General features: G+C 43.8%; 2 protein-coding genes and 2 long non-coding RNA genes across 6 annotated transcripts in view; 1 reads left to right on the forward strand and 3 right to left on the reverse strand.

The window, feature by feature from the left end:
- The window catches only part of LOC138150153 (uncharacterized), a 28,183-nt gene extending 22,713 nt beyond the window's left edge, over positions 1–5,470 (reverse strand). The window contains exon 1 of the long non-coding RNA XR_011165529.1: positions 4,448–5,470. This is a non-coding gene — a long non-coding RNA (uncharacterized lncRNA). The remainder of the gene's footprint in view (positions 1–4,447) is intronic.
- Positions 1–29,664, forward strand: part of CMTR1 (cap methyltransferase 1) — a 55,059-nt gene extending 25,395 nt beyond the window's left edge. For both annotated transcript variants that reach the window (XM_069073588.1, XM_069073589.1), the window contains exons 6-24: positions 476–547; positions 1,415–1,509; positions 1,625–1,697; positions 6,449–6,647; positions 7,966–8,084; positions 10,237–10,333; positions 10,712–10,844; positions 11,723–11,902; positions 13,665–13,721; positions 14,657–14,714; positions 15,249–15,317; positions 16,479–16,610; positions 20,305–20,427; positions 20,805–20,896; positions 22,209–22,277; positions 23,974–24,021; positions 25,700–25,812; positions 27,037–27,145; positions 28,034–29,664. In XM_069073588.1, the coding sequence (XP_068929689.1) occupies positions 476–547; positions 1,415–1,509; positions 1,625–1,697; positions 6,449–6,647; positions 7,966–8,084; positions 10,237–10,333; positions 10,712–10,844; positions 11,723–11,902; positions 13,665–13,721; positions 14,657–14,714; positions 15,249–15,317; positions 16,479–16,610; positions 20,305–20,427; positions 20,805–20,896; positions 22,209–22,277; positions 23,974–24,021; positions 25,700–25,812; positions 27,037–27,145; positions 28,034–28,166 (1,971 nt within the window). In that variant the 3' untranslated portion in view covers positions 28,167–29,664. The remainder of the gene's footprint in view (positions 1–475; positions 548–1,414; positions 1,510–1,624; positions 1,698–6,448; positions 6,648–7,965; positions 8,085–10,236; positions 10,334–10,711; positions 10,845–11,722; positions 11,903–13,664; positions 13,722–14,656; positions 14,715–15,248; positions 15,318–16,478; positions 16,611–20,304; positions 20,428–20,804; positions 20,897–22,208; positions 22,278–23,973; positions 24,022–25,699; positions 25,813–27,036; positions 27,146–28,033) is intronic.
- LOC138150152 (uncharacterized) lies at positions 20,434–22,190 on the reverse strand. Its single transcript, XR_011165528.1, has 3 exons — positions 21,582–22,190; positions 21,023–21,205; positions 20,434–20,910 (listed from the first exon to the last, which is right to left on the reverse strand). It is a non-coding gene; the product is annotated as an uncharacterized lncRNA (long non-coding RNA).
- A 1,244-nt stretch (positions 29,665–30,908) lies between the features above and the next one.
- On the reverse strand, positions 30,909–56,639 carry CCDC167 (coiled-coil domain containing 167). 2 transcript variants are annotated; one of them, XM_069073596.1, is made up of 4 exons: positions 56,498–56,638; positions 35,529–35,623; positions 34,866–34,918; positions 30,909–31,299 (listed from the first exon to the last, which is right to left on the reverse strand). In XM_069073596.1, the coding sequence occupies exons 1-4, from the start codon at positions 56,537–56,539 to the stop codon at positions 31,196–31,198; spliced, it is 294 nt and encodes a 97-aa protein (XP_068929697.1). In that variant the 5' UTR covers positions 56,540–56,638; the 3' UTR covers positions 30,909–31,195. The 2 variants fall into 2 exon arrangements, with proteins under 2 accessions (XP_068929697.1, XP_068929698.1); XM_069073597.1 differs by lacking the exon at positions 30,909–31,299 and adding an exon at positions 32,440–32,520 and having other exon boundaries at positions 56,498–56,639.
- Positions 56,640–65,943: the final 9,304 nt, after the last annotated feature.

Genomic DNA, 65,943 nt, shown 5'->3' on the forward strand with positions numbered 1-65,943 from the left:
GGATTAGGAAAGGCTGCATATAAACCTCAACCACAGTTGAGGCTTAACATGGTCTTAATGTTATAAGGACTGGATAAAATTGTCAAATGTATGTATGAGACATCCAGAGAGAGAAGGCAGGAAAATTATCGAATGTGCTGGTCCAGTTTCTGTAGCTAAACTAAATTAATATCCATCTTCTCTCTGAATCTCTTGTCAATTTCTCTGCAATCTATACCCAGTCTTCTGTTCTTCCCCCATATCCCATGTGCTTCACATGTTACTAAATCACAATGTAACTTTTAGCATCCCAAGCATATAGTCACTCCTTCAAAAGTGTACCTCTTAGAGACTTAAAAGTTGAAACTATGTACTATATACTATAGTTATCATTCCCCCATTATAATTCTTTAAGAAGCCAACTCTCCTTACTCAATCATGTCTGATTCTAGTTAAGTATGATAATTTTTACTTTTTTCTTATGCCTTTCTATCAGAGGAAGATGATAATTGAAGATGAAACTGAATTTTGTGGGGAAGAGCTTCTGCACAATGTCCTGAAGTGCAAGGTATAGTGTCTGCCATCTAGTAGGTACTTAAATGCTTGTTGAATTGGAAGGCAAGGCCTTTCTACTGGAGGCAGTTTCAAGAACTCTGATTTAGCAAGCTGTGAGCTCTTTACTGGGTATGCTGAGGAGAGATAATTCATGCATATACATTCCTCAGATTTTTTTCTTAGGTTAAACAGATTTTTTTCTGAGAAGAAATCTAGATTGGTATTAATGAACCCTTCCCATTTTTGTAAGGTATCCTTTAACCTGCTTGTTCTTTCTGGTAATTTTCCTATCCTGTGTCACTAGAATGATCTGGTAGCTGCTTTTGGAGGCAGAAGGAATGGGGTTTGGGTAATAAAGACTGGAAAAATAAAAAGGTTGAAAGAGAAAGGAAACCTCTTGGCTTAGTCTGTCCTCTACAGAGCTGTTGGGTTTCTTTTGTTGTGTTTTTTTTTGGGGGTGGGGTGGGGGGGTGGGCTTTGTCTTCCCTGGGACTTGACTGGCAAAAAGCTCAGCATTTAGGGCTGTTCTTCTCCGGAATGGGACTCAGATGAAGGTGGATGGAACTTTTCTTTTACTAGATGCCAAGAATTACAAAAAAAAATCACAATCTCATTTTTCCTGCTTTTTAATAAATAGTCTCCCAAAGAGCTGGGTTTGAATGATCCTTAGAATATTAACTCTTCCCTTTGGTAAGGAGAAACAGCCAGGTTTGAGGTGTAGGAATTAGCATCAGCAAGAGAGACTTCCGTATACAGCACTAATCCAAGCCTCTGGAGGGTTCCGAAGGTGAGAGAGTCAGGATCCTCAGGTCTTTGAGGGTTCCTATGGCTGAAATGTTAGTGTGATGCTCATTTTGTATTTCTGGTTTTCTATTGGCAGAGTGTGTTTGATGACTTGGATGGAGAGGAGATGCGCAGAGCTCGGACCAGGTCCAATCCCTATGAAATGATCAGGGGAGTCTTCTTCCTAAACAGGTTTTGTGAGCACTTTTTTCTCCGTACCTTTTCTGTCTTTTCCTTTTACTTGAGCCTCAGCTTCAGGGTGGTTTGAGTATGAAAAGTTACAATTTTCCTCTTTTGTATGTTGCAGAGCAGCAATGAAAATGGCCAATATTGACTTTGTATTTGATCGTATGTTTACGAACCCAAAGGACTCATTGGGGGTAAGATGCAGTCTTTCTTTAATTATGGTTCTATGGCACCAAATGGCTCTAAGTTCAAAGTTAGCCACTTGTTAAAATCTGGGAGGACGATGCAGTTGAAGGGTTCTTATGGGCTCTGCCTTGGACTTCTCTGTGGTCTCCAAAGTAAGGCTAACTAAAAAGTGCCCAAGGCAGCAGTTACATGCAAGCATTGTGTAGAAACAGATACTTAGTCTATGCTGGATAGCAATGAGTCAAGAGGATTCCTGAGTTGAAACAGTGTGTATGGGCTCAGGCACCTGAAAGTGAAAGAGCTGCGATTGACAGAGCAATGTTCCCCTAGGAGAGGCCTTAGGGAAAAGGGAAGAACTCACATCCTTTCTTGCTGTGAATAGTAGTGGTGGTAGACATGCAGAGGGTGAGAAATCTGAAATCATCCCATCTTAGTCTTTGCCTAGGTTTTTTGTGACAGGCTGCAAATCCAAATGACTTTTCAGTAGCATCATGGTGTCATAGAAGGAAACATTGTCCTGGCAAGCAAGAGAGATTACTTCTGGTCCCCACCTTCACTTGCCACTTAGTACTTAGGTGACCATGGGGAAATAGCTAACTTCTTGGAGCCTTAGTTCCCTTATAAAACAGGGATAATGATATCCTCCTTAAGGGAGAGGGTAAGACTAAGTGACTTCTTGAAATCCTGAATACACAAACATATATTTCAAAAGGCAGTAAATATGCATATATGCATAGATATGTAAATAGGTATATATACACTTGTTTAAACACACACATATATACACATATGTGTATGCACACATGTATATCTGTACATGTGTGGTCCCTTTGAATTTTCATGTCCAACCTAGAATAAAAAGGATTATTAGCTACTCAGGATTGCTAATTTAAAGAAATTCATCTACCTCAAAGATAAGGCTTTTAAAGCCTACTGATAGATAACTAACCTTTGACTTCACATACCTTTTGATTGTTAGAATGCTAGAGACTTGCTTTCTGAGGTTTCTTGTTTCAGTTTATACTTTGCTAACTGCTTCAAAAATGTGCATGCTGATTGTTAGGCCCAAGTATCCTACAGTCATTTTCCTCTACTAGGCATTTCTGTACTTCCCAACTGCAGTAGCCAGCAGGAAAAGACTTTCAGAATTGGTGCTTTGAGAAAATTTAATTGGAATAATGTTGATTTAGTTTTCCAAATGATTTCCCTTAAGCCCCTGATAGTAGAGGAATTCTGTCAAGTTTATGGGAAAGCACAGCATTATTTTGGGCTTTTAAATGCAAATGCCTCCAGCACCTGTTATCTGCTTATTGCCTTTTGCTGAAATGAAAATGAAGAAGTCACTTGGACAATACCACTCATACTGTGGGTGGAAATGTAAGTTATAAAGAGAATGGTGTTTTGTGTTGTTTGTGTCAGGGCAGGTTCTTGGCTTGAATTGGTTGCTAATGGTCATAGAAAATTGCCCCTCAAGAGGTATTTCTCCTGATTCCTTAAGGAGAGAGTGCTAGGTGTTTTCTTCTGTCTTCTCATCTTCACTGCCTCCTCAGGACCAAATTGAGAACCAAACTGAGGAGGCCGGTTACCTTTTTTTCTGGAGAGCACAATAGAACCCTTTAGCAGGGACAACAAGCTGCACTCTTACACCTAACCCTCTTGGAGAATGAATTAACCTTGTACTAGATGGATTTGCAGAATCCAGGCCCAGGGATCCTTGAAGGATTGGGGGAATGGGATTTTGAGAGTACCTGCAGGGCTTCCTGGGGCTAGAAGATGCTGCTCTAGAGAATTTGAGAACTATGGAGAACAAGAAAGATAAAGTGTAAGGCCTGAAGGAAAGAAATAAAGGAATTTTAGCTGTTCATTAGGGGGGTAGAGAGAACCTGGAAGAGAAATCATCAGGACAAAGAAACACTGACTCTGAAGTATAATAAGGTAAGATAGGAAAAAAGTTGAACTAGAGCCTTTAAGTTTTAATTCTGTCCTAAAGAATGATTCTTCTCAGTGAGCTTTTGAGATTCTTTTCCCATCTGGCAAATTCGGCTTTTTAAGGCATTCTTCTCATTGCCTTTTTGAGCCTCTTTTGCCATTTGAGTTAGTCTATTTTTTAAGGTGTTATTTTCCTGAGTCAGGCTGTTGACTCTCATTTTGTAATTTTCTTGCATTGTTCTCATTTCTCTATCTCATTTTTTCTCCACTTCTCTTATCTGCTTCTTAAGGTCCTCTATGGCCTGTAACCAGCTCGTATTTTCCTTTGAAGCTTTTGGTGCAGGAGTTCTGACTTCACTGTCTTCTTCCTGTTCCATGCTTTGATCCTTTTTGTCCCCAAAATAGGAGTCTAATGTTGGACTCTTCTGTTTGCTTTCTTTCCTTTGCCTGGTCATGTTACTTGACTTTTGGACTTTTTGCCACAGTAGGACTCTGCTACCAGACAGGGGAGCTTCGTACCAAACTCTGGGGTTTTCTCAGCTGCCGGAGGTATTAGTTGGGTGCCCTTGCTGAAGCCTCCACACACTCTGGCAAGCTGGACACACCCCCCCCAGGACCTCCACTCTAGACCGCAATCCAAATCCAAGCAGGTTAAAAGCAAGAGCACTTAGCCTTCAGACTGCTTGGTCCCCCTACACTCTGCAGGCCAGGAGCTGAAGCTGCCACGTGGGGGCAGCTGCAGGGCCTCGGCTCCTCAGTGGCTTCTCCCCTGGGGGCAAAAGCCAATGCACTCCCATCTACTGGGTCCCAGAGTCCACACGGCACTGACCTGTCACTTTGTCCTTAGCATCTATGGGTTGATAATTCTTGAAACGGCCACAGTTGCTGGTGATCTGGAGTCCCTCTGGCCAGCGGCTGGTCAGGCCCGCCCTGGGGCTACAACTTTGGTGTGGAGCTGGGCTTGGCTCCCAGAGCGCTGCGCTGGCCGATTCCTGTCGGCCTGCCAGGCTGTCCTCAGCAGGAGGTTAGCTTCTCTGTGTCATTTTGTGGGTTCTGCAGCTCCAAAGTTTGTTTAGAGTCCTCTTTTACATGAATTGGGGAAGGTGGAAGCCGGAGCCCTGCGGAAGACCTGCTTCTACTCCGCCATCTTGGCTCTGCCCCCCTGGCTTGTTCTTTTCAAAAGCAACTGGTCATATCTATATTAAACCTGTGACCATAGTTTCATTATCTCTGCTCTTGTCACGTGAGCTAATCAAGTATTACATAGGAAGTGCATTACTGTGTAAATGCTATTAAATCTTTTTCATTTGTGCAAATAAGTGCCAGTGAATACAGACCGAACAGAGTACAGGAGTACTGATGGGATCTTAGACAGGGAAAGTAGAATTCATGTATCACTGCCTGCCTAAGAGGTGGGATTTTTCCAAGGAAACTTTAACAGACATTTGAAGCCTATTTTTGGTTAGCACCTGCTGGCATAGAAGCCCTTATCTGGAAGTTCTCCCATTACCTTGGGAAAGCCTGACTGCCATCACTAGGGTTCCCTTCTTGTACCCCTTCCCCCACCCCCCAAAGGGACTACAGTTTGGAAATTTCCAGCTGTTTTCTTTGTTTTAACTATGCTTTCAAAGACATTTGACTTCCAATTAGAAATATGTTCAATCTCTGAATGCTCATTCCCCCAGCACAAGGGTATGAATTATCCCCATTCCTTTGCTTTTTTGGCAGAGTGCTCTGGAAAGATTGCAGATAATTAGGACTTTGCTCCCATTTTTACTGTACTCCATAGAAACCTCTTCCATAGCCTTCAAAATTTATAATAGTCTCAGCATTTTCCAGTCATCAAGACAGTTATGACATTTTCCCTGCTTTGCAGATCAGAGAGAATAGCTGTGGAAACTGGGGGAAATCATTTAATTGCCCTCAGTCTCAGTTTCCTTGTCTGTAAAATGGGAATAGTAATAGCTGTAGCGACAGCTTCACAGGGTCTGTAGATCAAATGGACTCATGTACTTAAAGCACTTTACAAATCTTAAATTGATATATGCATATTGATTATTGTGACTATTAAACCACTAGTGACAAACAGGAACATTTCGACTGCCCTTTTAAAGGAGCATTCAGAGGCTGCATGTTCTGATCTGGGGTTTAGGCCTGACACGTCCTGCAGGATGAAGCAGTGCTACTGGGCACTCTTGGCAATTGGCATGGCATAAATAGGGGAAAAGGGAGAATGAAAAAGAAGGAAAAATGGAAGATGATGGAGGGAAGAAGTGGAAAAGAGAAGATGCGTGTGGTAGTGAGAGAGGAGAGTACCAGTGACTGCTGCTTTAGTTGCTTGTTTCTATTTTGATGGAAAGATTAAAGATCAGGTTTCAGAAAGTCCAGGTTTTAGACATCTCTTATTAACTAACTGTCTGGCTGACCTTGAATAAGTCATTGAATCTCTCTGCCTCATTTTCTCTGGGAGTAAATGGTAATGCTTTGTCCTGTGTTCTTCATGGGGTACTTGTGAAGATACAGTGAAATAACATGGGGGAAAAGCTTTGAGAAAAAAGATAGGCCAAATTCTAGGAATGACTGATTGCATTATAATTTTTGTTAGGGAGTTTGATCTGGAGAGGAAGAATCTCCTGCCTGTGGCTGGAAACCTGTACCATTGGTGAGAGAGGACCTTGCAGAGATTATGTGCTTGGTGCAGTGGTCCTGGAACCAAATTTTGCTAGTTTATCTAGTGAGAAAACAACTCTTCCCTTCTTTCCCTTTAAATAACACCTACTAAACTCCTCTCCTCTCCTCTCTCATTTCTTCTCCTATCCTCCTTTCACAGAAACCCCTGTTGAAGGACCGGGATGCAGAGCTTCTGTACTTTGCTGATGTATGTGCAGGCCCTGGCGGCTTCTCTGAATATGTTCTCTGGAGAAAGAAGTGGCATGCGAAGGGCTTTGGAATGACCTTGAAAGGGCCCAATGACTTCAAACTGGAGGATTTCTATGCAGCTTCCAGTGAACTCTTTGAACCTTACTATGGTATGCATTATGGAAAGGGGAATTATCTTCTCAAGGGGGAGAAATGGTCTTGAAAAAGACTCCTGTGTTGTAAAAGTGAAACACTATCCTGGCAGTTGTGTCAGTCTTGTTTGGCTCTCTGTGCCTTGGGGGTCCAAGCAATTAATTAACAATGATAATAACAACATTTCTATAATGCTTTAAGGTTTACAAAGCACTTTACAGATACTAAGTTTGATCCTCAAAACAACCGTGGGAAGTAGGTGCTATTATTTATCCCCAATTACAGAAGAATAAACTAAGTCATATAGAAGTTAAGTGACTTGCCCAGGGTCACACAGCTACTAAGTGTCTGAGACTAGCCTTTAATTCAGCAACTCACTATACCAGGATTTGCTTGTTTTCTTCTATCTGTTGTTTCTCTACTTTAGTCCAGCTGCATATAGTTTAAACACCAATCATGGTAAACTCTTGTCAAAGTTATTCATTCTCCCCTTTCAGAGGGAACTCTTTGCTTATACTGACAAAAAGTAATCCTCTGCTGAAGATGGCAGTGTTATTAAGAAATACAGTTCCTATTCTTTCACCAACTCTGAGTGTGGAATATATTTGGTGATGGATAGCCCACTTCCTGCACCCATCTATCCTGATTATTCTGGACTTGCCACCATATCCGTTTAACCCTCTTCATACCTAATGTGCAATAGGAGTAAAAGAAGAGAAACCACCTCTTAAGCCAGCAAATGTCTAGAAAGAAACATCACTTTTCAGATTCCGTTGATACCTTTATTTTTTGTATCACAGTCATTTCTGAAACATGCCCCTCCCCTGTCTACTAAGTCTGCTTCATGACAACAACAACAAGAACAATAAATTAGACAAAACCAATTAGCTCATTATTGCTGATAGTGTGTGCAGTATTCCACACCCCCAGGTCTCCTGCCCCTGCCCTTTACACAAAAGGAGGGAAGTGAAACAGCATAAATTTAGGGAAAAAATTTAAATTTAAATGTTAACTGCTTTGAAGATGAGGTTAAGATTCTAAAAGAGAGCACCCTGTTGCCTTAGAAGTACCTTCTGTTTCATAGAAAACTCATTTTTAATGACTCTTATATGGACAATCCTATCAATCCCATGAATTGATTTTATTACATGAACCTCTTGACTTTAGTCTGTCTTTGTGTTGAGCTTCATGGTGAGGACAGTGTAATGAGGGCCCTCAGGTAGGAATGCCCCCCGCCAAAGGATTAAAAGATGTCTACATACCTTAGGGCACTGCCCAAAACTGCTGTGTGGACTAAGGTAGGTGGACTAACCACATCTTTTCTTTTCTTACTAGGTGAGGGCGGGATTGATGGAGATGGAGATATTACTCGACCAGAGAACATCACAGCTTTTCGAAATTTTGTTCTGGATAACACGGATAGAAAGGGTGTGCATTTTATGATGGCTGATGGGGTAGGTGACATCTCAGTCTATGAGAAGTTTGACCTCTTGGCACAATGCTTCTCTGGGGTTGCATTCCCAGTAAAGAGTTAAGATTGGATTATGTTGTCTTCTGACAGAAGCCCTTGTTTAAGATGGGTGTTGGTCTCTTAGTGGTAGCTCAAATTTTGGGGGTGGGGGGAGGAAGTGGGGAGGTAGTGCTGTTTTGCTATGTGTACGTGATTTTGTGAAAGCCATGGTCAAGGCTGAGGGGAGGGGTATGTGCATTGCTTCCCTTGGAGCAAGTTGGTATACTCGATTCTCTTCTTGTTTGGCCCTGAGACATGGCAGGTTAAGGAATAAATATAACTAAAATGAACCAGCCAGAAACCAAACAGGGAAAAGTCATAAATCATTTGTCAATTTCAGTACTTCTGACAGCCCTTTTTGGATATATGCTATCCAGATTTAGCTAGTCTCAGAACTGTTTGACAGATTGACAAGCAGAGATCCACTTAACACCCCCTCTTCAGTCCTCTCCCCACTTAGTGCTGGGGGAAGAAGACAGTGGTATGGAGTGGGAATCTACAAGTAGTTGAACTGTGCTGAATAGCTCAGGGACCCTGTTTCTAGGGCAACTCTTTAAGGAAGAGAAAGAAATCCACTGTAGTTTTCTTAGGCAAAAAGATTCAGTTGCTGCTAATTCAACCCTCCAAAGAATCTTTGCTTGGGGGTGAATCACCATTTATACTGGGTCAGGGCCAAAGAATGCTGATCTCAGTTTCTTTATTCCTAGGAGGAAACAGGAAAGCCTTTTAAGGGACTAGTTTTAAGAAAAATGTCAGTAGGTACTCCAAACATCTTCTGTGTGATGTATAGGCATAATTAGGAGCCTCAGAAGAGTGAGGGCAGCATGTCAGGGATGGCCTAATTTAAAAGATGTGGCATGGGGTGGCTAGGTGGTGCAGTGAGTAAAGCGCCGGCCCTGGAGTCAGGAGGACCGGAGTTCAGTTCTGTCCTCAGACACAACACCCACACAAAAAAACTAGCTTTGTAACCTTGGGCAAGTTACTTAACCCCAACTGCCCTCCAAAAGGCAAATAAATAGATAAAAGATGTGGTACAACTGTGGTTGGCAGATAAGACTAACCTGACCAACACTGAGCAGTTAGGAAACTAGCTTTCATCTGACTGGACATGGGACTGGTATCACACACGGTGGTAGGAGCCACAAACTGAAGGACTGTCTTTCCATATAGACAGTATGAAAGGATTGCTAGGTACTCATCACTCTTTTTAGTCCTACTTTCATGCACATCTTCAAACTGGGGAGGACCTACATATTTTTGGTTCTGTCTCTCCTGGCTGTTAGCCCAGATGAGCTGAGCCAGCCTTTCCTGGTATGATTCTTACTGAGGCTTTGGAAGAAACCAGCTCCCTCTGTGCTTTCATGAGGTTAGATCTATGTTCCCTTCATGGAGCCTAGGAAGAAGGAAATGACTGAGATATCAAGGACATTTAGTGACCAAGACTCAGACCAACAATGAGCCAGTTAGGATAAAGTGGAAAATGGATCTCTGGGAAGGAAGGCACTATGGCATAGAGAAGCTATTGTTTATTATTATATTAGTGCCTTCTTTTTCATAACTATACTTAGGAATCTTTTGAGTCACCTGTACAGGGACTGTTGAGTGGTCCTGAGTGGAGGAGCATTCCCAGGACACTCGTTCCCTGGGTCTCAGGTGAGACTTTGCTAGGACACCTGGAGTAATGTCTCTTGTCCTGCCATGTTTGCTCCACTTCTGGCTAGGCCAACAGCGTAGTTCTGTTCTCTCTGATCTCCCTCTTGGATGACCATGCCAGCTTAAAGGGCTGCTGACTGGTAAAGGAAGCTCTGTGTATCCACTTACACTTTCATTATGTTGAAAAGAACACTGCATTAGAAGTTGGGGATCTCTTAGACTGGAGTATAGTTTGGGCAAAGTCACACCCTTGGAGTCTGTTTCCTTCTTTCTGAAGGGTTAATGATTTCTGTGAAGGAGGTAAGGTAGATGTTTTGTGTCTATGAAATTAAATAAGGGTGATAAGAGTACTTTGAAAAAATAAAAAGTACTGTGGTCTTTGTGGCATTATTCTAAGTTTTCATTGTCTGTTCATGGTCCCTAATTTTGTGTTTTCCTTTCAGGGCTTTTCTGTGGAGAAGCAAGAAAATCTGCAGGAAATCCTCAGTAAGCAACTATTGCTATGCCAGTTTCTCACAGGGCTGTCTGTCGTCCGCACAGGTAACACCTTCTTCTTCAGTTGTCTCATCATCTCAGACCTCTCCAGAGTCACTCTTGTGTTGGGACTGAATGAGGGGTGGTTGTTTTGGGGTTATGGAGGTGGAAGGAGTACTTTATAACAGTTATAGAAGCAAGTACAGAAATACCTGTCCAGATGACCAATGCATGGCTGAATTCAGGGGAGGAAGGTGAGAGGGACTTGCAGAAATCCCTTTCATGACAGATGCCCTGACCCATTCCTATCCTCTCCTGCATCCTAGTTGTCTCTGGTTGCCTTTCCCCGCCCTCCATTTATAATGACTCCCTGTGACATCCCTTCTCCCTTTCCCTTCCCTTGAGAATCCACTGATTATGACTGGTTCTGTCTCTCTAATCTAGGAGGCCACTTTATCTGTAAAACCTTTGATTTGTTCACGCCATTCAGCGTGGGACTCATCTATCTGCTGTACACCTGCTTTGAACGCGTGTCTCTTTTTAAACCTGTCACCAGCCGGCCTGCCAACTCAGAGAGGTGAAGCCCTCCCCCTTCCCAACATAGGCTTGTCTCTCTAATAATATTGCCCAAGGAGCACCTCTGGCTGCCTTTCCCTGACATGACAGTGAAAGATGGTGAAATGTTTTCCGGCTAGGCATTGAGATCTTTACAACATCATTACCTAAACTAATTTGGCCGTGGAACACCTTTGGGCCATGATTGGCTGTCCTCAAGTATTTGCAGGCCTGTCATATAGAAGAGGAATTAGGCTGATAATGCTTGGTCCTGGACGACAGAATCAGGAGCAGTTGGTAGAAGTTAAACCGAGAAAGATAAAGCCTTTATATAAGGAAAAACTTCCTAACCAAGCTATGCAAGAGTGAAATGGCCTGCCCCAGGGCAGTGGCCCTCCCCTCACTGGATATCTCCTGAGGCCTTCCAGTTCTGAGATATCTGTGATATGAAGCATAGTTTAATAGAAATCTTAGCTCCAGGATTTATCAGTCATATAACCATGGGCAAATGACTTAACTTTTGAACTTCAGTTTCTTTATCTTTAAAAATTGGCCTAATAATACTTATACTGCTTGTTTTTCAGGGTTTTTTTTGGTGAGAAGTTCTTTACAGCACTAAAAATTGGAACTAATGTGCGTTTTTGAGGATCTGTGTTTTATACTTACCATTCTCTCTTGCACCTAGCGCAGTGCTTTGTATCCTGTAGGCACCTAATAAGTGTATTTGTTGATTGATGGAGGAGGAAGAGTGCTGAAGCATGAGTCTTCTGAACTGTTGAGAGTGAATCAACATTGAGAAGGCCTTGGGAAAAGATCAGTGCCAGCCGTAGGTTAGGAGGGGAACTGTGCTGTCTGTGGTGAAGTTCTTGCTCACTGTGAGGAATGAATGTCCCCTGGCAGATACGTGGTGTGCAAGAGCTTGAAGTCTGGGATTGATGATGTCCGGGAATACCTCTTCAAGGTAAACAACAGGCTCAATCAGCTTCGGAAGAGTGACATGGATGTCAACCTTGTGGTCCCCCTGGACGTGATCAAGTTAGACCCTGAATTTACTGACTACATGATCCGATCCAATGAGAGGTGAGGGGACAATCACGAGCTGAGAGGTTCAGAGCCTGCTGAGCTTTCTGCCCCGTGTAAACCTGGTCAGCAGATTGTGAATCCTTCCCTCAGTGGTTTGGTTTCTACACCTCCCTATACTCCCCAGATTCTTGTTTCAGGCCCTCATCCTGCCCCTAGTGCTGCCCCCCTTCTGTTGTTCTGTGTCATCACTGTAGTTAGTACCCCGACTTAGGAAACTACTATATGGAAGCATCTATGGTAAATAGGAAAGTAGGACCATGACAGTGTCATCCTTCTCTTTCAAATCCCAAGAGGCAGAAGGAATTTCCTTTTCATTGCTTCTGGGTGTGAATGACCATTGCGTTGTTTCAGCTGAAACTTCCTTCTTCTGAATCATTGAGCTTGCCTCAGTCCAGTCTCAGCCTGCTTTGGAAGGTGTTAGCTTCAGAGTTTTTCCCCACTTGACCAGATACACGGCTGGCATTCTATGTGTTTTCAGCATCACTTGCCATTTAAAAAAAATTCTATGTAACTAGCATAGGTCTTCTACTTTATGTGATGGTCACCTAAGCAGGTGGGCCACAGAACAAGTTAAACTGATTTATCTGATAACTTGAGAGACAACATGGTATAATGGATAGAGAACTGGCCTAGGAATCAGGAAGAGGAAGAAGATGGTTTCAATATCCTGTCTATAACACTTTCTGTCTGTGTGACATTGGCAAATTACTTACCTTCTCCACTGCTCAAGGCAACTCCTTAAAATGACGGTTCTTAATCTACTATTGTGTTGAGTTTCATGAAGCTTCCCTTGTCTAGGGTCTGTGAACCTAAAAATAGGTTTTTTGGCAACTGCATTTCAACATAATTCACTTCCTTTGCAATACTATGTATTTTATGTTATGCTTTTAAAAAACATTCTGATAAGGGGACCATTGGCTTCTCTGGACCACCAAAGGGATGTATAAAACACACACACATACACTCTCACTCTCTCTCTCTCTGTCTCTAGAATCCCTGCTCTGAGACTATAAGGTGCATTGATAAAAAGAGTGTGTTCTCATCTGAGAGTCCCCTGTATTGATGGAAGCCTAGGTCTAGTTTCTGGCTGCATTTGTATGAGAAAACTTATGAAATGTACCGATAGTTGTTTGAAAGACCCTGGGTAAAAGCTAGACTCATAGGTTGCCTAGAGAAGTTTAAAGTAATTGTGGAATGTTTGGATTGACTCATACTTGAGGGTTGAGAGGGAAGATTCTCTTTCCCCAACCCACTGTCATTCTTCTTGCTCCATCCAGTCCATCCACTGAAAAAGAGTCTTCTATTTGTATTCTTCTTTTAATCTTTTCAAAGCACTTTCACATTAATTATTTCATTGCTACCATGGGGAAGTAAGCTAGGACAGAGGTTAATATCCCCTCATGACCTGAAGAAAATGAAACCCAGAGAAGTTAAGTAATTTTTTTTGAGGTAACCCAGCTACTAAGGGAGAAAGCCTAAACTAGAATATGCTTTCTCCTGTCTGCGTGCATTTTTCTCTTGGCTATACCACCTCCCATCTAGAATGAACATGAGGCAGTTATGGTCAAAATGGCCGAGTATTTGTTAGCCACATTGTAACAAGTGATTTAAGCCCAATCAAAAGCAAATGAGAAGATCGTAGGATGACCGATGGTAAAGGTCCTCTTGTTTCTTTTCCTCTTCCAATTCTTCAAGCCAATGACTTTTTGGCTTTATTTTCATAAATTCTCCTAAAGCCAAGTTGTTTTCTCTCTTTCAGCCACTGCAGCTCGCAGATCAAAGCCCTGGCCAAAATTTATGCCTTTGTCCAAGACTCGTGAGTGTTTTCCTCCTGGATGGAAGGGGTTTGTGTATACCAGGGGCTGCTAGCAAGATTCCTGGGACTATTTCACCCCCAACAGCTTTTAATTCAAGTCAACATCTATGCACTTTGTTGAGTGTGCACAACACTGTGCTGATCTGAGAAAGAAATCAAAGAAATATATTTAATGGTCCCTACCCTCAAAGAGTGAAATTGCAGTCTATTTAAGGCATAAAGCTAACACATGATAAATGCCACGAGGAGAGTTAGAAAACAGTGTGTTAACAAGTGCAGCATGATACTCATTTGTTTATTCAGTGTACATCAGTTGCACTATGTTAGGCACTGAGGAGATACAAAGATAAATAAGACATTCACCTTCCCTTGATAAGATGATAAAAATAAAATATGGGAGTGCCAAGGGAACATAAGGTATAAAAAGTGATCAGTGAAGTAAAATTAGTCTGAAGGAAGTCAGTTTTGATCCATTTTCATAGCCTTCTTTACTTAGAGAAGCCAGTAAAAAGAAATCAGTGTGGGGTTTGGTTAGAATAGAGAGAAATGAAATGTGCTGATGGGGACATGGGAAGATGGTGTTTGGGTAAACTCTGAGCAGGACAGGAAGGTAAGCAAACCCACAGCTTTCTTCCCCTTTTTAACTGGTTATAGATCTGTCTGAATAACTAAACTCTAATTCATTCAAGAGACACCCAGAGAAGTGTTGTGGGCATCCTAGGCTAATGGTGGAAGGAAGGGGTATGGGTGTAGGTATGGGTGTGTGTGTGTGTGTGTGTGTGTGTGTGTGTGTGTGTGTGTGTGCATGCGTGTGTGCGTGTGTGTGTGTGTGTGTGTGCAGGCCTAAGCCTCCTTTCCCTTGGGGCTGGTTATACATGAAACATGAGGTTTTTGAGCGCCATTGATGTGTTAATCATTGTTGCCTTTTCCCATAGGACTCTTAGTGAACCACGCCAGGCAGAAATCCGAAAAGGGTGCCTTCAGCTCTGGGGGGTGAGTATATCCATCCAGGTCAGAGCCCAGCAGGCTGCTTCCTGGACTGCCCTAAAGCAGGGTAGTAAGTATTTTGAGTCTTAATGATTTCCCGATTGCTTCCCCATCCATCAAGAACCAGGCTGGTGACTGAAAGGGACTGGTTAGCCCTTAGTGAACCCTACCATCCATTCACTTGGGTAGTGTCCTTTGGGCTCTCCTTTTCAGCTCCCTCACTTAAGTGCTTCTCTGTGGCCAGATCTGGTAGTTGTTAGTCAAAGGGTGGTGGGAAGCTGAGACAGAGTTTGCTATTGATTTTTCTGTGTAGTTACACTGGTCTCAAAGATTATTAGAGAAAACAGGTGACATCAAAGGTATACTTACCCCAAGGGACAATGGTAATTTCTATCTAGATTCCTGTTCAGTCCTTTAACCCTGGTTCCACGTGATAATCTTCTCCTTAGCTCATCTCTGCCATCTGGTCACCCTGATATACACAGGAGGAGATAGGGCAGCCAGTGATTTCCCAAACTAAACGTGCATATCTTCCTTTAGATTCCAGATCAAGCCAGAGTTGCTCTCTCTTCTTCAGATCCAAAGTCTAAGTTCTTCGAATTGATAAAGGTGAGTGGGGTGTCTAGTATCTGGGAGAGAAGGTTGAGGTCATGGAGATGAGAAGTGGGAGAAATCTTTGAGATAGTCCGGTATGATTCTTCCCCAACCTGCCCTACCTCCAGGGGTTTGATTTTATCATGCCCCCTTTGTAGAAGCTTTAGCACTGGCACTTCCCCAGCATCCCCAGGGAAGCTGTCACATAGGTTGATGGCTCTCATCTCTAGATGCAGCCATGTTAATTATCACCGTTCTCCTGAGCACAGTGATTATTACTGCTTTCCAGCTTACTTGATTCCTGTGGGATTCACCATTACAGACTCCTACAAACATCTCTGTGGAAAGTGGATTTTGCTTTGTAGATAGAGAAATGAGACAGAGAAACAGAGATAGCTCCCCACCCTGCAAGTGCTAGCAAAAATTAGAATTTAGGGTCAGGCTTATTGGCCTAGTCCAGATTCACCAGACAGTTCTCCCAGGCGCATAGTTTCATCCCTAGTTGACTGTTCCTAGCAGTTCTTTGTTCCTTACTTTTCCCAATCCTGTGCTTTCCCTGAGTTTTGTTTGAATCTCTGAGAGTATAGTAGCTCTTGTTCTGTGGGAATGTGTGACAAATGTGTGACAAATGGACCTCATGGAAACCTTAAAAGATTGACTTTGTGTGTATTAAACTAGCAGGAAGGAGAGAGGCCTTAACTGCTCTCAACAAACAACTGGAAAAATTCTTCCCTTTAGTTTTATTAAGGGGATAGCTTTTATATTCTAGTGACATTTCCTTACAGTTGTGAATCGATCTGTGTACACTTGGAGCCTCTGTTCTTTTCTTTCTCAGCCTCTTATAATAGACCCTAAAGAAATACTTTTTTTTTTGGAGGGGGGAGGGTAGGACAATTGGGGTTAAGTGACTTGCCCAAGGTCACACAGCTAGTTTTTGTGTTAAGTGTCTGATGCCGTATTTGAACTCAGGTCCTCCTGACTCCAGGGCTGGTGCTCTATTCACTGCACCACCTAGCCACCCTGACCCTAAAGGAATACTGCAGACAAATTGAAATATATCCTCTTCGGTGTGTGGTATAGTCAGGGGAAGGTACAGGGGGACAGTGTTCAGGGTTCTGATTGAGGTAACGGTTCATCCTTCTGGTTTTACTGACCTTTCTCTTAATCTTACTTTAGGGCACTGACATTGATATCTTCAGCTATAAGCCTACTGCACTCAACTCCAAAACCCTGGATAAGATTCGCTCTGTTCTGGACTACCGCTGCATGGTGTCGGGGAGTGAGCAGAAGTTTCTCATTGGCTTAGGGGTGAGTGGGTGGGTATATTTGTACTTAGTTTCCTAGGTTGGGTTTCTCCCAGCCTAGGTTGGTTCCTTTGCACCTTGTTTAGAGCAGCTTCATACTGCTTCTAGAGGTTATCGTTTTGCTGCCTGGGAGTGTTTAATGTTTATTCTCTATAGGAGCACACACTGTATTTACCTGGCAGGTGAGATACCATGATCAGGAAGGTAGTTTTCCCAGAACAAGGCTCAGTAGTATTACACTTTGACTGTGCTGACACCTAAAATCTCCCCATATGTCTTTATGGTAATAAAGTACCTACGTTTTAATAGAGGGAGAAGAAAAAAGTGTCCCTTTAGAATGTAAATGTCTTCAAGGGTCATAGAGTTAAGTTAAGCACAAATGGGCTGGGGGTGATTTTGTTCTGTTTTGATGGCCTTAAGAGAAGAAAGAAGAGGAAAAATGGAACATGCTAGAAGAAAAGAAGAGGAAGGGGAAGGAACTTACTATTTCACATAATAGGGGTATATGATTTAGAGTAAGGCATGGGGAGAATGGGCATTACATGAACCTTACTTCAATATGAATCAGACAAAGGAAGGTTGATACATTCACAAACACAAATACAAACACTCACAAAGAGTTTGATGTAGAAATACATTAAACTCAGTAGGAAAATAGGCAAAGGGGGAAACAGAGACACAGAAAAGAGAATGATGTGTAAGAGGGATAGTAGTGGGGTGGCTAGGTGGCGCAGTGAATAGAGCACCGGCCCTGGAGTCAGGAGGACCTGAGTTCAAATCCGGCCTCAGACACTTGACACACTAGCTATGTGACTTTGGGCAAGTCACTTAACCCCAATTGCCCTCCAGAAAGGAAAAAAACAAAACAAAAAAAGAGGGATGGTAGGATTGGTGAGAGAGTAGTCATAAGAAAAATAAACAGTAATGTCAGAGCATGAAGGAAGGATTAAAAGGAAAGAGTAAAAACTTGTGATGAGGGGTATAGAGCAGAAACAATGCTTCAGTTATTATAGATTACTAATTTAATAGGTCACTTTAAAAAGTGTTTTTTTTTCACCACCTTCTTTGCAAAGAAGGATTGGGAGGGTGGGAAAAAATACAAGAGGATAGAATGAAGAGAAATTTTTAAATGACAGCTACAAATGTGAATATGAATGAGTTGAATTTAACTGTAATACAAGGATAGTTAAATGAATTAGAAAACAGAATCTAACCATATGCTGTTTGCTAGAAATACAATTGAACATAAAAATTCCCATGAGATTAAAATTAGGAGATGGAGCAAAATCTGTTAGGCCTCAGGTGAATTAAAAAAAAGCAGAGGTAACAATCATGATCTCAAATAAGGCAAGAATAAAAATATGCCCAATTAAGAGATAAACATAGAAGCTCTATTTTGCTTATGTTATAGGAGCACACCATTGATAATAAATATTCCTACTTAACATATCTGCACATAGTATGTAAATACTTAAAGGAAAAGCTAATCACATTGCAGGTAGCAGTAGTATAATAGTAGGGGGAGGACCTCAGTGTGGCCTTTTCAGATCTAGAGAAAAATGGCAAGATGGTAAACAAGAAAAAAGTTACAAGACCTGAATGGAATTTAAGAAAAGTTAGCTATGAGAGATTTTTGTAATTATTGATTGGAAACAGAAACACATTTTTCAGCTATGTATGATACCTTTGTTAAAACTGACCATGATGTAGTTAGGGCACAAAAACTTCACAAACAAATGCAGAAAAGCAGGTTAAATTAAACATTCTTTATTGATCATAGTTCAGTTAAAATCATCGTATTTCACTGCATGATCATCGCAGGTTTTATGCCAAAATTTTGTTAAAAAAGAAAGAAAGAAAGGTGGGTTGTGACTATTATGTGAAGGTTTTAAGAAAAATGTGGTGGTATTACCTAAAAATCATTTTTTACTAAACTGTCTTTGGTGCAAGATTAGGATGCATGGATATACTTGTGAATATATGTTAAAACGGAATACTGACAATGTGTGTGTGCTGAGAATCCCAGGCTCAGGTTCACAGTCAGAGCACTGGTGATTACATCGCTGCTCTGTTTACCTTTTAAGCTGTGTGACGAGCAGAATTCTATACCATGTGACGATTGCATGATAAAGGGTTATAAGCCAATTTTTTGGACTCAGACATCCCTCCCCAACCCAAAACAAAACCAAAAAAGGTGCTACAGTTATGAGGGGGTGACAGTTACGCAGTGAAATATGGTATGTAAAAAAAAAAAATGGAAAGACCTTTGAAGAAAGGATTCAAAATTAATTGGAGACCAAATATTTAATCCTAACGAATTGTCCAATTAAAGAACAAATCATGAAAAAACAGAAAATTTCATCAAAGTAAATGACAACAAAGAAAATGCATAACAAAACTTTGGGATGCAGCTAAAGCGTCAAAAAAAGGGGAAAAAAGTTTCTCTGAAAGCTTTCATCAGTGAGAGAAAGAGATCAATGAATTGGGCATGCAATTAAAAAAAAACCCTAGAAAAACAAAATATTAAAAAACTCCAATGTTAAAAATTTTGAAAATGGAAGAAGAGATTAACAAAATTGAAAGCAAAAAAACCCTACTGGAGGCAGCTAGGTGGTGCAGTGAATAGAGCCCTGGCCCTGGAGTCAGGAGGACCTGAGTTCAAATCTGGCCTCAGACACTTAAAACAAGCTGTGGGAACTTGGGCAAGTCACTTAACCCCAGTTGCCCTACCTTCCCCCTCCAAAAAGTAGAAAAAATCCAAACCCACTGAATTAATAAATAAAACCAGGAGCTAGTATTTTGGCGAGAAAAGAAACCAAAATAGTTTGATTTTTTTAAAAAGGGGAAAACCAAATTGTTGATAGAAAAAAAGAACAATTCACAACAATTGAAAATTAGATAAAGGGAAATTATCAGAAACAACTGTGGTCAATTATATGCTAACAAAACTGTAGGCACACAGTGCAGATTAGCTATGTTTTGGCCTGCTTTGGCAGTCGTGCTGACAATTGTCCTCATCTCTGCTAAAGGGTCAGCTCTGCCTTTTGGCATGTTTTTGAGATTTCCTGAGATGTTTGACCTTTGGACATTGAGGTCACCAGGCCTGTCCTGTGCAAATTCATCACCTTTTTCCTTCCTCAGCTGTATAAGCCTCATCCTTCTCATGTGATATGAGCTGAGGAACAGCTTTGTAGACTGGCATCTTTCCTATTACCTTCTTCCTCTCTTGTATTTTATCTCGAAACCACCTGGGTTTCTTGCATTTTTTGTCCTTTTCTCATGAGCTCATTCATGCTCTTTCCTTTTCCTTCCCTACTCTGTGTTTTGAACCTCACTTTCCCTCCCTTTCTCTTTTTCTTTTCACGTGAACCTCTGCTCTCTTCAGGGCCACTAATCAGACTGCTGTTGCTTGGCTGGAATGGACACCTGCCAAAAGAACAGAGTCAAAATCTGCATTTCTCTTCAGCTGCTATCAAGGGAGGAGCTGCATGTCATTTAAATAAACTTCTACAAGAAGTTTCTTTTCTCCCACATCCCCCCTCTTCCCACTGCAATGCACACTGTCAGCTGTCAGGAAGAAAACACACACTCAAACACATGGGGCGCAATATTAACTAGGAGCCTAGGTTGAGAATTAAGCCTCACCAGGCTCTGCTTCTTCTTCTCTGTCCTCCTGACCCAGTCCTTTGTTTTTGCAGAAATCCCAGATCTACACATGGGATGGCCGCCAGTCAGATCGTTGGACAAAACTGGACCTCAAGACAGAGCTGCCCCGGGACACACTGCTCTCAGTGGAGATTGTTCATGAACTGAAAGGCGAGGTTAGAGGCTGTCTTAAGTTCTTTGCTGTCACTGGCCTGGCCTTGTTCATCCCTGTCCCTCTTCGCTTTCCTTCTTTCCTTTTTTTGCTGGTAACAGATATTTTGTGGGCAGGGTAGAAGGGACCCTGGTTCCGTTACTGCCTTGAGTTATATCTGCCCAGCCTTTAAATAGAACAGCCACTATCAGTAAGCACTTCTTTGAATAAAGAAGCCATAGAACTCTAAACAGCCAGCTCCTAGTTATTTGAGCTCATGTAGTCCTGCTCTACTGTACTCCTTCTTATCCAGGCACCTCCCTCCCCCCCCCCCCCCCACGGTGGATAGTACAAAATAGAAAAAGACAGAAATCCTCTCCTTTTGGCTTTCTGTGTTTTAAGGGCAAGGCTCAGCGGAAAATCAGCGCAATCCACATCCTTGATGCACTGGTGCTGAATGGCCATGACATCCGGGAGCAGCACTTTAACCAACGGTATGGCCCAGGGCCTTGGGAGAAGAAGAGAATGTGGGATGAGCTTGGAAAGCCAGACTCCAGCTTGACCCCTATGGAAGCTTTGGCACAGTATCAAAATGGCCTCTTCCTCAATTTTCCTCTCACCTCTGGTCTTCACTGTTAAGTGGTGTAGGGGGGCCTCCTCCCCACCTGTAGTAGGCAGGGCTCTAGATGTCGCTTCAGCTTCCTCCTCAGAGCCAACTGATTGAGGCTTGGGTCCTGGCTACTATAGAGACAGGCTCATTCCATGTGTTACCACAGCCATTCAGATCAGTGGAGACATTTGTGCTAGGGTTGAGAGGAGATGACTCTTAGAGGTAAATGGTATTCACCTGAAGAGGATGTGTTATACAGGTGGCACAGTGGGTAGAGTGCTGGACTTGGAGTCAGGAAGACTCATCTTCCTGAATTCAAATCTGGCCTCAGACACTTACTGTGTGTCTTAGCTTAGATCACACTTAGCTGTGTGACCCTAGGCAAGTCACTTCACCCTGTTTGCCTCAGTTTCCTCATTTGTCAAATGAGCTGCAGAAGTAAATGGCAAACCAGTCCAGTATCTCTGCCAAGAAGACCCCAAATGGGGTCACAGATTGTTGAATATGACTGAAAAGACTCAACAACAACAGCTGAGAAGAGATGACTCCCATAGGTAAAGAGGATTTACCTGAAGAGGATGCACTGCATTTGTGGCAGAGGGCTAGGGAGCCCAGTGGAGATGAGAGAACCATCCAGGTCCCTTAGACAACTTCATATTCTAATTGGAGAGTGAGGAATTTTTGTCAAGAGAGGGTTCTGTTGTAGGGAAGGGAGAAACAGTGATATAAAATAAAAGAGCATTCAGTAAACACTTTTAAAATCCTCATGAAAACATAAGTGACACAAGAAGTTATGCAAATAGAATTCAGGCCTAGAGCTGAGGAGGAGTCAGATGGGACAAGTTGCCCGAAGAAGGCCTAGAGGAGAAGTGTATGAGCCTGGCTGTGTTCTAGGGCAAGACAGCCTTGCTGATGATTCAGAACTAAGATCCCATACTGGCAGCTTTGCTAGTGCCTGGCTCTTGGTGAGTGATTCCTAAATGCTTCTTGGCTGAATGACTAGTAGCAGTCAAGGTTCCTAGGACTTGAAGCTGAAAGAGACTTTTGAGATTATAGATTATCTACAGCAATTTTCCTTTCATTAGAAACCCAGAGAAGTCACAGATAATAAGTGATAGAGCTGGAATTTGAGGCTACATCTTCTGACTTCAAACTGCCTTTTTCCTGTCTCTGAGACTCTTTGCTTTTTGTTGCAGGATTCAGCTTGCTGAGAAATTTGTGAAAGCTGTTTCCAAACCCAGCAGGCCTGACATGAACCCCATCAGGTGTGTGAGTGAGTGACTGCCAGTGCTGCTGTCTAGCCAGAGTAGCCCTGCTGGGGACTCTGCTTTAGCACCCTTCAAATCACAGCACAGAGGTGGCCCATGGAATACAGGCGATAATCACACCTGTATTCCACTTATGTCTAAACATAGCCCTACTACTGGGACACTGCCTCTTTGCCTCCCAGGCAAGTTACTCTCCCTCCTTCTCCCCAAACCCCCAACATACTTGCTTGCTACATTGCCTAAAATTCTGCCATTAGAGATTCATTCCTTTGGGTTAAAACTTTGTGTTTCCAAGTATCCTTTAGACAATATAAATACCTCTGGCAGGAATAATAGGATAATACATGAAACATCAGTTATTTGTGATGTCTTATTGAAAATTAATTAGGGGGCAACTAGGTGGCACAGTGAATAGAGCACCATCCCTGAAGTCAGGAGGATCTGAGTTCAAATCCGGCTTCAGACAATTGACACACTTACTAGCTGTGTGACCTTTGGCAAGTCACTTAACCCCAATTGCCTTGCCTTCCCCCCATGAAATTAATTAGTGGGGTATTTTCCCCCAACTGCTGGCAGTTGTTGGATAGGAGGCTACGATAATTTTTATGGGAAATAGAGGAAGGAATAGTTTTGGGGCACACGGTGCATCTACCTGGGCAGCTTAGAGCTAAGGAATGCATGTAGTAGCACTAGGGAGGGGAGGAAAAGTAGAACACAGAAAGGAGGAAGGAGAGGAGCAAGTTTCCCTTATGTCCCCCTCCAGCTTACGCCAGGCCCTATTGTGAGGGTCTGGCTAAAGCTAAAGAAATGAGCTCTTCTGCTTTCTCCAGATAGTCATCCCTGCTCCTTGAGACTTAGCAAGCCTGGACTCCCACTTACTTGCACCTGCTATTAAATTCCATATCTACTGAGTTCCTGAAAGGAAGCCTCCAAGATTCCTGGCTAGGGTTTATGTGGCCCAGCATGACAGTTCTGTGTTATCCCTTCCAGAGGTATATTCATTTTATAAAGGGTATTTGGGTACACAAATTTTAACTGCAAGGAATGAATCACTAATAGTAGCATTTTAGACATTATAGAAGGCAGATGGAGTGTCAAGGCCACTTTGGAGGGGAATTTCCCAACATCTGTCCCAGACATTTCAGGGGCCCCTAGGTGGGGGAGTAGGGTGGAATACATTGGAGAATTGATTGGGCTGGGTATATACATTACTCTCTGTTTGGTAGACTTCTAACTTGTCTAGTTAGGGAGCTTCTTCCAATACTCAACCTTGTTCTTCATCTAAGGTAGCTGGGGGTATAGGTTGTACAGACCAGACTAAGACCAGACAGACATCTGTTGGGGTCATTTGGCCTCTCTTTTTTGTTTGACCCCTTTCCTGCCCAATTATCTTAGCATCATCTTCCTGACTTCCATAGGTCAGGGTCCTTGCTGTGGGAATAGGATTGACCAGCCCTCATGCCTGGGGGACCTGTGGAGAGAGAAGGTCCGTAGAGAAGCTGGGAGGTGGATTGGGAAGTTTTCTGTTTAAAGGAAAAAAGGGAAGAACAGAGGGCTGGAGGTAGAAGGATGAGCTTCAGATGCCAAGCCTGCAATCTAATGCTCAGCCAGATGAGCTAACAGTAATACCCAAGAAAGTTGGGGAATTCAATTCACATGGCCCTTGTTTCTTTCCTTCACCTGATCCCCACAGAGTAAAGGAGGTATACAGACTGGAAGACATGGAGAAAATTTTTGTCAGGTAAGTAATTAGAAACAAACGAATTGTGTAGAACAACTTTTGTTTCTCAGTAAACCAGAACACCTTATAGTTTGGGTGAATCCAAGTGGTTCTTGGGATCAATACTAGAGGCAATTTTGGTGGTTCCTAGGGTTCATAATCTGCTCCTTCGTACTGCTTCTGTAAAAGCTATGCCAGGCTAAACTTGCAAGGGGAACAGGATGGCCAAGGAATTAGGGAGGCGAAAGCTACTGTTAGACCTTTCGATGGCCCACCCGCTGTGGGCCATGGGCACAGCTAGGAACTCCATGGCTGAGAGCCGATTCAGTCTAGTGTCAGGAGGTGAGGGGGCGGTTGGGTGTCAGGTTTATTGATACTGTAAATGATTAAGAATTTTCCCTGTGAGAAGCAGGACAAAATGGATGAAAGGCCATAAATCCCAGCCCTTGGTGGGTCAGCAGAGATTGAGTTGCTTCCTTTTTTCCCTGTAGTGGTGGGATCCATATGAATGCATCTGTGGGTTGCTATACATGTGTCTGTGTGGGTTGGTCTATATGTGAGACTGCATATGTCTGTATATCTGGATGTATCAGTGTATGACCTGGAGCCATGATGGGCTGCAGATCTGAGCTTCATCTCTTCCCCTAAGCTGTTGTGTGGTTATTACTGTTAGCTTATTGTATGCGAGGTGGAAGGGAGGACTGTGCGACCCCAGGGGTCATTTATATTAGTTATACATCATGCTCACCCTTAGCAGTAATGTCTTGAAACTCAGAGAACAGCAGCACTCATACATGTAAAAATGTCATATGTCATAGCAAGAATGTGTTCTTTACCCGGCCCAGTGGGACACATTCTTTGTGCTGTGCTTTGCATGCGGTGCCAGGCTAGGATCCTCAGTCATCAGAAGTGGAAGAATTCAGACAGGCCATGGAGTCCAACATGGTTGTGTTGTGCAGGGGGAGAAACTTGATTCACCCAGAGTCATGCAGCTGCTTAGTGACTTTCATGATCCCCAGACCAATTTTTTCCTATACCATGAGACCTGTGTTTTAATTCTGCCTTTGCCACCAATTCACTGCACGACCCTAGGCAGGTCCCTTACTTCACTTAAGTTTCCTCATTTGTCAGATGGGGAAAATAATGACATAACTTACCATGAGATTGCTGTGAGAATCCACTGTGATAATGAAATGAAAGCATTTTTGAGGGCTATAAAGCTAGGAATTGTTGTAATTAATAGGTATAGGTTTGTATTGATCCTTCTGTTACCCAAGACATGCACATGCAAGATAACTGGGAAAATCTAAAAGGGTATATATGGTTTATGGCTCTGGCACAGTTTTTTCCCTGTATTAAGTGGACCAACCTGGATTGAGGTTAAAGCCATGGCCTTATTAGTCCTAAATTCACTGGCTCAGACTTTAGATTTTACTCAGTATAGATTGTGTTATTGCTATTAGCACAGAAATCATATTTATTTACTGCCTGTCAATGGGTATGGTGTATAGAGACTTAGGCTTAGGGTTAAGAATAGGTCTTGTTCTCCCACGGCAATTCATTCCTAAGTTCTGGTTGAAGTGGTGATTGCTGTGATAGTTTTGGTTTTAGCCAAGATTTATGAACACAATAGGAAATTATTGTTTGTTTCTCTTATCATGTACTTCCTTCTCTATATCTCCTTCCTGTGGGAACTCAGGTTAGAAATGAAGGTCATAAAGGGCTCACATAATATGTTGCGACTCAGCTACACCGGACGGGATGATCGACACTTTGTCCCCACTGGCCTCTACATTGTCAGGACTACAAATGGTGGGTTTTCCTCTTTCTACCCTGCCTTTCCTCCTCCCACCCTACCTTTGAGCTCCTTTGAAGACCTTATCCTTGGTGTTGCTTCTCAGGCTCTGGGAACAGGTTGACTTGCTTTCTGTGATCCATAAATTGATGAAGCTGTAATGGCCAGCCAGACTGTCATCAGCTAAAGTATATGTTAATGGTGTATTGCCCTCATCCTGACCCTATTCTGTCCCTTGGCTGGACCTAATCCTTCTTTGTTCCCCCTGGACAGGAGAAAGTGTTGGTAGGAAGCTTCAGGAACAAGTTTTTCCCAGCCCCTAAGCCCTCTGTTCCCCCCCTACCCCATTTGAACCCACTTGCTGTTTCCCTTTTCTTCCTGGGCTCCAGCAGCATATTATTATTGCCCATGATGCCAGAGAGCTAGAGGACACAAATGGCCCTGACATTATAATCATCACTATTATTATTAGCTTATTTTTTTTTGTTTTTGCCTTTTTGGAGGACAGTTGGGGTTAAGTGACTTGCCCAAGGTCACATGGCTAGTTTTTTTGCGTGGGTGTTAAGTGTCTATGGCTGGAACTGAACTCAGGTTCTTCTGACTCCAGGGCCAGCGCTTTACTCACTGTGCCACCTAGCTGCCGCCCCTCCCCATTAGCTTGGTTTTGTTATTGATAATTATTAACAAGAAGAAGAATGTCTTAGTGTTTACTCTGGTACCACTTTGGCATGGTGGTGAGGTTCAGATATTTAGCTTCTACCCTTTGGGCTCTTCCTTGGGAGAGAGAACGGCGAATGAGAGCTGAGGGAAGGGATACTCCCTGACTGTTAGATTGCTTACCAGAGTGCTTATGAAACCCTAACAGGTATCCTGAGTGGCAAACATGAATTTTGAATTGGGCACAAGTTGAGATATAGGAATAGTGGGAAGGAGTGGAGAAGGATTAGTCTTTGAAAAGTAGTATAGGACTTCTCTGAAAACCCTGTTGTTTTTCTACTTTGAAAGGGAGCAGTCTAGTCCTGACTGAAAGACTATAGGCCTGCTTATTATACCTTCTGGATGGCATGAAGACATTGCACAAATTAACATTTCCGGGACCAAACAATCCCAGGGTCAAAATAGGATTAAGATAAACTAGACCCAACACAACTATGAAAGATCAGTGTCTGAGTCCCTGACTAGAATCTGGATTCTGTCACCTACATTGACAGCTGTGTTTTGCCTGTTCTCCTCCTGCTTAGAACCCTGGGCCATGGCATTCAGCAAAAGCTCGAACAGGAAGTTTTTCTTCAACAAGACAACAGGGTTTTCTACCTATACAATGCCTCTGGATGCCATCGCTCCATTTCAGTAAGTAATGCTCCCCACCTTCCTTACCCCCTTTGTCTCTTTCCTTGATTCCCCTTCCCTTTTGTGCACATCAGCTCTACTTCTGACAGATACTCTGTCCCATATTCATGTTAGTACCATGTCCCTTGTTGCTGTGGCTGAAGCAAGTGCTGAGGAGGGTCTGGCACCCCATGGGTTATTTTCCTCCTCTCCAGATTAGATTCTAGAATGTATATAGGGAGGTTCTTTTCTCCTAGGCAGGTAGAAGGAAGGGAATGGGGTTAAACTAGCCCTTTGGCCCCAGAGGTGGGAGACTACATGGAGAGAAGTAGAGAAGATTGGAGAGTTAATCAGCAAGCATTTAGTTAGTGCCTGTAGCGTGCTAGCCATTATAATTGTCATCACTATTATTAGCTTGGTTTTGTTATTGATAATTATTAATAAGAAGAAGAATGTCTTAGTATTACAAGTATTAGTTACAAGTATTAGTAATTGACCCAGTAGCAAATTAGCACCAGTAATATTTTCTTTTGAGAATGGTGGAGGGCAAGGGTGGGTAATGAGGCAGGCTGGAGCTGGGACCCATTGGGATATCCTTTTGTTACTGTAGGTAAGGAAGAAGCTTGAGAGATTTGTTCATTCAGTCCCACCCCTTTTTGAAGGGAACTCTCTTGCTCTTGCCTTCTGTCTAGCCTTCTTCCACCAACCACCCTCTGGTGTCTGGTCTCTAGTCCTGCTTTTCTCTCCAAGAGAAAGACAGTCACATTAATGGCCCCATGCCTCTCCTAACAGCTAGGCCTCCTTTTTGACTAGATGCCAAACCAGGGTGGTTCTTCCCTCACCGTCACTGATCCTATCCCATCCCCAGCCCAGTCTAATGATCTCTTTTCTCTTCTTCTCTTATCCCAGCATCTGCTACTATGGCCGGCTCTTCTGGGAATGGGGTGATGGTGTCCGAGTACACGACTCTCAGAAATGCCAGAATCCTGAGAAACTGTCCAAGGACGACATCCTCTCCTTTATTCGGGAACACAGTGTCTGAGGCTCCAGCCCAGGAGATCATGGCCACCCCCGAGGACCCTTGGCTACTGTCCAAGGAAGGAGGGAGGGGGCTGACAGTCCTATTTGGAGCAAGATAACAACAGATAAGACAGGTCACTTCCTCCTTACAGGAGAAAGAGTGGCATCCAGTGTACATCAAGGACAGGGTGTATGACCCTCTCACGCCTGCTCATCCTGGGTTATATCCTTCCCTTCCCCTAGAACACTTTGTGAGTATTTGGGAGGAACTAAGGAAGTTGGCATTGCTTTTGCTCCTGGTGTGGCCCTTTCTGTTCCCATCCCCAGAAGGACACTGTGGGAACTCTCTCCTTTGGGGCTATAGCCCAGAATGAAGCTATTCCCCTTGTTTGGTCATTAGAGGGTCAATTCCTGGGCATGTTGACTGGCTTGGGGGCAGAGGCAGAAGTTTTAGGGCTCCTGATGAAATGTCATTGCTAAAGCATCAGTGCTCCTGGAGTTTCTCGCACTTCTCCTGCCCTGATGCTGGCCTCTTGTTTGGGCTTTCCTGGGAGTCCTTCCCTTTCAGCCAAGTAGCTGAAGTACTTGGGCAAGATGATGAGTAGAGGAAGAAAGACTGTGGCTGTTGTACATGTCAGTCCTTGTATCTGCCCCTTGCCCTTGACAGCCCCCAGAACCTGACCTCTGATACAGTTTTCCTTTTTTTTTTTTTCACCTCAATGTAAATGTCCATTGGAATATCTAGTGTTCTTTCTAGAACTGCCTCCTACCCCATTCCCACTTCTTGTCCAAGCCTGAGTCAGGCAAACAACTCTAAAAGTTGAGAAAGCAGCTACCAAATGTTGCCCAGGCATCTTATCCAGGAAACAGTAGCCCTGCCTGCACCCTGGAGGAGTACTTTCAATTGTGGGTGAAGGGATGAGTGCCCATAGGAGTCCCTGTGGGATAGTCTCTTGTCATAGCAATGATGCCCAGTGTGGGGGCTTGGCCCAGGTCTCTGTGTGTTGCCAAAGAGAAGATGCTGGAGGGTTTGAGTGGAGTTTCTCAGGCCTGAGATCATTCCCCTCCTCTAAATTTTCCCCAACAAAAGGCACAACTTGCTTCCATGTTTTCTCATGGGGTCTTCAACTCTTACCTCTCCCATGCACAGAGGGGTCAGGGACCATAGGTCCTCAGTGGAGGAAGGAAGCATGTCTAGGAGCTATTTGAAGAGAAGCATTTCAGTGCTTAGAACTGATAATACATTTCCCTCTGCCTTCCCTGGGGCCCAGGCTGGAGGGCCAGAAGTAAAGATTCCCTTTGCTGGGCTTGTTTCCATGGTGATAAAGCAGAAGGTTGCAGGGCGGGGGGAGTGTCTCCACTGTGTCCATGCGGTGGACCAGCAGTCTTCCTCTAGCCTGCATTTGGTAGTAGTAGCCCTGCCTACAAAGGTAGCTTATTTCCACCCAATACTGGGTTAGGGGTGTGTGTATGTGTCTCATGGCGCCTCAGATCATTAAAGGAAAAAGATATTTTTAAAACCTGTGTAATTTTGTACTGGAGGTCGGCAGTTTGTGCTTGGTACTTTGTAGCGTGGGAACTGACTGACTTGGTTGAAATCTGTCTGGGCTGTGAGGTGATGCAGAAAGAGCTCTCTGAAAAAAGGGAAGTTAGGGAGCTTTAAAATCGGGAGGCTCTGCCAGCCTGGAGAATAAATAGCCTCCTGTTGGAGAGTCCTGTCTAGTGTTACCAAGCTGCTTCCATAAAAGCAGAGACGGGGGGAGGATCTGGTTGCCTTACTGACAAGGCCGAGGTGGAAGGACCTGCCTTGCTCACTTACATAAATCACACAGCTGGCCAGTTGGTGGCACATCCACAATCCAAGATCTGTCTGTGAGACTAAAATAGCAGAAGCGGCAGACTAATTAATGTCACTTTAGACTCTGGAAGCAGAGTAGGGAAGGATGGCTTCACCGACCCCTCCCCCAGCCCCCGACTGCTCTAAAGCATGGCTCTTCCTACCCTTTCCAAGACCTAGCCAAATTGTTCCGAGGTTTTCCCTATTTTTCCCAGAGTACTGCTCTCCCCTTCACCCTGGCTCTATCCTGCTGCTTCCTCCTCCTCCCTTCCCCCAGGGTCCCTCCTTAATGTTCCTGTCTTCAGTTCCCCTGAGCTCCTCTTTTCCTCATCTTGCCTCCTTGCTGCTCGAGCCCCTTCCTCATTTTAGTTGCTTTGCTCTGGCCTCCCTCCAGCCTTCCCTGTCTCCCTGTCCCCATGCTTCAGCAGAGCAGGTGGGATCTGGCCTGGCCAGTGATGTCTGTATATGTTGTTCCTGAACTGCCTGATCCCAGCTGCTGCGGTGACTTCACTGACCTGTAGCCATCCCTCACTGCAAAGCCAATTCTAATTTACTGGCCACTGTCACTATGGCTGCTGCTGCTGCTCCCTCACAGCAGCTCCTTCCCCTCCAAGATGGATTAACTCTGGTCCCCTGGAGCTCTGTGGCTGCTTTTGGCCCCTGGGTTTTTCTTTGTTTATAGTCCTGATGGTCCGTTTTTCTGCAGTGATTGAAGGTTCTGTTGGGTGACTTGAGAGAACCCAACAGTGGGGGTGAGGTGACAAAAGGCACTATTGAAAAGAGCATTTGGAAGGCCTCTGACAGATGTTTACCTCTGACTTGGTACTTTTGGGGGCTAGTTCCCGAGTCCTTCCCCCAACATTTCCTCCCTCTCCCCGACCATCCCTTCAGCTTCAGGAAGACTGCATTTACTTGACAAGTAAATCATTCAAGTCTGATCATTCTTTATTGGCTATTCTCCCTGGGAGGGGGCAGCACCATTTCCCTGCTGACATCCAGGTCCTGTAAACCAGGAGAGTTGAGTACAAGGACCTGGCACCAGAATCTTGGATTAGGCAGCCTAGCCCCCAGGGTCTTGTTAGCATCTACACCTAGGCAGGCATCTTTGGGAGGCAGCAGGTAGAGTCCAGAAAGTGGGACCAACTTTGATTGTGCTAGTTCAGTTCTCCAAAAGCATCATGGCTCCCTGTGGTTTGCAGTGGAAACCAGTAGGGTCACATTGTCCAGTAGGCATAGGCAAGAAGGAGGAGCAAGAAGACTGCCACAGATAGCAGCGTGTTCTTACGGTTCTCTCTCCGAAGGGACTTCAACTCCCTTTCTGTAAAGAAACCCCCCCAGTGTGATGGGGGAGGGGCTGCCCCTTTCCCAGTCCACCTCCAGCATGACTGCCCATCTCTGTACCCCAGCATTTGGAAGCACTTGCCGGGCCCTTCCCTTCTTGGTCAGCATCCACCCCACTGTTCTTGTTCAACCTAGCTCTCCACATATGCCCTTGGGGCTCCCAGAATTTAGCTCAAGTATAACCTTGACATGCTTTCCACCCAAGGCTACAGCTATGTCATCTCCTCCCCTTAAATGCAGTTTTGAGTCCAAAGAGGATGTCCATAGTAACTAAAGGGACAGAAACCAGAGGTGAAGAACAGACCTTAGTATGGGGGAAGGGTGGGGGTGGGGAGGTCTATCAACCATAATTAGTAACTATCATTGAAGAATCATAAACCTAAATTGTTGGAACTTGGAGGGCCCTCAAAAATCATTACTATAACGATGTATAAAACCAAAGATGTCAATAAAAACATTTATAATAAAAGGGGTGGGAAGAAATAATGTAAGAGTATAGAGTTGTAGCCCAAAGGGAAGGGAAGTGACTTGTCCAAGGTCACTTGCCAAGGTTCATGGCAGACCCAGGATGAATCTAGGTCTCCTTTCTGGAGATTGCCCAGATTATCAAATTACTGGTAATTATTCCTCTCTAATTTTTCGAGCCACGCAACTCATCTCCAGGAAGTGTATGGCTATAAAGGAAAGGGACCCATTTAAATAATGTCCTTATATTCTAGTCAGGCCTTGTAGTCTCTCAGTAGATGTTTAATAAGTACTAGGTGAACTTAACTAATGTTCCTGTCTAATTCCTGGTTCTGTGTAGACAGAGAAAGAGGCCAGCTCTGGGAGTCAGAGAGGAAGCCTTAGTCCCTGATGGGAAGACAATAAAGACACAATCTGTGTGCACTTGTAGGTTCTAAAGTTACAATTACCTACCCCACCCCTCCTTAATCAGAGGATATCAGGGTTGGAGAAGCTATTAGGGCCTAGGGAGGCACTGCCTAGAACCTTTTAAAGCTGTTCACCTGCCTTGAGACTACCTAGCCCACCTCTCATCCAGAGCGAGCTCTTCCACTGGTTTGGGGCCCTACTGAAAGACAACATGGCCTAGTAGAAAGACTCGGAGTCAAGAAACTTGAGTTCAAATCCTGCTTCATTCTCACTGGCTATGTGACAACACAGGTAAGCCACAATTTCAGAACTTCAGTTTCCTTATCTGTAAAACACGAATATTAGTAGGAATAGAGCTGAAAGGAACTTTGGGCCATCTAGTCTGACCTTTAAAAAAGAGGAAAAGGGGCAGCTAGGTGGCTCAGTGAATATAGTCCCAGCCCCAGAGTCAGGAGGACCTAAGTTCAAATTTGGCCTCAGACACTTGACACACTAGCTGTGTGACCTTGCGCAAGTCACTTAACCCCAATTGCCTTCCCTTCTACCCCCCTCCAAAAAAAAATAAGGAAACTAAGGCCTGGGGAGATTAGCTTCCCCAAAGTCACATTAGGTAACAAGTTTCAGAGGTGAGATTTGAATCCAGGTCTTCTGACCCTTGAGCCCATGATCTTTGGCTAGTTTTAATCCAATCCAACCCCACAATCACTTTTAAAGTATCTAACTATGAGCAATGCGCTATGCCAGGCACTAGGAAGACAGATAAAAGTCTCCCAAGAGTTATTTGCCACTGGGCAGGGGGAGTGGGGTAGATATATATTACCTGAACAGGTAGGTATATTCATGATCATCTGAGAGAGGGGACTAACAATTGGGGGAGCGCATAGGCAGCCTATGCAAAGACACAGAAATCTGGGGAACAACAAGTTTAGCAGTTTGGTATAGTGTGTGAAGAGATTAATGTAAAATAACCCTGAAGCCAGACTGTGAAGGGCTTTAAAAACCAAGCAGAATTTTGTACTTTGTCTTTGAGGCACTAGGGAGCCACCAAGGACTTTTGAGTAGAGGAGTGACCTGTGATTTAAGATTATTTTGGCAACTGTGAGGAGGGTGGATTCAAGAGGTGAGATCCTGGAAACCAGAAGTCTAAATAGGAGGCTGTTGGAATAGTCCAGGAAAGATGTGATGAGGACCTGAATGAGGGTGGGATCATATAAGGAGAGAAACATGGAGGGAGAAGTGTGGAAGAGGACTCCAAGGATGCAAACTTGGGTGACTGAAGGATGGTAACAGCTTCAAAAGAGGAAGTTTAGAAGGATGTGGTGGGAATAATTAATGTCTCACTATGGTTGTTTTAAGGAAAATGCTCTCTAAACCTTAAAAGCACCATATAACATTTTGACTTTTATAAATGTGAGCTATTAGTAAGAGGGGCCCCTTGACCAATCAATAAGCATTCCTTGTCCACTTTTTATGACTGGTCTCCCTGGGCTGGGGGCATGGACAGTGTTCTTGCAGGCTGACTCCCACCCTGGCCTTGGAGTTGGGGGCAGTGGCCTTAGTGAATGGGGTCATCATAGTCCAACTTGGTCTCAGATTGTTTCCCTGATTCTCAGTTCGTTATGGCAGTGTCCTGTTATTGCTGCCCAGCAGGTGGCAGCATGGCCCCACTCTCTGGGTTCTGTGTGCAAGAAAAGGCATGAGGGATGCCAACCCTGACCCAGGAGAACAGCAGGGATATCCCACAGAATGATGAGTGAAGAAAGGCGTGGGAGGAAGTTTAGGGAAAATATCCAGATAAAAGGCATCTCTAGCCCATCGCAATATCAGAGCCAGAAGGGAGCTTGGAGACTAGTACAGAGAGGTCTCTGAGAAGGGAAGGGCAGGGAGGGAAGGCCCGGGTTCTTATCTGGCCACAGGCAGGTGCTGCCTCGCCCCTTTCTCTTTTTCCTTAGGTCATGCATCAGCTGCTGGTGCTGCTTGGGAGGTTAATGGTGCCTCACCAAAACCCACTCTCCCCACCTAGGCCAGATAAGTTCCATGTTTTCCAGTTTTCTTGGAAAATCTGCTCATTCCTTTCTTCTTCCCCTTTCCCTCCAGGGCTCTTGAGCAGCCTCTACTACCAGAGAAAGGAGGTCTTTTGGATTAAGGAGTCTGCCTGTCCACAAGCATATAGAGCTATAGCATCTGGAGGCCATTTCCTCCCTAAGGCTCTTCTTTCCCAAGTGAAAAATGATGGGGTTGGACTGAGTGAACTCTGACCTTCCCTCTAGGTCTAAACCCCCCCTTGCCACCTCTATCTCAGTGTTTTTTAGGAGAACTCAATCTAGTCCCCTGCTACCTCCAATTCCCTCACTCCCTAGGGGTGAGATACTGTATTGGCAATGATGGATCCTGTGTATGTGAAACCTTGGGTTTCCCAGAGAAGATGCTCTGTGCCTCAGTTTCCTCCTCTGCAAAGTCAGGGTCAGATGACTTCAGAAGTTCCCTTTCATCTCCGATGTGCTACAAGAGAGCTTTGTTCCTCCAGCTCCCCCGATTAGGGATTTGTGTCCTGTAACCCCACCCCACCCACTTTGGCCAGCAGAGGGCAGCCTCACACCACCACCGGAATCAGGGCTGAGTTCCCCAAGGTGCTAGGTGCCTACACTTGTAATCCAAGGAGATTCTTACCATAGCTGGAGGCTTTGCTTGTCAGGTTGTTTTTTTCCTTCTCCAAAGCTCTCCTAGAAGGGAGGGCAGGGGGTTGTGGGGGGGGGGGTAGAAGGCAGAGAAGCAGCTTTGTGCCTCCATGCCCTTCCTCACTTTCCCCCCCAGTACCACCCATCCCAGACCTCTCTCTGCTGGATGCAGGAAGAAGGAACTGGGCAGAATGAACCCCCACCCCCAAGCTGAAACTGAGAGTGTCCAGGAAGGGGCCATTATCAGCCTGGGAAGATGTGTATCCCAGAAAGAACAATGGCATAGCACAATGACACTCATCATCCCATACATATATATACAGTTCTGGTCCTGGTGAGAGCCAAGAAGAGGAAGAGACGGCAGGGGCCAAGCCTGGGGCGGGTGGGCTGTGGAGAAGAAAAGCCCCTGGGAGCCTGAATGTTAGACCCCAGAGCTTAGGGAACGGGGCAGGAGAGGAAGGAGAGAGGAGTGAAGTTTTTCCCTTCCCCCCACTACTCTGCACTGTGGTCTGGCCTCTCAAGGAAGCCCGGCTAGCTCTGGGTGATACCAACAAGATAGACAGTGAGAAGGGAAACTGACGTCGGGCTGGCAATGGGGCTGACAGCTTGGGGTCAGGCAGCTGGAGCTGAGTCCCAGCTGCAAGGGCAGTGTTACCTGGCCTCTGGGCTCAGCTCCTCCCTGTGAAGGCGGCCGTTCACTTCCTCCAGGTTTCTCCTGCACAGGGACAGCTTCTCTTCGAGTCCATCTATCTGAAACACACAAGCAACTTCAGATAATCCCCCTGTAGATGGAGAGGAGGGGAAGACAGGGCAACAGATGGTTGTTGGGAGAAAAGGGCTTTGTAAAAAAAAAAACAAAAACAAACCATAAAGGGCTGTAGAAATGTGAGCTATTATTATAATCTGACACAATGGTGGCTAATCCCTTAACACGAATGCATTTCTATTTTCATTGGGCAGGCATTTATTGAACACACATAGCTTCACACAGGTATATCTCACTTAATGAAAGAAATATGTTCTTGCCAGGTTACTTTATAAGCAATGAACCACATTTTCTCATTGGCTTCTATTATATTTTCAGGGATGCAGTCCTAGGGGAATAATTCTGTTTCCAGGGTAATATTTTTGTCAAAAGCTACCAAAAGGAAATGCTAGAATCACCTACAAATGGAGGGTCTTCAATTCCAGAACCCATTCGGGTCTCCAGAGGTTGCTAAATTGAGGAATCTGTCTTGTTAAATGAAATAGACCCAATCTATTTAATTCTTAAGTATGGATTTTTATAGAGTTGGTTTTAGTATAGGGTATTTGGCTTTGGAATGCAGTGACACACACACACACACACACACACGCTATTCATCTCCTATGTAACTAAGGCTATCCACCTCCCACCTCTGTCTTCCTACAGACAACCTGGGATCTATATGGGACTATAAAGGTAGGGAGGAGGTCCAGAACAATTTGTTGATTAGTCCTTTTCAGTCATTTCAGGGTTTACCATTTCCTTTTCCAGCTCATTTTACAGATGGGGAAAAAAACAAACAGGGATAAGTGACTTGCCTAGGGACACACAGCTAAGCAAGTTTCAGAAGTCAGATTTGAATTCAGGAAGGTGAATCTTCCTGACTCCAGGCCTGGCTGGATCCATTCCACCACCTAGCTACTCCAGGATAATTTAAATTGTAGATAATACTTGACTGAATAACAATTGCTTGGTTTTCTATAATGCTGATTGTGAGCTCACTGGTTCTCACACTATTCCTATAATGAAGAGGGTGGGGCAAGAAGAATACTGAGGAAATACTTCCTGGCCATCTTCAAACCATATTCCCTGCATTCTGGCCCTCCATGGCCTCTCCTTTTTTCCTTTTTCCTACCCCAGCTCTCCTATTAGAATATAATATTTATATTATATTATATATTTATACATAAATTTATATTATATATAAATACATATAATTTATATTCATATGTAATATAATACAATATTATATATTAGAATATAATCCTTCCCTATTAGAACATAGTCTTTCTGAGGGCAAGGTCTCACTTTTGTAATCTGACAGTGTTTGGCACATGGCAATTAATAAAGACTTCATTCGTTCTGCCCATTTCACAGATGGGGAAACAGAAGCCCACAGAAACTGTGACTTTTCTCAAGGGAGTCTGGTCCTCTGCTTCCTTCCTTTTGGGACCTTTTCTGCTGCTGCTGGGGAAGGGGGTGGCAGGTGGTCAACCTAAGAATATATTTTGGAATCTGTGCTTCCCAGGTCTAAGAGGCCAGATCCTAAGTTTAGATCTCCTTTTCCTTTCCTCAGGAGCCCAGAACCAACAGTAAAGAGACTTAGATCTTCATGTCTCTCTTCTGTGGCTGTGCTGTCTTATCCCTTTACTTCCCATCCATGGCAGGTGACAGCTGCTTCCCTACATAGGCCCATGCCCAGTCCAGGTGATAACCCTCCAGGTGACCTGTCTGTCTCCTCCCCTAATCTTAAACCTCTGCCAACTCAAAATTACTTACACAGGGGCTCTGCAGGAGGGAGCAACAGCAAAGACACGAGTTAATTGCCTGGTTAATTGTTTCATTAATCTGCTAATGGGCACCAAGGGGAGGATTGTCAGGGGGAACCAGTTACCAAGGGAAATGGCGAGTGTGCCTGAAGAGGGAGATTTCCTGATGCCCATGTTAGCAGGTTAGAAAGGTGGCTCTGAGGTCAGACGATGGGCACATGTTGATGAAAGTGCATCTAGAACTTGGGGCCCTGAAGAAGCTTTGGAATGGCACCCAGTCTCCCTATAAACTCTAGGTCAGGACTGTACTCCAATGGTGCCAGGCAGTCTTCTACTTGGTACCAATGGAGACTCGTCTTTTATCATTCAACTTAGCTTTGTGCTTCAATCGAGGAAGGAAGAGGATTGGAGAAAGGAGATAAAGGGGGAAAGAATAGAGGAAGGAGGAAGAGGAGGGAGAAGAGGGAAAAGAAGAGGAAAAGGGAGAATAGGAGGAAAGGAGAGAAGGAGAAGGAAGAAAAGAGGAAGGGGAAAAGAGAAGAGAGGGAAAGAAATGAAGGAAGTGGGAGGAGAGGAAGGAAGGAAAGAGAGAAGAAATTGGAAAGGGGGTAATAGGGAGAGAGAGACTTCAGTTTCCAGCAAAGAATTCACCTTGGTGGACTTCTAGAGGCTAGTTCTATAAGCTGGTATATAGAAGGTCCCCAAGCAGTGCTGAATGTGGGAAAACTTGAGGGGAAACACAAAACATGGTTCCCGTTCAGAAGAAGCTTAACATTTAGCAGATTTGTTTTCTGCCCTCTGGGATTTGAGAAATGTAGGCACAGTAGAAAGAGTCCTAGGTTGCAAACCAGAGTGCTTGAGTTCCAGTCTTGGCTCTGTGTGACCTTACTAAACCTCTCTGGACCTCAGTTTCTCTTGGAGGATTTTTCAAGGTTCCTTCCAGCTCGGATGTTTCATCACTCATCTGAGATGCTGCAACTCTGGCATTTCACATAAACATGGGTAGTTTGTTTATAGCTAGAGCTGGCAGTTCTGATCTTATTACTGGTCCCTATTTGTAAAGAAACAGCCCTTAGAGGAAGGTTGGGAAGAACAAGGGAAGGAGCCTCCTGGGCCCTGAGGAAGAGTCAGGGATTCTCTGGTTGATTCTGGAATCTCCCAATTATCCTATTTTTACACTGGGGAGCACTCCAGGGCAATGGCTGCAAAGCTTTCCTTTACATTACAGAAGCACTAGGCACCATGCAGAAAAGAACACAGCATTTGGAGTCTGAGGGCTTGGATTCCAGTCTGTCTCAACACTTACTGGTTGTAGGGCCTTGGACAATTCCACTTTATCTTTTCAGTTTTCTCACCTGTAGAATGCCTTAGAAGTTCTGAGGCTCTTTCCAATCAACCAGAAAGCATTATTAACGCGTTAGGTATCAATAGGTTATCGGTGTGTTGGGAATTGAATATGTAAATACAAAAGTGAGACAGTCTGCCCTCAAGGAGCTTGCCTTCTAGTGTGGAGATGGGGGTGAGATACAAGAGGGTACACATAAGTAAATACAGGATATATACAGAATGAATACACAGTGATGGAGAGAACATTAATAACTGAGGGAATTAGCAAAATCCTTTTGAAGGAGGTGGAGATTGAGTTAAGCCTTGACCAGAGCCAGCCTGTACAAAGCAGGAGATGGAATACTCTGTACAAGGAACAGTAAGTCAGTTTGGCTGGAATGAGGTATATGGGTGGGGGTAACATGGAATCAGCCTAGAAAAATAGGCTGCAGCCAGATAGCAAAGTGCCTTCAATCCTAAACAGAGGAGTTTCTATTTTATTCTGAGGCCAATGGGCTTCTTGGGCAGAGGAGTGGCACGTTCGGCTCTGTTCTCACCTGAGCCTTGTCTCACATCACCACCTGTTTACTGGACAAGCTGAATGTCCCACAGACATCTTATACTCAACATGTTCCAAATAAGACCAACTACATTTCCCCTAAAGCCCATCCCTCCTCTTCTGAATGTCTCTGTTGAAGGCACCACCATCAAAATTCAAAACCTGAGTATCATCCTCAACCTGCACTCCCTCACCCCACATATCCTCTCCAAACATCTCTGGAATCTGTCCCCTTCAAACGACTCACTTGGCTTGCATCACCTCTCAACTGAATTGTTGGAACACTCTCCCTTACTCCTCCTTGGGCAGCTACCGTGTTTCCCCGATAATAAGACCTATCCCGAAAATAAGCCCTCCCCTTACTGTGTAAGATTCCTTTAAAATAAGCCCTCCCCCGAAAATAAGCCCTATTGAGATTGCTACTGTAGTGAAGGTGATCCCCTGCACTACACGCTACATTACGGTACTCTCTGTATGCACCCCCCCGTGAAACGCACGCCACGCTCCGAGCTGCATCCAATCAGAGCTGCAGCAGTGAGCGCATCATCCTGTTCTTCCCCAGTGATTTGCTTATTGAATAAAGGTACATTTTTTTGTTCACATTTACCTGTTTATTAAAATTGCTGTCAATGTTCATTAAAATAAGCCCTCCCCTGAAAATAAGCCCTCTGGTGTTTTTCTGTCCAAAAAAATAAGACAGTGTCTTATTATCGGGGAAACACGGTAGGTGGTGCAGTAGAGAGATCATGGGGCTTGGAATCATAAGATCTGAATACAAATTTTGGGTCAGACACTAGCTGTGTGACCCTGGGCAAATCACTTAACTCAGTTCATCTCTAAAATGGGGACATTCTAGAGAAGGAAATGGCAAACCACTCCAGTACCTTTGCCAAGAAAACCCCATGGATGTTCCATGAGGTCACGTAGAGTCAGACAATCCATCCTGCACACTGTGGAGCTCAGGTCTGGTCATCTCCCTACTCAGTAAACTCCAGCTTGTTGCCTCTTTGATGAAACATAACTCCTCTTGCTTTTAAAGGCCCCAAGCTGCCTTTCCAGTTTCATCACTGTCCTTCCCATGCTCTACCGTCTAGTCAAACTAGGTTTATTTCTGTTCCTCACATGCAATATTTCATCTCCAGTCGCCGTGCCTTTGCAGTGGCCATCCCCCATCCCTGGAATACACTCTCATTTCACCTTCAGAGTCTCAGAGTCTCCTTTTTTCAAGACACAGATTAAACACCATCTTGGCAGCTATGTGGTACAGTGGGTAGAGTACCAGGCCTAGAGTCAGGAAGAGCTGAGTTCAAATCCAGTCTCAGATGCCTTCTAGCTATGTGGCAAGTCACTTAATTTGTTTGCCTGAGTTTCTTCACCTGTAAAATGGGGATCATAATAGCACCTTGTGGTTGTTGTTCAGTCAAGTCTGATCCTTCATGACCCCAGAGTCAGACTGCTAGTAAATGTCTGAGGCTGGATTTGAACTTGGTTTTCTTGACTCCAGGCCTATCTCTATCTACTGCATCCCCTGGCTGCCCTAGCAGCTACCTTTTTAGAACAAAACCCTTCCCAGCATGGTTCTAATCTATATCTGTCCAGACTGATCTCACATTACTACCCCATTGTGCACTCTGCTTTCTGACCCAACCGGCCAATTTGCTGATTTTCCACACATAATCATTCTATCGACTGCCTCCAAGCACTGTTGTGAGGCTCAGATGAGAGAATATTTGTGAAGTGCTTAGCACATAGTAAGTACTATCCAGATATAAGCCATACGATCTACATGAAGCTTTTCCTGACTCCCCCAGTTGCATGCCCTTCCCCCCCAGGTATTGTGTATGCACTTCATGCGTACGCCCAATTATATCTAATCTCCTTAAAACCAGGCACGGTTTCATTTTTTGCCTATTTATTCTTAGTGCCTAGCCTAGTACCTGACACACAGATGCTTAATGGATGCCTGTTGATTTAGATATAATGGTTTGGCTAACGTGTGGATGTTGGCTTGGAAAGGAGAGAGAGTGGAGGCAGGGAGGCCAATCTGGTGGCCAAGGCTAGGGAAGATGTGACGAGGTCTGAAGTGGGGGGTTATGGTATGTGCAGAAAGTAGGGGACAGATACAAGAGAAGGTAAGGAGATAGCATGAATAAATAAGTCTTGGCAACTGGTTGGATAAGGAAAGGTGGGGTAGCAAAGATGGAAGAGTTTGGTGAGTCCTGTGTTTCAAACCTCTTAATTGGAAGAATGGTCATGATCTCCTCAAAAGAAATGAGAAAGTTAAGAGGGGTGGGTTTTGGGGAAAGATAATTAGATACAATGGGTCTGGGATGTCCATGAGCCTTCCAGGGGGAATACTGAACAGGTAGCTGGAATCCTGTACTGATGCTTGGCTCTAAGTCTCTGATCTTTTGATCTGAACTGTGGGAACCAGGAAGAGCCATTGGCTCACTTCTGATTCTCACTCTATGTCAAAGCCACGCAGTGTTAGCCATCGAGTCAAGGGTCAGAGCAGGAGTGTATTTCACATGCCAACTGAGGCCAGAGGGCTGCCAGCCAAGTCACCAACAGCTATTTTTGAAATCCTTCCATCCTCCTAAGACAGGGTAATCACAGTCTCCCATCTTTTCCCTGGTGTCCGAGATCTCAGGAGTCACAAAGAGGACCTGCTCCTCTGGGGGTGGCCCTTACATCTTGCTTGCTTATTAAGAATAAGCCCTCTGATCTCTGGGAAGGGGTTATGTTTCCATTCCTACCCAGCTCCAGAAGTTGCCAGGTGCCCAAACAATAAACAGTCTCTAGAGAGCAAGAGGCAGGGCTCATGCTAAGCAAAATCCTAAAATTGAGGTTGGCAAGTGATTCGTGACCAAGCCAAGCTGCCACCGTGCTCTGGGCACTGCCTGCGGAGCTGGCAGCTTGAGGCCTTTATCTGCATGGAGCCCAATTTATCCAAAGCCCCACTGGATATTCCCACTCTCATTCACCACTTTTTAATGAGGCTTAAATGGGTGAACACAAATCAAGGTTTTAGGCACTGAAGTTCTAACCTCTTTCCATGAATATTTATGTTCCACCAAGGGCCCTCTCCTCTTAGTTTCTAAACAGCAATTTCTCCTTCTTTAAAATCCAGCTGCTGTTGATGTGGGACTGGGGTAGGGTGGGGGTCGGAGGTGGAGAGTAGTTTAGAGACAGAGGGAGGAGAGGGCTCAAGGATTTCCATTCAGCCATGAGTTTATCCTCAGGAGATGTCCCAGCACGACGGCAGGATTCCTAGTGCTGGGGAAATGCAAGAAATTGGCAAACGAGCCATACTGCCCTTCAGCATTCACTGAAGCAAAAGCAGCTCTTGAGTATCTGTGCTAATGGGCCAGGAGAAGAAAAGACCGGTGAAATCCCTGGGTGGTTGACCCACTGGGCAACAACGGCTGCTGACTGGGAGGGAGGTTCCTTTAGCAATGGCCACAGTGGGGAGATCAAGGAGTGTCACAGTAGCTGTGGGCTCTCTTCAAGGAACTATTCCCGATGTCCCCAGTGAACATAGCCAGTTTGTACGGTTCTGTTGTCTTCATTTCTTCGATGCCCTGAGCATAGTAGGTACTTAATAAAGGCTCACGGTATTAGTCCAATTGACCAATGAGTATTAAGTACCTACTACCCATCAGATGCTGGGGACAAGTACAAAAAATGAATCTATTACTTGCAAGGTGTTTATATTCAAATGGGGGAGTCAGCAAGTATATATAAAGATGCATAACATAAAATGAAAAACACAAATACAGACACATAAAACCTAATAAGGTAAATTTGATTCCATAAAATCGTATCTCTCATTCTTAAGCAAAATATATCACCAGGCTCTTATTTGGGTCCATCTGTACTAAAGATCTTCTTTAGTTCAAAAAACTACACAGGAGGTACTTGGTAACTATAGAATCCGAGAGAAAGAAGGAACTTTAGGTGACCCACCTAGTCCAACCTCTTCATTTTACAGAAGAGGAAACTGAGGCCCACAGGGGTTAAATGATTTGTCTGAGGTCACACAAGTGCTACCTTGCAGAGCTGGGATTCCACCCCAGTTCCATGTTTGTCACCAAACCTAGGGCTCTTTCCACCACATCAAGCCACTGAAGTTCATACGACATGGCTCCCACCCAACTTTCCAGTCTTTCATATTGCATCCTTTCACAAACTCTCTGTCAAAAGTCAGAATGGTCTGTGAGTGTCTGCCAGGACCTGACATCCATCTTCCACCTCTATGCCTTCATCTCCCAAGTCTGGAATGCACTTCCTTCTCATTTTTCACCTCAGAGACTGCCTAGCTTTCTAGCGTGCACGACTGAGATGCCTCCTCCCACCCCAAAGCACTAGTTAATAGCCTTTTCTCCTTGAAATTACTTTGTGTTAATCTGTACACAATTTGTACTTGCTTGCACACAGGCCATATCTCTTAGTAGGATGTAAGCTCCTTGAAGGCAGGCATGTTTATTTTTGTTCTCGTATGCCCAGCACCTGGCATAGTACCTAACCACTTAAAAAAGCTGAATTGAACTGATAGAATACTAAGGAACCAGTGGGCTGGGCAGGTTCCTGTCTAAGCTGGCTCAGTGAAATGAACTATTGGAACAAGAATTATGGCTGAAGTCCACAGGAGGCAAGGGAAGCAGAGACATCATGCAGTCATGGTGGGGGCAAAGACCACGTCTGGTATTCTTTTCTGTCTCTCAAAACATCAAGCTCAAGGCTAAAACACAGCTCTTTCCTTGCATTAGTCTCTGTCGTTCATCTTGCTTGTTAGCCATACTTTGTACATTTGTTATAGAAATGTAAGACCATGGGTTTTATTGCTAGTTCCTTTCTTGAATTTTGTCTCCTGGGAATTCCTAGTGCTTTTTTTCTTGCTATGTGGCAGCTAATACTCTCTATGGTATCTAGCTTGGTAGAGAAAGGTAAGCAGCTTTCCCCTCTTGCCCCCCTTCCCAGTTCCAATTTAAAGCCTGTTTTATCAGACAAATGCTAGGGAATAAAAGCTGGAGAGACAGAAAAGAATAGAAAGGAACTCCATTCCCTTGTGAATTGGTGACGGCTTTGCTTCCCTCACTACCTGCAAGATTTCGGCCCTAATTCACGTGCCACATCTTTCATCTAACTTGAGCTAGATGGAGGCAACAGGAGGAGGTGGAAAAATGGGGGAGGTTAAAGGCTTGTATGTCACAGTGGGGCTATCTATTTTAGGGGCTTGGGAGCAGTCTTGCGATCAACGGAATGAAAAGGTAGGGAAGAAAAGTGTTAAATAATCTGAAGGGGAGGACAAAAGAAGAAAGAGGCCAAGTACATATAGAAAGAACTTCAGGGTCCACTCAAGAAGCTTAAATACTAAAGATTGCCTAGCCTATCCAGAGATTACTTCAGGGGTATAAAGGAAGCATTCATTGGAGAAGAGATGATATAGTCCAACATAAGGAACTATAGAGAACATGGTCTGGGACAAAGTAAGGGCTGGGTGTAAGAGCTAGCAGATGGGGTGGGAGAGAGAGGCAGTAAGTCTATGGGATTGATTTGGGATAAATGGGAAATGGAAACATACTCAGGAGCCTCCCTCCACCCCAAACTGGGTGTTTAGGTCTCCTGGAACTCTTGATATTCAAGTTTATTTTAAATGTATTCATCAATAAGGCCAGCATGTCCAATAGAAAGGGTATTTCATCATCAGAGGACTTGGGTTCCAATCTACTATTTATTGTCTTTGTGACCTTGGACAAGGCACAGTGGGGTGGAAAGGACTGGTGAGATGATTTCTGAGGTTCCTTCCAGATTGAAACCCTATGCATTGGGCTAGCCTGAGGAGCCTGGGAGAATAAGGCAGCAAGGCAGAGTTGGCCTTGGAGTTAGTGAGCCTGGTGCGGCTTCCTTCAAGTTCAGCTAAAATCCTACCTTCCACAGGAAGTCTTTCCCAGTATTTCTTTATTCGAGTGCCTTCTTTCGGTTGCTTCCCACCCCATTTATTCTGTATACAGTTTATGTGTATAGAGTTGTTTGTGTGTTGTTTCCATCATTAGACTGTGAGCTCACTGAGGGCAGGGACTCTCTTTTGCCTTTCTTTCCCAGTGTTTCCTGGCACACAGCAGGTATTTAATAGATGTTTATTGACTGGGTCAAATGTTTATCTGATGTGGGTTCAAACCCCTTCTCTGCTGATTACTAAATGGATGACCTTAGGCAAGTCATAACTTTCCTGGGCCTCAGTTTCCTCATATGTAAAATGAAGAAGGGGGACCAGATGGTCTCTGAGGTCCCTTCTATTTGGTTCCACATGTTATCTAGCAGATCTTGTTTTTTTAGATCTAAATACAGCGAAAGTCAGTCAGCTGCCAAGGTTGAGGATGAAACAAAAAGGCTGCCTCTCCTTTCCAAGGTGTGGGTGAAGGTTTTCGATTCAGCACATGTAGCATGGCTGGCAGGGGCCATGGGAGTCAAACATCTCACTGCCACTCTCTGAGGGACCTTCTGAATACAGCTTTCCATCAGAGTGCTATTCACAAAGACATAGCCTTTAGCATTCCACAGGCTAGGGCCAGGACTGGCTGGGGAGAGGAGGGGATGCCTTAGCTGCTTCACATCCCCATGCTTCATCAGAGGCAAAACAGCATCAAAGAAGTGAAGCAAAATCGTCTCACCTGACTTAGAGAATAACACCTTATTCTCAGAGCTTTTGGGAAGTCTCCCCTGGGTCCTATAGAGCATAAAAATGCCGAGTTAAGAGAAACTGTAAAATTCTCCTGAAATCCCCTCCGGGGCATCTTTCAGCAGTTCTCTGGTGGAAATCAAGTCATGAGTCAGACCTTTTCAGAGGAAGGAAGCCTGTCCTGGTCTGATGCAGCTACTGACAACCCCCTCGCCAAGTGGATTGTCAAGGGTCAGGGTACCGTCTCTGCTTGTGTTCCTTGAGGCAAGATACAGTCTCCACAGTTTGCTACAATGGGGATTTCAATTGCAGCTTTGATTATTCTGCTGACACTAGACATATAGGGAGCTGGGGGCTGTCGACGATGGCTTAGTTCTCCCTACTGGGACCACGATGGAACTGAGTCAAGTTGCTGATTGCATATTTTCTCGCAGCCCAGATAAGCGGGAGGAAACTGTGCCCTATTAACCCCAAACTCAGGCAGGGTGGAGTGGGGTGGGGGGTGTCATGCTTTCTGGGCATGAGAAAGAACCATAGGCTTATACTGGTTCTGGATCCCACAGACTGGGCTGCCTTCTGTAAGCCATCTCAGGGCAGCTGTTGATGGAGTTGCTATGGTGTTTGGTCCCACTGGTATCAGAGAACAGAGAATGTATACTGAGTAGCCTTTATCTGCTTGGAAGGTACCTGCCTGTGAGAAGCTCTAGGGAAGGGGGCCAGCTATTTCATTCTGGATAGTTCTCAATGTAGTCTTATTGTCCCATTTCTAGCGGGAATGCTGTGTGTAAACAGGACAAAGAACAAAGGACAAGAACTGACTCATTACAGCTGGGAGACATCTGCCTAGAGGTCCCTCGAGTGTCCACGTCCTCCCACTATGGGAGAAGCCTCCCGCCTAGCAAAGCCACTTCTATGTCCCATGTAAAGGGCAAAAGGATACTGATTCATTCGGCAAGTGTTTATTAGATACCTAGCAGGGGTGACAGGCCACAGGCTTTGCTCTCAGGGAGCTTTCATCTTCCTGACATGGTGATCGTGTTGCTCTGATCTTAAAAGATTCTCCACAATGAATAATCCTGTACTAATATACTACTAATAAGTGTTCTGTCCCCTCCTTATGTCATACCATATATGATGAAAGATCTTCATCGTCATAGCATCATGAACCTTGATAAGGTATAGTTTGCTCTGTGTAGGTAGGGAGGAGTGGAGAGGTAGAATCCAGGCCTCGCCACTTCTGCAAAGTCCCTCCCTACAAACATCTCAACCATAATCTTAGCAGTACTGAATAAAAGCTTGCTGACTGACTGACTGACTCAATCTCTCAAAGCACCCCAACCAAATAGCACCAGAAAGGTTCAGGAGTGGAGGATCCAGGAGCGGAGGAGGGTGAAAAAACGAGCATCTCCCTCCTTCTCCTGCTGCTTTTTCATCTGAGGAGAGAGAGGCAGCCTGATAAAAGTGGGTGGATTTTGGACGTTCACCAAGAGACCTGGCTTTGAATCTTGCCTCCGACACTTTGTAGCCGTGGGGTTATAAGCAAGATACTTAACTCAGAGCCTGGTTTCTCCATCTATAAAACGGGTGCAACCTCCGGGTTTTCATATCTGTGAATCTCTAGGGTTTCTTTGAGCTCTGAATCTATGATCCAAATTCCCAGAGTTATGGGAGTTAGTTATTACTGCCACCATTCTACTACAAATAGGAATGATTTTTCTAGCAATATATATGTACTTCAATAAAACTGGTTTGTGACCAGACGGTTGGGAGTTCACCACAGTGGGACATTGGTTGCAGTAAAGGCTGTACCGTATTATCAGACTTGTGCCCTGGGGTCCTACATCTAGGGCTGGAAGGGACCCCAGAGGCCATCTAATCCAACCTTTTCATTTTACGGATGAAGAAAATGAGGCCCAAGGCGGTTAGGTGACTTGCCCAAAATTCTGACAGATCTAGTAAGTGTGAAGGCACTAGATTTGAACGTAGGTCCTTGAACTCCAAAACTAATGCTCTTTCCATGTACCACGCTGCTAAAAGAAGTTTGGCCAATCTCAGAGGCTGAGATACACAATGGTGGCAGAAGAGTCCACAGAGATGAAATCATGAGTTCATAGACATATCTCAGTCAGTTAGCTAGAGGCTCTAGTCCACATGGCTCCCTGTAGGAAAAGCAGGTAAGGTTCCATTTGGTTCCTATAGCAAGGACATTATGTTGTGGCAGTATCACTGATCAGGGCAATAACCCCTTCTGGTGGGTCCCTTTGAGCAGGTGTTATGGGGATTCATTGGCATGGAGGAAATGTCTGCCAATGAAATCCAAAACCATTCATCCTCCCTGAATTTTTCTAATATTCTTGGATATACTTGGTATTTCTCCCCTAATGATAAGGGTAGGAGACCCTCACATTCTCCTTACAGTCCTATAACCCAAAGCTGCCAGTTTGCTCAGACCATTTAAGAAAAATCTCTGAGAACCTAAGAACAATGGCACGCCATCCTTACATGGACACATGCAGATAAGCAAGGCACAGAATTTTCACAGGGGACATATTAACCACAGACTATGCCTGGGGACCTCCTAATACATGGAGATCAAGGCTGAAACAAATGCATACGTCAGTCTCTGCCTCCTTAAGTCTTCAGCTGTCCTGGGGCCAGAAGGTTGTTTGGTGTTTGTTTTTTTTTCTTCTCCCTCAATATATATTTTATGATGAATTAGTAAAAGCTTCTTCATCACAGAAAGGCTCAAAGCACTTTTCAAGAACTGGCATCCACTCCGTGCCTTATGAATTCATTAATTAAGATGCTGGCAAACAGCCACTTCACACACGCTGACATCCAGCAGCGTTAGGTAATGAGGTTTTAGTCTCCTGACCCCAGTCAAGTGGATCAGAGCCAAACAGAGGCAGCAGAAAGAAATCACCTGCCCAAATCAGACCTGTAGCTCCTGCCTGGCAGAAGGGGAGGCTCATTTACTGGTCAGTGGTCCCTGAACCACCTCCTGGTATCATGCTGGGGAAGGAAACAGGGCCAAAAAAAAAAAAAAAGCATGCCCCTTTCATCTCTTGGCTGGCCATCTCCCTCCCAGTTACCTCCTGAGCCTGGCAGAGCTTCTAAGGAAAAGGACAAAAATATTATCTCTCAAGCCTTAGAAATAGGGTGACTACTCAGTCTTAAGCAGAGAGTTGGCCACCCCCTTTAGGAGACCATTCCAGAACTGATATGTCCTGTAATTTCTTTACCAATCAAATTTCCTTTTCCCTTCATGACTTCCTAGTCCTCAGCTTGTTTGGTTACCAGACCTCTTAATCTGCCTCCAGGGTGACTCTGGGATAAGAACCTCAGTTTCCTTTTCTGTAAAATGAATAGGTCAAACTAGAAAATCTCTAAGACCCCTTCCAGACCCTAAATAAATCTGATGAATCTAACTGGTAGAACGCTTTCTTAAGCACCATTTCATTTTCAAAACTCATGCTCATTTGGATTGCCCTCTTATATCTAGGGGCCGATGACACAGAGCAGCATCTGTCTAGGGACTCTGCAGGGCCAAAGTGAGAATCTATTTGTTTCATTCACCGTCAAGTCTTTGGTTTTTGTCACTGCTACAACTCCTTGCACATGGTTGCGATCTCTTACTTGCCAAATCTAATGGCTCCTTCTCAGTCTTCATCTTTCCCAAACTCTCTGCAGCCTTTAACCTACTGGATCTCTCTCTTCCGGGATGTGCTCCCCTTTCTGGGATTTTGTGATGCTGCTCTCCCTTGTTTCTCTTCCTACTTTCCTACCCATCTCCTTTGCAGGATCTTCACCCACATCACACCCTCTAACTTTAGATATACCACAAAGCTCTGTCCTGGGCTCCCTTCTCTTTTCTCCTTCTGCTCTCTCACACGGTGATCTCATCAGCTGGGGTCACTTATTATCTCTGTGACTTTCAGATCTATATATCCAGCTCCAGTCTTTCTCCTGAGATGCAGTCTTATACCATTGACATTGGACATTTTATACTGGAATGTCCCATAGGCATCTCAAAGTCAGCATAAGTCCAAAATAAAGTTCATTATCTTTTCTCCCCAAACCTACCATTTGTTAAACTTTCCTATTACCATTAAGGGCACCATCACTGTCTTTCACTCCATAGAACCAGTGGTCAAATCTTGACATTTCTATCTCCACATCTTTCATATACAGTTCCTCTCCACTCATAAAACCACCACCTAGCTCAGGCCTTTCTGACCTCTTGCCTGAACAATTGCAATGACCTCCAATTGATTTCCATATCTCAAGTCTTTCCCTGATCCAATCTATCCTGTACTACCCAAAGTGATTTTCCTTTTAAAACACAGATCTGACCAAATCACCCTTTCCTTACCCGATAAACTCTAGTGGCTCCCTATTACCTCTAGGATCAAATATAAATACTGTTTGGCATTTAAACTTCTTCACAACCTGGCTCCTTTTTTCCTTACTCATTACTCCTCTCCATCTAGTTTATGGTCTAGCCATATTAACCTACTTGCAATTTATCATACATAACACTTATTTCCCATCTCCATGAATTTTTACGGGCTGTCTCCCATGCCTGAAATGCTCTCCCTTCTCATTCTTACCTCTTAAAATCCTTGGTTTCTTTCAAGACTCAGTTCAAACCCCACCTTTTGCAGAAGGCCTTCCCCTTTAAGATCATCTTGTATATACCTATTCATATACATGTTCTCACTGCCATCAGAATGTAAGCTCCCTGAGGATGAGTACTGTTGTTTTTCTTTGTGTCCATAGTGATTGGCACAGTACCTGGTACATAATGAGCACTTAATGAATACTGCACGATTAACTGACAGTAAGAGTTCAATAAATGTTGGTATAATTTGTTGGATCAGTATATCCCAATAGAGATTGCAACATCGGGGGCAGCCAAGTAGCACAGTGGCTAGAGTGCTGGGTCTATAGTCAGGAAGACTAGTTTTCCTGAATCAAATCTGGCTTCATACACTAAATGACCCCTAGCAAGTCACTTAACCCTGTTTACCTCAGTTTCCTTATGTGTAAAATGAGCTGGAGAAGGAAATGGCAAACCACAATATCTCTGACAAGAAAACCCCAAATGGGGTCACAAAGAATTGGACATGACTGAACAACAACAACAATACAATACTCTAGATAGGGTCTGACTACAGCAGTGTGTTCTTGTGACAATTTAGGTACTAAAGATGCCAAGTTGAACCATCTGCCTCCAAAAGATGGAATACAATTATTAAGTACCGAAGCATGGATTATTATTCTGAATAAAAAGCTTAAGGAGATTTTGCCTCTACCAGGATTCTACTATTAGGATTGGAGGGGAAAAAATCATGCCCTTCTCCCATGAAACATTAAGATCAGCAGCAGGGCAAGATTTTCTTCATCATCTTAAATACAATTTTCTTGTTATTCAGAATACTCTCTCAGAAGTTAGATCCTAAGACTCCACTGCCTGTTCTTCAATCTTGGGATCTCAAGAGATAAGAGAGTGAGTGGGAGTGGAAAGGGTTTAAGAGAGGAGCTATAAGGAAGCAGAGGGAGGGAGCTGTCCCAGGTACGGCGGTGGAAGTTATTGCCCGGTACAGATGGCTGAAGACTGCCCTGGGGAGTGACTGTAGCCTGCTTGGTAATTGCTTCTTTACAACAAGTGGAGGCTGTTTGCAGGTGCTGAGATTATTCACTTGTGTGGTTTTTATTGCGCTCATCAGATTAACAAACATTTTTGATTAAATCACCACTTCATTGGCTCTGAGCACAGGACTTTTAATAAGAGCACAATATCTATGCTACTGAGCATCAGCCCAATGCTCAGGCCTTGGGTGGGCATGGGGAGGGGAGCTGAAAGAGGAAGAAGAGTTGCTAGCGTCGAGGAAGCAAGGCAGGAGGCCTGGGGATTTCAGATTCTCTTTTTGAATGGTGACCAAGGATTTCTTTGGTAATAGTTCTGGTGGTGCACTGGGCACAGTGCCAGGCCTTGGGGTCAGGAGGACCTGAGTTCAAATCTGGACTCAGATACTTATTAACTGTGTGACCTTGGGCAAGTCACTTAACCCTATGTGCCTCAGTTTCCTCATCTGTAAAATGAGCTGGAGAAAGAAATGGCAAACCACTCTGGTATCTTTGCCAAGAAAACCCCAAATGGGGTCACAAAGAAGTCATGAAGGACTGGAAATGACTCAACAAGCTCAGTTTGAGGAATGGGCTGTTTCTCCAGGTTGGTTCACAAATGTTTTCTCCCCCATAACTAAAACAGAAGTATCCTGAGGGTAGGGATATGGTGTCTTTTACTTCAAAGAAGAGCCATAAGGAACACAAGGTGAATAGGGTTTTTCCCTAGGACTCAGGAGCAGAGGACCTTCTTCCTTGTAGCAACCATAGTCCCAGTACCTCACCTAGTCTGCCAGCCTATATTTACTCCTAGGGTCCACTGGAGGAGGGAGGGCTGGACCACCTCTTTTCCTGGCAAAAGTTCCCTCTTCATTCCCTGCTCCCCATTTCAACTCTTTTTGTCCCAGGTGAAAAAGGTTCTGGTCCCTGCTCTGTTGTTTTGTTGAGTCATTCTTCAGTCATGTCTTACTTTTCATGACCCCATGTAGGATTTTCTTGGCATAAATACTGGATTGGTTTGCCATCTCCTTTCTCATTGTACAGATAAGGAAACTGAGGTAATCAGGGTTAAGTGACTTGCCCAGGGTGACATAGCTAGTATCTGAGGCTAGATTTGAACTCAAGGTCTTCCTGACTTCAGGACTGGAGCTCTATCCACTACACCACCTAACCTCTCTGCTTTACAGTCACAAAAAAGGGATGACAGAATTGGAAGGGACCACCCACATTTGACAGATAAGGACACAAACCCAAAGAGGGGAATTGAGCTGCCCAAGACCACACGGTTAGTTGGCAGCAGAACTCTGACCCAGGTCTACAATCTTCTTGTTAAACCATGTTTCTATTCCAATTCTCTTTATTCTGTGAATTCAGTGGCAGCTTAAAATAATAACAACAAAAATCCCTGTGCTAGTACCATAAGATTCTAAGGCAATTCTGAAACCACAAAGCTTCTCATCTTATGTGGTCATAGATCACAGATCCTAGAATTTTAGAGCTGGAGAAGGGACCTCTAGAGACCATCCAGCTAAACCTCCTCATGTTACAGATGAAGAAACCGTGGCCCTTCGTGGCCTCACAGAGAGTTAATAGCAGAGCTGGGACCAGAACCCCAGTCTCCTGGCTTCCACCACTATGCCACAAGGTATTAAAGTCAAAATTAAGACTATAAGCAAAGAGCAGGCAGAATTCCAAAACTTAGGCAAAAGATGCAATTAACAGAGTCAATTACTGGCCTCTCGGGGAAAGGATCCTGACATGTTTAATGTCCTCTAGTGCACAGGCTACGGATTTGGAATCTCATTAGAAAAACAAGCACCAGAGAGGAGGCTCCATTGGCCAAGGCAGAGAACAGTGGAGATAAAAATCTGTCCCCCTCATCACCTTTCCTGGTTTTAGCTTCTTAATTCCACCCTACTCCCTAACTCTGCTATTCTGTCAAACTCCTCATAGACAAAGCTGGAAGGGACCTTCAAGGCTGTCTTGATCAAGATCCAGTCTTCTCCTTTCTAGATGAGAAAAATCATAAACAGAGTGGGGTCACTAGTGTCTGGGGTGAGATTTGAACCCCTGTCTCCCTGACTCCAACTCCAGTGCCCCATCCACTAGAGGATTCTGGGGATTCTTTTTACTTCAGACTGATAATTGTATCATTCCATCCTCCTTCAGTTTTCTACCAATGGGTTAAATCATTCCCATGTCTCCAGTTTGAGACATCCATCCAGAAGGGACAGTAACTTGTAAGACCTCCATCTACCTCATTAAACCTACTTTTTTGTCCTACTTGTGACACTCAATTCATCATTTTCTCTACAATTCAATTCACAATTGTCTCTAGTCAATCAGTTCAACTAGACACTATCCTCTACCTTTGAAAATCTTGGCCCCTTCTCAATGGGGGGGGGGAAAGGGAGAGAATTTGGAACTTGAAAAACCTTTTTTTTAATTTATATATTTTTATTTTTAATAGTATCTATTTTTTTCCAATTATGTATAAAGACAATTTTAACATTAGCTTTTTTAAAATAAAATTTTGAGTTCCAAATTTTCTCCCTCTCTCCCTTCCCTCTACACTCCCTAAGATGGTAAATACTTTGATATAGGTAATATATGCGCAATCATGTAAAACATACTTCTATGTTAGTCATTTTGTGAAAGTCAGAAAAAAATTAGTTTGCAAAAGTGAAAAGATCATGAAAGAATGAAGTGAAAATAGTATGCTTCAATCTGCATTCAAACTATAGTTCTTTCCTGGATATGGATAGCATTTTCCATCATGAGTCCTTTGGAATTGTCTTGGATCACTGTATTGCTGAGAAGAGCTAAGTTAAATCAGAGCTGAACATAGCACAATGAAACTCAATTAAAACGTTTAAAATTTTTTTATGTGTAACTGGGATAAAAAAAATATTAATTAAAAAAAAATCTTGGCTTTTGTCCTCCAGCTATTCATACCTCACCAAAATCCAACTTTGGATTTCTATGCCTTTTGATACTGTTGACTACTTTACCTTCCTTTAGCTTTCTCCCAGGGTTCCCTCCAACCTGTCCTTAATTTCATATTTCCTATCCCCCAAAACTCTGTTCTCCATCCTTTCTTTTGGTGATCTCATCTGTTTTCATGGGTTTAACCATCATCTTTATGCAGATGACTCTTACTACTACAGAGACCTCATCTCCCTCTTGAATTCTTGAAATCACCCTATTTATATAATATACCCTGTAATAATATTAGCTAGTATTTAGATACTACTGTAAGATTTGCAAAGCACTTTATAGATATTATCTCATCTGATTCTCTCAACAACACTGGTGGTGTGGTGTAGGTGCTATTATTATCCCCATTTTATAGATGAGGGAACTGAGGCAAAAAGAGGTTAAGTGACCTGCCCAGGGTGACACAGCCAGTGTCTGAGGCTGCATTCAAACTCAGGTCTTCTTGACTTCAGGCCCAGTGCTCCATCACCGAATAACCTAGAAGTCTCAATATCTGCTCTGAACTTCCCTATTTTTGTCCAGGGCAATACCACCTTTCAGGTAGCCTAAATTCACAATTTTGGACTCTTTCTTGATTTTTCCTTCTCTTCTATCTTCACTTTAACACCAACCAATCAGTAATGAAGCCATGTGGATTCCACTTCTACATTTTTCTATTACTCTTCTTTCTACTCATAGGACTCACCGCACTAGTTCAAGCCCTTACTCCTGGCCTGGATTATTGCAACAATCTAAACAGTATCCCTGCTTTCAGTCTCTACCCTTCTCTAATCTATTTTCCATGTGGCTGCCAAACTGACCTAAAACACAAACGTGAGTGGGTCACATTGCTCAAAAGCCTTCAGTAGCAACCCATTGCTCGTGGGATGTCTAAACACAGTACTGGAAGAAAACTCAGAGGCCACCATCTTGTCTAATCCTTACTTTTTACAAATGAGGAAACTCAGTAAGGTTAAGCGACTTGCCTAAAGTCACTTGGGCAGTCAATTACCAGATAATAACCATAACAATATCCCACTTGACTTACTGAAAAGAATTATAGGGTTGATGCTCCCTGGTTCAAGTTTCATCTTTATGACTGTAAGCTTAGTGAGCAAGTGCAACTCACTATTATCTCTAAGTCTTGGGTAACTAACTCTTTCAGGTTATAAATTATTGAATGGTTGTCATTTTCAGGTGTGGAGGGAATTTCCACCGCAAATAAATCACAGGTCATAGATTTAGCGCCCCCTCCCCACCCCCCAACAGCCGAGGGACTGGCACATAGCAGGTAATGTTTGTTAAACTGAATTGGGCTTCTTCCAACTCTAAATTTTATGATTTCTCCTGCTCAGTTGCTCATGTCTAACCAAGGTGGCATCTTCCTCTTCCCCTCTTCATTCTTTTCCCTTGCAGCCCCCTCCCTTCTTTCTCTTAGTTAGCAGCCTTCTCTCCTTTTCTCTTTCTTTGTAGCCCCCTCCCCCACTATTCACTTCCCTAGTAGCCCCTCCCCCTTTCCCCTAGCCTAGCTGCCCTCCCTAGCTCTCTTTCCCTGCAGCCCCCTCCCCTTTTCTCTTGCCTAGCTGCCCTCCCTAGCTCTTTCCCTGCAGCCCCCTACCTTTCCCTTCTTCCTCTGAAGCCTCTCCCCATTTTCTCTCATTTGGTCCCCCTTCCCTAGCTCTCTTCGCCAGCATCCCCCTCCTCTTTTTCTCTTGCTTATCCGTCCTCTCCCTAGTTCTCTTCCTTAATCCCCCCTCTCCCCTTTTCTCCTCCCGCTCAGCCCCCTCCTCTTTCTGTCTCCCTGTCCTCTCCTCTTCCCTTCCCCCTCTCCCCACCCGCCCCCCAGCACCGTGGGAGACGGGCAGACCCACCGCTCGGTGCCGCAGGGGGGTGCGAGAATCCAGACCGTACCACCCAAGCGCGCCCCCTCTCCCCTCACCTCCTGAGCCACGCTCAGATTCTCCCGCTTCTTTTTAGGCATCTTCCCAGCAGCACTCCCCCGAGTCACCGCCCGTCGGGGCCCCTGCAGCCTCTACGGCGCAGGCGCAGGTCATCGTGCTCCGTTCTCATTGGTCAACAGGGCTGAGAAAGGCGGGGCGCCGTTGGCCATCTTTCTCAATTGCACTGCCTACTGGGCGCCGCCATGTTTGTGTGGGGCAAGCCCTTGTTGATGAGCCCAGCGGGGAGAGGCGAAGTTTGGGCTGGAGCTATGGGATTGGAGGATTGAAAACTGAAAGGCAATGTAGGGACTATCACTAATCTAACCCCTTCGCTGTGTAAAGGAGGAAAGTGAGAAGCCGAGGAGGTGACTTATCTGAAGCTACATATCGAAATTCAGTGGTAGAATTTGAACCCAGTGCCCCAGACTCCTAGTCCAGAATATACATTGATAACTATAATACACAATAATGAATGATAAGGGCATTAAAAGGGTAAAATTAAGTGCTGTGTGATCACAGAGGGAGAAAATTCTTACTGACTTGGAGATCAAGGAAAGCTTCCTGGAAGAGGTGGCATTTGAGCTGGGCTTTAAAAGTAAGACTAAGAATTCTAGGGCAAGTTTGGTCTTACCTTTCTAGTTTTCTTAAGCTTTACTCCCCAGAGAGTACTAATTTCCCTGGCTTATTTTTTGTGGGGGGTGGGAGAGGAGCAGTCTGGGGACAAGTGACTTGCCTAGGGTCACATAGCTAGTAAGTATCTGAGGTTGGATTTGAAATCAGGTCCTCCTGACTCAGGGCAAGTAATCTATCCATTACTCCACCTAGCTGTCACCACCCTGGCTTACTTTAAGACCCAACTAAAATCCCACCTTCTATAGGCAGCCTTTCCCAACCCCTCTTAATTCTAATGCCTTCCCCCAGTTAATCATCTATTTATCCTATAGCTTGCTTTGTATATATTTATTTGCATGTTGTCTCCTTAACTTTGCCTCAGTTTCCTCATCTGTAATATATGCTGGAGAAGGAAATGGCAAACCAGTCCAGTATCTCTGCCAAGAAAACCCCAGATGGGTTCACAAAGAGTTAGATGTGACTGAAATGACTGTTTTACAACTCTCCCTTTAGGTTACAGGGGAATTGAGGGCAGAAACTGTCTTTTGGCTCTTTTTGTATCCCCAGTGCTTGGCACAATGCCTGGCACATGGAATACTCTAAATAAATGTTTATCGATTGATGGATTGCATTGCCCACAATGTTCCAACCTCTGCACACAAGTCTTTACTTCTCCGGGTTCCAAAGAGGAGTGGACCAGATTGCTTCCAAGGGCCCTTTCCAGCCTTAGATCTGTGATCCCTGTAGCAGAGGGCATGAAAGTCCTTGATATGGAGTGCTGGCAGCCGGCAGTCAGCGGTCAGTCCCCACCCAGCAGTCAGTGTCAACTGTCAACAGCATCCTTCACAGCAGCAGCAGCAGCAATGGGTTATTCAGAATCACATCCCAGAATGACCAGATTCTCCACTGACTACAGGCATCAGCCCAAAAGAGGTGAGAAGGACATACACCATCTTCCTCCACATGGGGTTGCTTTGGGGTTTGTCTGGTGCAGACCTGGTCACATGACTTTTCCATCCCTTGCTCTTTCTTTCCCCTCCAAACAGAGCCTTCAGGTAAGCCACTGATTGGAAGGTAGCAACATAATCCTTGGGGGCAGCTAGGTAGTAGGGTGTATAGAGTGTAAGGCCTGGAGTCAGGAATACTCATCTTCTTGGGTTCAAATCCAGCCTCAGGTAGCCCTGGGCAAGTCACTTAAGCCTGTTTGCCTCAGTTTCCTCATCTGTAAAATGAACTAGAGAAGGAAATGGCAAACTACTGTAGCAGTATCTTTTTTTATCTTTGGGTTTTTTTTTTTTTTGGAGGGGGAAAGGCAAGGCAATTGGGGTTGACTTGCCCAAGGTCACATAGCTAGCAAATTTCAAATGTCTGAGGTCATATTTGAACTCAGGTATTCCTAACTTGAGTTTCAGTGCTCTATTCACTGCACCACCTAGCTGGCCCTATCTTTGCCCCCCCCCAAAAAAAAATAGATTCACAAAGAACCTGAAATGGCTGAACTATCACAACAAAAACAAGCCTTGGCACATGAATGTGATGGGATATTATTGTATTAAATATTTGTAATAGTAATAATAGCACCTACCTCCTAGGGTTGTTGTGAGGGTTAAATGGCATGATATTTAGACTAGGCTATATGAGAATTTGGTTGAAGACCCTGGTAATGCTTAGCCTGGAGAAGTCTTGGGAGGAGAGGGGAAGTTGTCTTCACATATTTGAAAAGCCAGATCTCTTATGGAAGGTGGATAAGACTTGTTCTCTTTGGCCCTAGAGGGGAAAATAGGAGGAATGAGAAGTCACAGAGAGGCAGATTTTAGTTCAACATAAGGAAAAATTTCCCAACAAATTAGAAATGCCCAATGGTGGAATAAATTGCCCTTGAAAGTGGTGAGTTCCCATTTATTGGGGGTTCTCCAAGCAGAGGCAGGACGACAGCTCTCAGGGGATGCTTAGAGGGGATTCCTGCTCATGGATGTCTTGGGTTAGATGACCACTGAGATCTCTTCCAGCTCTGAGATTCTCAGATTTTAAATTTCATCTAAATGGACATTTGTTCTCTCGATTTAATCATGTCCTATTCTTTATGACCCCTTTTGGGGTTTTCTTGGCAAAGATACTGAAGTAATTTATCATTTCCTTCTCTAGCTCATTTTCCAGATGATGAGACTGAGGCAAACAGGGTTAAATGACTTACCCAGGGTCACACAGCTAGTAAGTTTCTGAGGCTGCATTTGAACCCAGGTCCTCCTGACTCCAGGGCTAGCTGCTCAATCCTCTGTTCTACTTTGTCCAAATCTTTCTGTATTCTCACTTATCCTAAGTTATTTAGTACATTGATTACCCCTTCTAGTTTTGAATAATTTGCAGACTTTTTATAAGCATGTTATTCAAACCCAGCCTCAGTTGATATTGAGCAAGTGTAATCGTGGGCAAGTCACAGAATATCCTCTCTTAATCTCAGTCTTTTTTTTATCTGTAAAATGTGGGTGGTAATAAATAGTACCTATCTCACAGAGTTGTTGTAAGGATTAAATCTGATAATAGATGTACAGCACTAGGTAAAATTTAAAGTGCTATACAGATGTTAACCATCTCTGCCTTTTTATTGTGAGTTAAAAATATTGAACAAGACAAGGCTCAGGATAGTCTTGTAGCATGCTACTTTCCAGTGTGACACCAATTCATCAATCATTCTTTGGGTCTCGTCATTCAGCTGGTTCCACATATACCTAATTTGACTCTTATATAATCCATGTTTTTTCCTCTTGACCACAAGGATATTATAAGAGAACTTACCAAATACTTAAGATTAATATAGCTGTTTTTTCCAATGATGTAACCTACAGCCCATCTATCCTTCCCCATCTTCCAAGACTCTCATCCATATCCATAATTTCAACCCACAGAGAGCCACCCAACATCAATGGGGGCCTCTGGAGAATACCAGTGGAGTAAGCAGTCTGTCTATTGGCAATTGTTATTATAATTTTTAAAAAAACTCTTTGAATTGGGCATTGTGATGTTCTGGGTGACTAGAAGGTAAACTCACTGATCTTAGGGATTGCTTCATTCTATGTATTTGTATCTCCAATGCCTAACCCATAGCAGGTGCTTAATAATTGTCTGTTGATTGAGTATCCCTCACTACCACCCAATGCTCTGCCCCCCTCCCCCTTTTAGTCATAGATTTCTTCGATGACATCTTTTTAACCACTTCTCCTACGTAATTCCTGGTTTCTTCAGCTTGCTCCCACCACGACCTTCTTTGCTCACTGTAGTGCTCCATGACTCACAGCCTTGCAACACCAGAAAAAGTGGCCTTCCCCCCCACCCACCCCCCACCCCCAGAGAGAAGCTTGGGATCCTGAAATGAACTTTTCAGTTTCCCAAAGGCAATCTGATATTTTCCTTATCTACCAGTCCATTTATTCCTCCCGGTGGTTGGGTGGCTGCCCCACCTTAGCTTTCCATAAGACAGCTTCACAGCCTTATCTCACCTCTGACCTGAGGGGGCTTCCATATAGTCTGTCCCTGGTGTTAAAAAGTTGAGCTGCCCCCTGGCTGAAGTATTTCTGGTAGAAAATGAGCAGGGATTTAGTATGTGGTTGAAAAAACATAGTGAGGGTTGATTTATGTTTGAATTTCATTTCAGGACAATGGATTATATAGCACACCTCCTGGGGAAAAGGCACTGAGGGCTTTATGACCATGCTTGGACCATTTTTATGTCCTGGTGGTTAAAAAAAATGTTTTAGCTAAGCTAGTGCTTTCTCAAACTTTTCTAGTCTACACTCTACTTTAAAGGGGCAGAAACCCTTTGAACCTGTCTACCCTCCCCTTTCTGGCCATTGTGAAAAAAACAAACAAACAAAAAAGTTATGCTCAGCATCTGTGGGAAGAATGCCTGTCCCTGTCTTGGACTCTCAATGGGGAGATTCCTTCTTGGAGAGAGAGATTGACCTAAATGATCCCCTAAAACTCTTTGGCATAGGCAGCTGGGTGGCACAGTGGATAGAGCACTGGACCTGGAGTCAAGAAGACCTGAGTTCAAAACCAGCCTCGGACACTTACTAGTTGTGTGACCCTGGGCAAGCCATTTAATCTTTGCCTGCCTCAGTTTCCTTACCTAGTAAAATGAGGATAATAACAGCCCGTACCCCACAGGATTGCTGTGAAAATCAAATGAGATAATAGTTGTAAAATGCTTAGCACAGTGCCTGAACAGTTTGTTCTCTCCCCCATTCCCTTGTTCTCCTTCCAAATTTTTGGTCCTATGAGTCTTTCCAATGCTGTCAGGGACTGTTCTCTGGTATTGGAGTCAGTAGACCCGGATTCAAGTCCTGGTTATGCTGCTTGCTCTCTGTGTGACCTTGAGCAAGTCACTTCATTTCCTTAGCCCTATTTTCTAGGGACTAGATGACTTCTAAGATCCTTTTCTGCTCTAAAACTCTGATTCCTAAAATTTTAGGAGATAAGAGATTAGTGAAGTCCCATAGTTTGGAAATGACTTTGGCATCCATTGGGAATTTGTAAAGCTTGGGTGTTATTGCATAGTTTAACAAAAGAATTAACTTTTGAGCACTTGCTGTGTACTTTCTAAACCCTGAAGTGCTATGTAAATGTGGGTTATCACATTGTTGAAAACCCTAGCTAGTATGAGGAAGGAAGGAAACAAGCATTTATTAAGCACTTACTATATGCCAGGTTCTGTGCTGTGTTTTCTTCTCTGTCTCTGGGAGGCAGGTGCTATTATTATCTCTTTTTATTTGTTAATTTATTATTTTATTATATTATTATAATATATTTTTATTATATATAAATATATTTGTTTTTATTATATTTTATATATAATAAATATTATTATACTATATTTGGGTAAATTATATAATTATATATTATTCATTATAATATATAATTATATATAAATTAATAAAAATATAATTATAAAAATCATATAATTAAATAAATTCAATATAAATAAATTATATAATTAAATAAAATACAAAATTATATGATATTAATATTATATATTATTGTATTTATTATATTAATATGATAATATATTATTATATTCAAAAATACAAATATATTTTATTATATTATTATAATTTAATTTATATTATCTATTTTACATAATCTCCATTTCCTCAGTTCGAGGAAACTGAAGCAGGAAGAGGTTAAGTGACTTGCCCAAGGTCTGATAAATATCTGAGGCCAGATTTGAACTCAGATCTTCCAGACTCCAGGCTCAGTGTTCTGTCCACCTAACTGTCCGTCACTAAAGAAGCAAAGTATTAAAGAAAAATAGGCTGATAGGGTTAAGAAAGCTCTCCTTCTACCTCTATCTCACAATGTATGACCTTAGGCAAGTTACTATCTTTTCTGGGTCTCAGTTTCTCTATTTGTAAAGTGAGAGAGCCAGACTAACTTCTTTTTTTTTTAAAGCAGTCGGGGTTAAGTAACTTGCTCAAGGTTACACGGCCAGTTATTTCTGGGTGTGGTGCTGAGTATCTGAGCCAGGATTTGATCCAGGTCATCCCGACACTGGAGCCGGTGCTCTTACTCGATGAGCCACCTGGCCACCCCTAAGCAATTGGGGTTAAGTAACTTGCTCCAGGTTACACGGCCAGGTGTTTCTGGGTGGGTGCTAAGTGTCTGAGCCCAGGATTCGATCTCCAGGTCTTCTCAACACTGGAGCCAGTGCTCTTACTCGCTGTGCTACCTGGCCGCCTCCAGACTAACTTCTAAGGCAACTAAGGCACCATTTAGGTGCTGTGTGTTTTTCATTAAATATCAGATGATAAATATTAACTAATTTTTGCAAGAAGCATAAGTTTTTGTAATTCACAAGATATCATAGATTTAGAACTTCTGGTGGGAGGCAAATCTGAGTAGGGGTTGTTTCATTCTTTGTATTTGTATCCCCATTGCCCAAAACAGTACCAGGCATATAACAGGTGATTAATAAGTGCTTGTTGAGTCATTGAAAATTACCTTAACACCAACTAGTCCTAACCTTTTTTTTTTTTTGCTCTTTGGAGGGGGGAGGGCAGGGTAATTGGGTTTAAGTGACTTGCCCAGGGTCATATGGCTAGTAAGTATTAAGTGTCTGAGGCTGGATTTGAACTCAAGTTCTCCTGACTCCAGGGCCAGTGCTCTATTCACTGTGCCCCACCCCTTTTTTACAGAGGAAGAAACTGACACCCAGAGAGGTTAAATGACTTAAGTTACACAGGTAAGATGTGAGGTCAGAATTCAAACCCAAGCCCTCTACCTACAAATCCAGTGCCCTTTCCATTGTATCCACATGTATTAGTTTATCCCTTTATACATTTTAAAATGCTTTCACATTCATGATGTCATTTGCTCTTAGACCAGCCCTGTGAGTTAGTTAGGGCAGGCATTGTTATCCCTATTTTAGGAGGCAGGTACAGAGGTAAGGGGGGGAGGGGGAGAAACTGTACCTGCCATTTCATTGGTACAGGGAGCCCCCCAGGAAGGAAATGGCTTCTACCATCCTAGATCCATACCCAGTCTAAAATTTTTACTCTTAAGAGTATTGCCAGGGAGGTGGCACAGTGAGTAAGAGCACCGGTCCCAGAGTTGGGATGACTTGGAATCGAATCCAGGCTCTGATACTTAGCACCACACCCAGAAATAACTGGCTGTGTAACCTTGAGCAAGTTACTTAACCCCAATTGCTTGTTTAAAAAAAAAAAAGAGAATTGCCAGGGGCACTAAAGGTTAAATGATTTGCCCACAGTCACCACCTGCTATGAATCAATGAGAAAATACATGCCCTGGTCTTTCTAAGACTTACCCTCTACAACCACATTTCCTGAAATTGAGGTCAGGACAGATCTGTCTTTATAAATTCTTTCTAGATTTAGAGCAAGAAAGGATTTGAAAGATGGCCTAGCCTGACTCCTTAGGGCAGCCATACTTTACAGAATACTGGGCCTGGAGTCAGGAAGACACATCTACCCGAGTTCAAATCTGACCTCAGACACTTACTAGCTGTGTGACCCTGGGCACTCTCAGTTTGCCTCAATTTGTAAAATGAGCTGGAGAAGGTAATAGGAAATCACTCCAGTATCTTTGCCAAGAAAACCCTAAATGGGGTCATGGAAAGTTGGACATGACTGAAAAGGACTGAAGAGCAAAAAGTCCATTTTACAGAGTTGGAGACAGAGGCCAAGAGAAAGGGAGATGCAAGCTCAATGACATGAACATTTGGTACAAAACTGATGAACTGATTTTGCCTTTGGGTACCTTATACCCAGGACCAGCATGGAGGCCCATGCTTGGAGAGTCACTGACCTAAACCTTACAAGGAAACACTGAAAATAATTGTGGTTCCATGAAGCCCCTCCTTCCCTAAAGGGAGTGAACAAGCAGCCAGGAATGAGGAATTAACATTCTATTTTTGTCATTCCATATTCATAGTTGTAGAAATTAATAATAATAGCAGCTTATATTTATGTAACATTTCAATGCTTATGACTTCATAAATTATTGACAGAGGGGATCACATTAGACCCTTCCAACTACCCTATGATTATTCTCCAATTAAACAACAGGGTAACTAGTGTCATCCTTTTAGGGTGAATTTTCAAAGGTGAAAAAGAAATCCTCAAGGTCATTTTGCTGGACACTGGAATGTGAACTAAGCCCAGTGTAGGGGAAAGAACCCTGGTTCTGAAGTCCAAAGGCCTGAATTTCATTCCCAACTTGGAGACTTGTGAGTTGCTTGACAAATCTCTTACCTTCTCTTAGCTAGTGTCCTTATCTTGCAAAAATGGGGGTAAATGTTATTTACCTATCTCCTATCTCAAATAGTAGTTGCCATGCCTCTGGAGGTATTACATTAACAGGAGCTAAAATTTGATCTCTCAGCTTTGGTGGGTCCAGATTCCCAATGTTTGGTTTAGTGGGAGGAGAATAGGCCTTGGGAAAACCAGCTGATGTGATCCCAAACTGCACAGGATGGGATGCCAACAGCCAGAAAGCCAATTTAATAGTTTACAAAGAGAAATATCTTTTTCCAGTAGGAGAGCTCATTTGGGAAACCACACTGAGATCAGAAGATTGTTCGATGAGCACAGGGGATCAGAGCCAGGAAGATGCCTACAGCAGAGCTCAGTGAATTTTCTTCCAATCTAAGACTTCCTAAACTTGAGAACTAGACTCATTTTTTCCCCTACCTGGCAAAGAAAGAAAAACAAAAAGGAGAGAGACAGAGTAAAGGGCTAGATGGTGCTACAAAGCATCAACTGTCAGTTTCAGGTTGAGACCAAATTAGGGTTGCTTCTGATCTAAAAAAGGTACACAGATTCCTGGGGTGTGGATTTTGGGGGTCTGTGAACTTGGATAGGGAAAAAAAATAACATCTTTATCCTCACTAACCTCTAACTGAAAATTAGCTGTTCCTTCAATTATTTTAAAATATTATTCTGAGAAGGGATCCATAGGCTTCCTCAGACTGCCACAGGGGTCCGTTAAGGACAGAGTCTAAGTCTGAAAAGGGACATTTGTGAGATGTATGGGGGCTGGGGGAAGGAGGAAGGGCACAGAGAGATATGATTATGAAATAACTAATTGTTAATATTGACAAGACAGGATTTTTTTTTTTTTTACTTTTGAAACCTTATAAGGCCAAGCAAGCATTTGAAGGACCTTGCAAATAATGAGATTGGATTAACTTTCTCCTCAATCTTGTTTAGGCCCCACCCAGGTGGGAAAGATTATTGTGTTCTACCCAGATTGAAGTGAGGTCTTCCTTCCTTCCTTCCTTCCTCCCTTCCCTCCTTCCTCCCTCCCTTCCTTCCTTCCT

This window comes from Petaurus breviceps, unplaced genomic scaffold (genome assembly GCF_028583685.1).
Source record: "Petaurus breviceps papuanus isolate PSGF00001 unplaced genomic scaffold, PetGlider_PUasm1.0 90865, whole genome shotgun sequence".
Classification (NCBI taxonomy): domain Eukaryota; kingdom Metazoa; phylum Chordata; class Mammalia; order Diprotodontia; family Petauridae; genus Petaurus; species Petaurus breviceps.

Bases quoted from the DNA above. Each gene is read 5' to 3' on its own strand.
- CCDC167 (XM_069073596.1), bottom strand. From the start codon at position 56,539: ATGCCTAAAAAGAAGCGGGAGAATCTGAGCGTGGCTCAGGAG. The intron at 35,624-56,497 runs GTGAGGGGAGAG...TGTGTGTTTCAG, and splicing joins ATCTGAGCGTGGCTCAGGAG to ATAGATGGACTCGAAGAGAA. The intron at 31,300-34,865 runs GTAAGAATCTCC...GTTTCTTTACAG, and splicing joins AAGCAAAGCCTCCAGCTATG to AAAGGGAGTTGAAGTCCCTT.